This window comes from Mustela nivalis, assembly GCF_964662115.1.
Source record: "Mustela nivalis genome assembly, chromosome: 5".
NCBI classification, from domain to species: domain Eukaryota; kingdom Metazoa; phylum Chordata; class Mammalia; order Carnivora; family Mustelidae; genus Mustela; species Mustela nivalis.
Window position 1 is genome coordinate 51,485,930 of NC_139024.1, and position 72,089 is coordinate 51,558,018.

Consider the following 72,089-nt stretch of genomic DNA (forward strand, 5'->3'; position numbering starts at 1 on the left):
TTTATGAGACTGATTCAAGTAGATACATAGTTACTATATTTTGGGTTTTCTTTTTTTTTTTAAGACTTATTTATTTATTTGAGAGAGTGAGAGAGAGAAAGAGAGAGCACAGAGAGGGGTAGAGGGAAAGGGTGAGAGAAAATTTAGAAGACTCCTCAATGAGCTCTGAGCCTGATGGCAGGGCTCAATCCCATGACCCTGAGATCATGACCTGAGAGTATCCAAGAGTCAGCTGCTTAACTGACTGCTCCACCCAAGGGCCCTTATTTCTTGTTTTTTGTTTTGTTTTGTTATGTTTTTTAAACTAATATTCTAAAAGCAGGCATGTAAATATAAAAAAGAAATTAGAATTCATCTTTATGTTCAGCCATGAAATGTCTTGGATTTCTGAGAAAGTAATTAGGCATCTTTGTGACTTCATTGAGTTAGAGTGAGGGAGACTTTAAGGCTTATGTTAACTCAATTACTGTATTATCTAGGCTACTCATAACTATATTCTAAAAAGAAAATTCTCTATTAAAAACCCATACAAATGCTTTCCTTTTCATTTGTTTAAAATTTTTGAGGAATTATTTAGTGTTTGATTATATATACTTGTCTTCTTTTTTACCATTAGTTTCTGCTGGAAATTTCAGAATCCCCTTTTCACAAAAATTTCTCAGTAAACAATGCCAAAAATATGGATGAACACTAAAACAATAGTTAACCAAAGTTTTCCTTAAATATTGTCCAACATGCAAAGTATATGGATGCATGAAGATGATTTATTAAAATTTTCAGACTTAGTTTCATTTAAATCATTTCAGTTGAATCTTATTTTATCTTATTTTATTTGAGAGAGAGGGAGAGAGAGAGAGAGAGAGAGAGTGTGTGTGTGTGTGTGTGTGTGTGTGTGATGCGAGGGCAGAGGAAGAGGGAGAGAGAGTCTTTAGCAGGCTCCATGCTGAACATGGGGCTCGATCCCATGACCTTAAGATCATGACCTGAGTCAAAATCAAGAGTCTGGCTCAGTTGGCTAAGTGTCTCCCAGGCAACCCTGAATCTCTTTTTTTTTTTTTTTATTTTTAAATGAAGTAGCTCTAAAGTTTTTCTAGACCACCATCAATAGAGCATTACATTTTGTTCATCAAACCAAGGTAATCTTCTGTTATTTATAGAATGCTATTCAGATACAGTTGCAAATATATTAACAGGGTTGGAACCTGAGTGGTATTTTTATCATTTTCTATAACCATGGTACAGATAGATGCAGAGTTGATTTAACTCTACAATTTTCTAACTATGAAACTATGAAATTAAAAGAAATATACCTTTCAAAGCCTGAACATCACCTATAGAAACAGAGTTTCAGAAATACTTGGACATTAGCACAAAGATTTATTTTAAGGTATTTCTTGCAGCATTACTAACAACGAACTAAGAATAGGTGTGGGTTAAATAAACTATGGCATTTCCATATTATGGAATACAGAAGCTTATATTTTAACCAACTTTCAGCTAATCAACATTCATTGTGGTGAATCAAAACAACAGCTTCTCGACCCTGCTTGCCATTACATGACTTTTATTGTTCCTTATGTTTGGGTTTCAGAACAATTAGATTTTCAAACCCTTAACTATTTATAAAAATTTATACCACCTGAGATATAAATTGTCACAACCATTATAAAACACGAGAAATTCGTATTAGTGCTATGAAAAGAATGCCAAGACAATTTTTAATGAAAACAGAAAGTTACAAAAGGATAAATACATTCTAATACAATTTTCCCAAGATAATAGTTACACATACCTATGCAAATGCCTATGTAAACACATACAAGTTGACTGTAAAAATGCTTGTGAAACTGCTAATCATACTTATCTCTGGGTAGGGTAATGGATCACAGATTGGGAATCAGATAAGGAAAAGGAAATAGGAATAACAAAGTGTTTTTATCTTTCTCTTTATATATTGCTTTATTGTTTTAATTCATTACAGTGATTACCTATGTAATGGAAAAATAATTAAAAAAAAAACACGTGTGCAACAAATCAGAACTAGAAACAGAAGAGAAGATGCAGTCTTGACTGGGATCACTAGCAAGTCCAGAAACGCATTTTCATATGGGAAAACCTTAGGGGCTACAATCTTAATTGAAAAAGACGTCTGAAGCTTTTTTTTTGTAAAATAATGTACAAAAGATTGAAAAATAGCCTAGCTTTCATATCAAAAATTAGGAGACTAGTTGAAATTATGAAGAGACTAGAATGAGGTTATTCCTTGAAAATAACAAAAATAAAAGAAGTAAAAATGAAGGAAAATACAGTGTAACCGAAGAGGACTTGGGGGAAGAGCTCTTACGTGCAGGGCACACATGCATGGTGGAATGATGGGATGGTCGCTATGGAGAAGCTAGTTCAAACCATCATTGCTGTGGTTCATTCTCTAAGTGGAACATATAAATGCGCTGAATGGGGTGAAAAGGGTTGGAGGAATGTCTGCTTTATTACACTCAGCATTGTTTTAAACTCCCTTTCTATTTGCTTACAAAGAATTGCCAGGTATAATGTGCTGTATCAGGGAAAGCTGACCTAGTATCAGATTACCCAGCGCTCGCAAAATCTCTTTGAGCCTCTGGTTTATCACCTACAAAATATGGAAAATAAACCTACCTCGCAGTGTAGTTCTGAGTGTCAAAGGATATAATGTATGCGAGAGTGGATAGAAAGTTGCAGAGTGCCAAAGTTTATCTATTACTTAAAAAGAAAAGAAATAAATAAAGTTCTATGGATGTCAATATAAAATCTGATACAAATAAGAAAAATATAGTCTAAGTGCAAAATGAAACAATATAAAATTTTGTTTACTCCATCAGACCCGCAAATTAATTTTTTTACAACGTGTGAGACAAAAATGAATAAACAAAAGGAAAAGAAAAGTTGAAAAACTTTGTAGTAGTGATTCTGTTGGACTTAAATTAGCCCTCTACTTTTTCATTACTGAAGATTTTCTCTTTTCATTTGGAGAAGAATATGCATAATAAGACCAATTAATTGCGGATTTACCCAAAACACTTGATTATATGCTCAGAAATTTTCTTCACAACATGGCCCCCTTTAATTTTCTTATTCTAATGCTTATTAGATTATGGAGGATTTACTAGAACATTTATTATATTTAATATTGCCTAGTACTTAACAAAACATAAGAGGAAAATAAGATCACTTCATTAGAGAGAAAACTGATCTTTCAAAAGGAAAAAGCTATTTTTTTAAAATAGGACCATGTTTTATTTCTGTGACAAGGGTGATATAAAAGATTAAAAGTATACATGTCAAATGTCCCTCAAAACATTTTCAGTGATAGCATCATTTTAAGAAGTGGAAATCAAAGTAGCAAAGTCTTCATTTCAATTATTCAATTACTTTTTAAGAAAATATTATAAAAAACAGTTTACCATGGATTATTTTGTCTTGTAACATTTTTGAGTATTTACTATTCTAGGCACCATGTTTTCTGCTATACTATGGATTATGTCATTTAATCTCACGATACTATTATAAAAGAAACTCTGTTTTTATTCCTACTTGATAAATTTAATAAAAACCTGTCATAGAAGTCATTTGGCAAGATCTACAATACTATTAAAAATAGTATTTACCTATTCAGCCAGAAATCCTACTTATTCTAGAAATATACATATTCACATATGATATGAAGAATGTAGGGGATTGTAGCTCAGTTAGTAATAGCAAGTGATTATGAACAATCCAAGTCTCCATCATCAGAAAAATGGTAAAATAAACCATAACTCTATTCCAATTTTCCAATGCTGTTTAACAACCCACCTCAAAACTTAGTAACTTAAACATTTATTTTTTGCATGACTCTGCAATTTGGGCAAGACTCATCAAAGACAGGTCATTGCCAAGCCACGCAACACTAGTTCAAGTCACTTGACTGGGGGCTGGAGTAGCTGCTTTCAATTCAGCATACTCACAGCACCTGGCAAGTAGGCACTGGTTGTCAGCTGGGAACTAAGCAGGGCTGTGAGCCGGAGGCCACAGTTCCTCACCTCTTAGGTTGCTTGTCTTCCGCACAGCATGGCAGCCGAGTGCAAGTGTGAGTATCCCACAAAACCCAAAAGAAAGCTAAACCTTCCTTCATATGTAGCTTTCAAAATCCATAGTATTGCATCCACCTAAAACACAAATCCTCCCATATTCAAAGGAAGGTATAATCCGCCAAATTTTCTAAGATGTAGTAAAAAAAAAAAAAAAAAATAGACACATTCAGATTAGCAAATTGTCATTCTATCTCTAGCATAAGCCAGGGAAGAAAATAATAGTTATGTTTGTATTTACATTAGCACTAGGAAGTCCAAAATGTTATATAAGTGGTTATATTTGAAGTGAAATAGGAAGGAGTAATCAAGTACAGTGATAAAAATAAGATTTTAAGTTTTATACATTTTTGTATTAGTTTAATTCCTGAATAGTGTGAATGTATGTGATGTTCAATTATTTTATTTTATTTTATTATTTTATTTTTTAAAAAGATTTTATTTACTTATTCATGAGAGAGACAGAGAGGGAGGCAAATGCAGAGGGAGAAACAGGCTCCCCTTGGAGCAGGGAGCCCAGTGTGGGACTCGGTCCACCAGAGCAGATCGCAGACATCCAACCAACTGAACCATGCAGGTGCCCGACCCTTTAAAGTCTAGCTCTGGAACTGGCACAGGGTAACGTCTGCCACATGCTGTTGGTCAAAGCAACTCATGAGTCCAACTCAGAGCAAGGGGAGGTAGGACGGACCCTTCGGTGGAGGAGCACAAAGAATGGATGGCAGGCCAGCGAAAATGACTATAGCCACCATGCTCCCCTTCCATTCAATAATTTTAAAGATTTTTTTTAAAGATTTTATTTATTTATTTGACAGAGAGAGATTACAAGTAGGCAGAGAGGCAGGCAGAGAGAGAGAGGAGGAACCAGGCTCCCCGCCCTGCAGAGAGCCCGATACGGGACTCGATCCCAGGACCCCGAGACCATGACCTGAGCCGAAGGCAGCGGCTCAACCCACTGAGCCACCCAGGTGCCCCATTCAATAATTTTAAAATGTGTGTGTGTGAGTGTCCAGAAACACTTAGAGAAGTTAATTACACATGCTCCCCTGGGCAGTAAGTCATAGAGTTAAGTCAAAATTTAAATCTAAGTTCTTAACCACATGGTTACTCGCCTCCCGAGATGGAATCAAACTCACTTTCTAGATTAAGGCAGCTCTACTGCTAGTATGACTCCTTGGCAAACTGGACTATGGACCAACCTCCCAGAGAGAATGACTCTGAGTTAGCTCTTCGCATATTCCTTATTGCTACACACATGCCTGGTGCCTGCTCTCCTCCACATTGACTATAACAGACGGCATTGATAACGGAGTAATATACTAGTTTAAAAAGAGAAAGAGGGGACACCTGGGTGGTTGAGTGGGTTACACATCTGCTTCTGCTGTGGTCATGATTCCAGTGTTCTGGGATCAAGTCCTGTATGGGGTTCCTTGCTCAGCAGGGAGCCTGCTTCTCCCTCTCCCCACCTCTGCTCTGCTGTCTTTCTTTTTCTCTCAAATGAATAAATAAAATCTTAAAAAAAGAGAAAGAGAAAAAGTGGTTCCTAAGAAGAAGCAGTTTTATATTTATAGGATTTCCACTAGCTAAATGACATATTCTTCTAAGATCGCATGTTAGAGAAGTGAGCTATACCTGCTTCCTATCTCTCACTTGGATTGTCTGAAAACCCCACGTCCACAACACAGTTTGTTTCAGCATTATTTATTTTTCAGAAAGAGCAAAACACAAATCATCCCTATATATTTAAAAACACCAAAAAAAAAAAAAAAAAGTCTCATTGTAAGAACCTATTTAGCCAGAGTGACTCCATCTTGGGTAAATAGCCACTTTGTTGTTTGTGCAATAAACTTAAACTGACTCCTCCCGCACCCCCCACCCCCCCGAGAAACTTATTTAGAAACAAGTCTGGGAAACCAGTAAAATGTAATCGTCTAGTTCCTGATAGTAAAGCCCAGAATACAAGGACAAGTCAGGCCAGATGGAAACATCTAATCAGTATGAAGTACTGTTTGTAACAGTGAGAAGGTCTTGCCCAAACCTAAATGACTCCATCTTGGGAAGGATGATGATCTTATTATTCACACTAAATATGTTAACTGACTAAGCCTTCCAAAAAATTACTGTTTGTAACGGTTCCTGGTATGGGGTAATCTTGAATAACACATCACCAGACCAGATGGAACTAGCCAATCAGCAAGAGACACACAAACCCAGTGGGTTGTGATATCAAGATATGGGTTGCAGTTTCACCCAATAAAAGGTAGCCTGTAAGATTGGGAGGTGTCTCCCTCTTCAGAGGCAGCCCTGACGGGTCAGTCAGTCGATTCTTGAGCCTGTAAGCTGGGGGGGGGGGGGGGTCACTCTCTTCAGAGACAGCCCTGGCCAGTCAGTCTGACTTCTAATGCTTGGAATAGAATAGAGCCTTGCATAACTTTAACTTTGTTTCAGTCTCGTTCCCCTGGCCAATCAATCTGATTTCTAATGCTTATCATAAAATAAAACTTTAAATAACTTTCACTTTGTCTCAGTCTCATTTCGTTTAATAATGGACCTAACTCTCATAAGGTAAAGAAATTGCTCACCACAAGTACTTATAATGTTAATCTTCTTCTCCACAAAACCCCACCCACCAGTGACCTTAAGCATAGCAAAAGCATGGAGATGAATGACTGACTTTCCTTAGGGGACAGGCCACAGCACCACCATGCACTTGGAATTTTAGAAAGTAACACAGACTAGGTCAGGAAATAGGACAAGATTAAAGGTAAATTAACTAGCACCTTCCTCCTACCCCACTTTCTGTCCTCTTGGGGGGCATTCAAACATGATGAGCTCTCTACAACAGATTTATGTGGTGGAGAGACCAGTCCATTTATTTGTCCTTTGGTGCATGCATCAGGTGACATGTTATAATGTGTGTGGAGGAAGGGGAACCACCAAAGTTTGAGTCAGAAGACTTAGGTTCACATCTTAATTATACCACTGAGAATAACAACACATATGCAACCTGATCATTTCACCATGTTGAAGTGGCTCTAAAGTATTTTGTAAACTGAATGACAGTAAGGTTTTGCAATCATTAAATTAAGGAAAACAAGTCAAACCACAGCCGACTTCATGGAGTTACCTGGCTTGAGTCAGAACTTCATCACAGCATGAATGAAGCAAACTGATGTTTCTTTTTTTACAAAGGGAAAAGGGAAAATTCAATTTCCTTGGTGACTGCATCTCACATTAACCAGTTTGCTTTAAAAACTACTCTCAAACAGGGACACCTGGGTGGTGCAGTCCGTTGAGCATCAGACTCTTGGTTTCAGCTCAGGACTCACGACAGCCCCGTCACAAGCCCAGCTCACAGTATGGGGTTTGCTTGAGATTCTCTCTCCCTCTCCTTCTCCCTCTCTCTCTCTCTCCCAAATAAATAGATAAATAATCTTAAAAACACTACTCTAAACCCAAATCAAACAAGTTGGTGATGACTATAAGGCACATATGCACATTGTGATTATTGCCACGATTATTACTATTCCCCCCAAATGGTTGATTTGGGAGATGCTCAAAACAAAAAGAGAATCACCTAAGCTTTTTGTTTTTAAATTATTTCATCCCTTCTTGTGCATGAGGTCAACCCTTTTCTTCAAGCCTTTTCCATGCAGCATACCTAGAGGAAGGAGTCGTCATTGTGAGTAAACAGTAGCTCCTTGAGTGGGAGAGATGAAGTAATCTAATTAAAGAAGCTGCCCGTGTACCCCAAGTTCCCTAGAAAGTTATCAAGAGGCAATAAAAAAAATCATAATAAATCTTTAACATCCAAACCATCCTAAAGAAGAACGAAAAGAATGACTTGGAACATTCATTTCTTTACAGAGAGGCTGAGCTGCCATTTCATTTATCTCTTTGTGGGGAAAAGAAGTCTATGGATAACATTAGAATCGAAATTGGCTTAATTTAGTCTTCTAGAAGAAAACTTGAAAAGCTAAGAAACTACATATTATAGAGTCTTATTGAATTAATAAAAACAGATTCCAGATATCTTAGGTGCTCTATACTCATAAATCCTCAATCAAGTCTTTAAATGGCAAATACATTAATAAGTACACTTCAACAAGGAAAAAAATGTTATTCAGTTTAAAAGAAATGAAGTGAGGATTAAGGTAATGTGATTCAACACTTAAACACTCAAATTATCAGAAAATTGCTTCAGGTTTTCCATTAAGAAATGATCAGACATTTATTCTGCTTAGCATAGAATGCTCTTATCCTTGTTGATATAAATCACTATTTTAATACAGTTTCTATTTGACTAAATCCACAAATGATTTACAATTTGTTTACAAACTAATCATAGAAGTTTTCAAATTTTTGCCTAGTGCATCTCAAAAGGACCCTGTGGTGTAACTGCATGAGCTGCTTCAGGTAAAAATCAGAATTTATGATTTCTCTGCCTTGGTCTGCTTCAGCTGAAAATGATCAGGGGAAGGAAAATGCAGACAGACAAACAGAGGTTTAGGGGAAAAAAACTGAAGAGGAATGTAAGGGTGAGAAGAAGCTTTGAGAATCATATTCTGCTGGAAGGGATTTGGGAGTATTTTGTATTTCTATTTTTTTGTGATAATGTTTTACACAATATATAAGATATTTGTTAAAAATAATGGGTCCTGGTAAAACATTGACAAATCTTCTGATGAGACTGTCCCACATTAGTGGTTGAATTTAATAAAAAAAACTAAACCCACAGAGACAGTGTAAGTATCTATAACATATAGTTTCTTAAAAAGTATTTATGGGAATAAAATGGGGAAAGAAGAAAATTCTAGAACTCATACCTTTTTTTGCATGTCCATCTTTAGAAGAAATCCCTAACATACTCAGTTTGTACTTGAAGAAGCATTAGACCGTATCCATTCACCTTCATTTGTATTATGTTGAATGATGATGTAATTTTATTCTTAAAGCAACATTTTTCAGTATTAAAAACGTGTTTTTTCTTAAAATATTTAAAAAGCACATCCACTTTGAGAAAAAGGAAAACACATTTACAATAAGGACATGAATGGGAATTTCATTTTGCTAATATACAGCAGTTATCAACCCCCTGATGGACGGGTATTTTGCCACCTACGCAACTAACTTTCTCCAAAACACTTTGTGCTGTGCTTTGCTGTGCTCCAAACATCTTCAAGCTGTGATCTTTAAAGATAAAGGCAGAAAATGCTTTTTGTTTGTAAAGTCTTTATTTCTGATGTATTATGTTGAATGCCTCCATAAAATCCACAAGAACCTAAATGAAGCTTTTAGCAAGTGTATTGTTGAAGTTTTCTTGTTTTCAACTAAAATAGTTAATGAAACCTTCCTAAGAAGATGGACTATAGGCAGGAAAATAACATATATTTGAAACAAAACACCATATTTTGCATGTCATGAGGGCCAAATTACTACACGATGGTTTTTGTCTTCCCCCTCCTTATTTAACAACTGCTGTGATGAGCTTGAAATCGGAATATTTGTAGCTTTCAGTATTAGAAAATGGTTAAGTTTAAACGCTTAAGTACTGGCTTCTCCCCTGCTTTACAGAGCAAGTCTATGCGTTTTGTTGACACTCTGCCCATGGTCTCCACAATGGAATGCAGAGGAACCCAACCAACCACAGCAAGTGGGAGGTTTAAAGCGCTGTCTTGATTATTAAAAAATAAATAAATAGATAAATATATATATATATATATATATGGCAAAATTATTTACTGTGGTTTACCATCTGCCAAGTATTGAAATAATTACAAGTGTTCCCTCCAGATACTATAAATTCAAAGTGTCCTTGAAAATTACTCTTTGATATTTCCCTACATCTACAAATACATACACTGATAAAACCACAAGAAGACACTCCCTCTCATTTTGTTAAAAAATTAATTTCTTTTGAAACATAATTGGTTTCATAACTCTGAATTTTGCAACTAATTGATTAAATGTTTAATTTTATAAGTAAAATTACATATAAGGTTTTCTTTGATTTTTTTAAAGCCAGTTTCTGTCATTTGCAAGTAGAATATCCATGATAATTATGAGTACAGCTGTTGATTAATGTCATGAAAAAAAATCCTGAAATTAATGTCCATAGACAAGACTGGAAGTTTTGAAAAATTCATTAATTGATGTCAACTTCAATAACTTCTTTCTTCCAACAATTTTAGCACGTCATTGTCTCTATCCACAGGCTTTCTGCCCCACCACTTCAGTGTCACCTTTCCGGTCAGACAATTTCCTCTGTGTTGCCAAATTTAGTAATCACCACTCTGTCTTCATGTCAGAGGACCACTCTCAAACATCCAGCAGACTGAAAAGCTCCCTCCCTGTCTTCTCTAATGTCACACCCTGCAAGTTTTCATTCCCTCTCACTAGCCGTTCCTTCCCAGGAAACTTAGATGGCTTCTTCACTACTCAATCACCATATACTGGCTCAATCTGTTAAGGGCAACATGTAAGTGACTTCTTCCTATAAGTTTTATTTATATGATGGTTATTCTCCAATTGTATAATTAGCTCTTGTTCACATATTCACCTGCCATCCCAACATGTCCCCTTGACTAACACATGCATTGCAATATGCACATGCTCAAAACAGAACTCTTGGGTCTTTCCCCTGAAAGTCTTCTCTGCTTATTGCTTCTTAGCAACACCATCCAGGAGTACTGATTTTAAAATTTTCCTTGGTCCTTACTGCCTTCACCCATTAATAGTTTCTGTTGACTCAAATTCCAGATCATTTCCCAAATCCACCTACTTTTCTCCATCTTCACTGTTGCAACCCACTTTTAGGACCCATAATTTTTATATTGGACCACTGCACTGGTCTCCTTCTTCTCCTAGCCTCTAGATACCATGACAGGAAACAACTAGGGTAAACTGTGTTGAGTAAATCATATCAATATATCAGTTCATTCTCATGCTAAAAAAAAAAAATCAATGCTTCCTTATTCTGGCTTATAAGACTAAATATGAACTAGCTTGTCTCCTGGAGCTTATCTCATATAATGTCCCTTTTTATTAAATTTCATTCATTCTGACCTTTTTCAGTTACTCCAACATATCATGCTCTTTCCAACCACAAACCTTGACACTGGCTATTTCCTTGGTCTTCAAAAATATTCTCCAGATCTTTGTAGACTGCCTTATTCTTCTCATTCAGATCTTGGATGATGTTTTCCTTCCCCAAAATAAATTCTTCCCTGGGCACCAAATTTTACAGAGAGCTCCTCTTCTATTTCATAACAACACTCAATATGATACCTTTGTGTTTGACAGCATTTGCCCTTAGTGACTTATTGTCTCCTTCTACTAGAAGACAAGTTTCAAACAATCAGGACCCTAGCCTATTGAGTTCATTGCTCAGTGCTGGCATCTTGAACAGGACTTGAAACATAATATAGACTCACTAAATGTTATTGAGTAAGTATGTATGTTACAATGCCAGGAGTACCCCAAGAAAGCTTCAGTTGAGGATGGGTATGCCACCTTTGGAGTTATTATTGTATATAAAGTAACATTTGACTTTGTTCATTTACCTTAACCTGGTTTCAGTCAATTAGTAACTGTGCCTGGTGCCTTTGAGTCAATGCTTATTGTCCCTGAATGCATTTCTTTGAATAAAATATACAGATTCATACTAGTACATTTAATATGTAAATACATCTCTACTGTATGTCAGGCACTGCCCTAGGCACTCAGGGTACAGCAGCAAACAATACAGATAAAAATACTTGACTTTTCAAAGATTTATATTCTGTTGGGAGGACATGAATCATGACCAAGAAAAAAAAGCAATATATCTAGTACATACACGGTGGAAAATGTTAAACATAAAAATAAAAGCAGCAAAGAAGTGTAGGGATCAGGATCCAGACTTTGGGGGGAAAAGACTTGTCTTTTTAAATTAAAGTGGCCATTAAAAGTGACATTTAAGGGAAGACGGGAATGAGGTGAAGGAGTGAGTCATCCAGTTGGCTCCGGACAGGGCACAGAGAACAAGTGCATTATGCTGGAGGACAACAGGGAGGCCTGCGTAGCCAGAGAGGAGAGACAGAGGGGGACAGATACAGAAGATGAGGTAATAGAGGTAGTAGGGGGAGCAGATCACAGAGTCTTTCAGGAAGAACACTGGCTTTTGTGCCAGTGAGAAAGGGAGTTTGAGTGGACTAATGAACATGATCTCACTTCCCTTTTAACATCTCAATGCTATCCTGAAAATAGGAGAGCAAAGTAAAAACAGGGAGATCAGGCAGAAGGTGACCACATTTCTGCCTTATAGGCTTTTGTGAATTTTGGAAAAAGGTAAGGTGGGTACCTAGTCTATGACAGGTCTCTTCCTCTGCCTCTGTGAATGTTTGGGTTAGATAGCATTAAAAGGATGATATGTGCATTGAATGAAACACTCCCCAATCTAATAATTAGCTACAAGATACATTTTTTTAGGGGAAAAAAGAAAACACACAGAGAGAGTGAGAGATTGACTCAATACACTAATATTATAGACCCAGATAGGATTCTCAAATGAACATATCCAAAAATGAAAGAAAAGCAACACAATTTTAGTTTTTTTTTAATTTATTCATCTCTTATTTAGATATATACTATGTAGAACTATGTAGATATATACTTAAAACATTGCCTCATCTAAAACATATTCTTAAAATAGCACCACAAAATAAATTTTCAGACTGCAAATTTTACTCAAACCTATTTTTCTTTACCTGAGCAGTATTATCATGTATATTTGCCATTAAGGGAATCTAGATTTTTGCTAGTCTTTGTAAAGGAGGAAAGCACAATCTTTTAATCAGAGTACACTCTCTGATTTTGTAGAGGTCACTAAGCTTTACTTCTTATTTACCAGCTTGGCACTGATGTAATCTATTTCAGACAGTAAGTTAGGGGAGTATTGACAGAGGGAGAGGGTGGCTGTTACTTTGTAAACCTGTTATTGTGAAAGCACTCAAGGGAAGGGAAACAGAAAGAGTGTGAAAGAACAAAAAGAAAACATAATGAAATGAGAAAAGACATATACATATATATGAAAAGATAAGATATATATATATATAAATACATATATATGTAAAGACATATATATATAAAATTTCCATTTAAAAAACAGCCTATTATCATAAAAGTAAGCTCCTATAATTGAATATTCACCTAATAAATACATTCTGGTGATCTGTTTTTAATCATATATAGTCATATTTTCAGACTAATTTTTTGTCAATACAGAAATCTTCTGTAACCAAAGAAGACTATTCCATATTCACTTTATAAAAAGCAAGCAGAAATACTATAAAAAGGCATTTATAAAATTGAGGATACTAAAAGTCATAATGCTTCCTCTTAATGAACAACCAATTGTAAGAAAACACAGTGATCTATTTTAAGCAGGCTGCCAGTTTCCACCTTTGCTCCAAGTATATGATATCAGATGAAGTAAAACATGCTCTGAAAATATGTTTTGTATTATTAAAGTTGTTGGGGCAATATAATTAAAAGCAAAATCTTCTACCAACTCAGAAATTTTCTCCACAAAGTTTATAGAAAAAGGAAACATTTTTATTACCACAGAAACATTAAGCCAGAATAAAGCACACATCATAGGCAATCTTCTAAGAGATTGCAAAGATGGAAAGAAATCTCATCCTTTTCTATAGCCAAGAAGATACATCTCATGTCATACATGCCCTCAAGATAAAAGACTGGTCCTCAACTAAGAGGCTTTGAAAGCACCATTTATTATACATAGGTTCATCCTAAATTCACCTGGCAACCAGGCTGTCCAACTGTGTTAGTTGATTGGCTTTATAAAAAGGAAAAATAACTTTTCCTACCTTTACGACAGGAGATAGTTTTACAAACTAGAAAAAGGAATCAACTAAGGTTTAAGTCTGACTTTCAAACTACTTTATTTTCCTTAACTAAGAAGCTGATTGTCTTAATTAACGAATTGGTTTTTTAATCTGTAGCTCAAAGCTTTTCCTGTAATAGTTGAAAAATAAAACTACCTCTATTTAAAATTTATATATGCATCTCCTGGGTTTTTCCCCTTCCACATATGAAATTTAGGCCAATTCGGAGATTATCTCATCTTGTACATCATCTTTCTAATTCCATAAAGTAGAAATTTAAAACCAAATACTTTACAAAAATACGGCTGTTTTTTTTCATTGGTACTTGAAAACTATGATTAAAAAAAAAAAGCTGTAATTTAAGGAAAACAATATTAAGCCAAGATCATAACTGGTGAGTGGTTATAAATGACAACGAGCGCTTTCTTGCCATTATGCCTGGTTGAAGTGGGAGGCAATCAGCAATAAACAATTCTTACCCATATGCCCATATGCCTGATCCCTATCTCTCATGTCATAGGTATAAGGTTCCAGGCCTTTCATCTCTCTCTCTTCTCTTAGGTAATTACAGATGGCCCTTGAATTACATGTGTCCATGTACACACAGATTTTTTTATATAGTCCAGTACTGCAGGTTTTATTTCCTCTTCCTTATGACTTTCTTAATACCATTTTTTCTATGAGTATTACTCAATTATATTTTCTATGAGTATTACTCTATTGTAAGAATGCAGCACATACTACATAGAACACACAAAATACCTGTTAACTGACTAGGTTATTGTTAAGGTTTCTGGTCAACAGTAGACTATTAGTAGTTAAGTACTCGGGGAGTCCAAAGTTATATGTGAATTTTCGAGTGTACTTCAACCCCTGCTGTTATTCACGGGTCAACAGTATAACTTCGGGGGCAGCAGCTTCTCTCTGCCTCCATCTTATCTGTTTTCTCATTTCTTTTTCATTGCTTTCTCTGGGCAGGCACAATTTAAACAAAAACTAAATCCACTAGGCACTCAAAGTCAATTACCAAGTGATAAGAAGCTATCAACCTCAAGCAAGCAAGCAAGGAAAAGAAAAGAAAAGGGGAAAGAAAGAAAAGGAAAGGAAAGGAAAAAGATAAGAAAAGGCTAAAAAAAGAGAAAGAAAGAAGGAAAGAAGGAAAAAGAAACACGACGAAATGGTATTTGAAAGCAGCAGCGATGAGGGGGTGTATTTCTATGGGTATTACTCTATTGTAAGAATGCAATACATACTACATATGTAGCATGTAGTGTGTAGTATGTAGTATTGTACATATGTAGCCAATGTAATACATTGGCCCAGCTTTTCTCTGTGGATTTCATCATTCCAATGTCCTTACTTAACCTCTACATGGTCTCGCAAGCCGATTAACCTCTATTCTCTGATTTCTCTCTGGTTTCCGGAGCCAGGAGGGAGATCGAACCCAGAGAGAGCCAGTAGGGCAGGGCAGCAGGAGTGCGGGGGCGGGGGGCGCTAAGGTAGCTGCAGCTCGGATCTTCTGAACACTTAGCCTAAAAGAATGGGATCGTTTGCTTTTATATTGATTTCATAGAGCACTGATGTTCCACCTTGTTGATTAAAAAGAAAAAAAAAAAAGATTTCAATTGGCTCATGGACTTTAGTTAGCTAATATTGCTTTTTTGCAATATTTTTATTAGACCACAGGTAATTTGTATGATTTTTAAAGATCAAGTTTTGAATTAAGGCAGAGAGAGCAAACTGGCTGCCCACCATTTGCATTTGGCTTTTGCACAAGTTTTCTCTGACAGACACAGCGTTTTTATAAAAACGAATTGAATCCCTTCTGGCACCACACAATCCTCTCTCCAGCCCCCATCCCTCCCTCTCATTCTGCACTCCGCCTGAGTCTCACATTGGTTTGTCTACCTGGCTCCGATAGATATTTCAAATAGAACCAAACAATCTTTCAATCCATGCTGATTTGGATGAGCCAGGAAAAGGGAGTTTGCAGCCATAACACATATGTTTCATCTGTTCAGTATCAGTGGGCTTGCATTGAACTTAGGTTTTCACATCCCATATGTTCCATTTTAGTTTACCACATAGTCAAAAAGCTGATGCTTTATGCTTTTAACTCAGTTCTGTTATAATTTTACTCCTTTTATCTTCTATCGAGAAAAGTGGCAAACTATCATTTTCTGTCTTCAAAGTAAGTAGTAATTATTAATGGTGGAAATATATATTGAAGATCGGATGTACAATAATTACTTTCCTTTTGACCTATCAATGGAGTAGCTTGATTGGTTAATGCTGTGGTATATTTTAGCAATTGATATACAATAGCAATCATCTAATACTATGTTCCTGTGGAAAGCTGAGATTGAAGCCGGGCCTCTGAGGTTCTTCTGTCCACTCACCTCACCTGTCTGAGCCACTTTACCCCTCAACACTCCAGTGCTTGGAACTCAGATTGCTATCAACCAGTATACTTTCAACTTCTTCATGTCCCTTTCTAATCTTCGAATCCAAACTCTTCATTCCGCCTAAAACAAATTTTATTCTCCATGTCACAAATCCTTATCTTCCCAAATCCTTCTATCTCAAGTGCAGCACTGTTTTTCCCCCCACAAATTTATCCCTGAGTGATGCCATCATCAGGGCTGTCGCTCCTTATTTTGACTTTGGGACTCTAAATTATTCAACATTTTGCATATTTTATTTTGAATCAACACCCCAGATGTTTTATAATTTGTTACTTTCTGAATTAAGTTTAAAATTCATAGAAAACAATGGCTGTGTATCTTCCATTCACCTCAGCCACCTTTAATTACTCTAATTATCAGATTTTTCTAAAAGCATACACATTTCAGATTTTCTTTTCTTCTATCCCAATAAGCCATTGCCATGATACAAATAGTCCAATATTTCAGCCCCTTTATCTTCTAAACTGCTACTTAAACCAAAAAAGAAGCATACAAATCTTTTGTTATGTCATATATACTGATTTGTAGTTTGGAAAACATACCACCACCCATCTGTTCCTAAAAACCTACCTAATGGCGCTGGAGCTACACAACAGGCTTACCTGGCTGGATTCCAGAATGTGGAGGGGATGCTTAATTAATGGTCAAGTCACAGGCAATGACAGGTAAAAACCATACTTGTCCTTTCTGAATAGTACTTCTATTAGGCCAGAGCAGTGAGAAGGAGTGAACAGAGTCAGCTTGTTCGCCTGCCTCCACTTACTAGCCTGGGGCAGAACTACCCCAGTGTTTTGGTCTTGAAATAGGTTGTAGCAGACCTTGCAGACAGTATCTCTTCCCTCTTTTCACAAAGCTGGCTCTAAGTGCTAGGAGTTGAGCCTCAGCTGTGACTTAGGGCAGGAGGCAGAGGGATGGAGTAGCTTCTGGAGGAGTAATCTTTAATGTTTTTCTTCATTGTATTGCCATTAATACTTTAAGTTTAGCTTCCTCAGCAACCTCACTGGGATGTATAACTGTGGCCTGTTGCATGATTGTTGATTCCTGAGTCCTTTGACCATAATACCAGTGAAAACAGTTTAATTTTTTTTTCAGCATATCTAGACTAAATACAGTATAATTTGTACAATAAATACTTAATGTATGTTTACTGAAAGTTATATAACTTACTGAAGGTATATATTTCATATTTTACAGTATATATTTGAGAGTGCAAACTTTAAAAATAGCACAAGGCAAAGAATAGTGATGTATAAGATAGCCATAGGGTTTTCTCTCTCCTCTTTTTTTTTTTTTTTTTGGTCCAGTTGGAAGGAGAGAATAGAGACACATTAATTTTAAAAAAAAAAAGGGGGGGGGAATTTCTAGGTAATATTTCTAGATAATAATGAGGAAACAAAGCGATATCACAGAATCTTCCTCTAAATTTTTTTAAAAGCAAGAAAAATAGTACCATCAAAAACCATAGTGAGAGCTACAACATAATGTGGTACACATCTAGTCAAAACACAGGAAAAAAAGGGCAGTAAAACTCTTAGCCCATTCCTACTCCTGATAAAAGTCAACCAGTTCTAAAGATTTTCACTAAATCCCAAAATCTGAACAAAAACTGAATGCCCATACTAATATCTAAAAATTAAAAAAAAAAACAGTGATAGATGTAATTTTTAATTAAATCCGTTCCTCAAAATGAGCCAAACTATCTGATGGATTTTTACTAATATCCCAAAATCTGAAGCAAAAATGGGGGAGAGAGCAATTGTTACTAGGGAAAAACTAATATAATGGTAAAACTGAACACTGGAGTAAAGTACTTAAATCCTCAGTTATCTCCCCATGGGAAACAGCTTCAAGAAGGTGACATAAACCCTATTGCAGTCAATTTAACAAGCATCAGATGAGAACCAGTGTTCTCCATGGGCTGCACAGAGCTTCCACTGACTTCTTCTTGCCCGTCCTCTTTCCAAGTCCTCAGGAGATAGAATACATTCGAAACTAAGAGAAAAAAAAATGATATTTGGACAGAGATGTCCCTGTTGATTTAAGTACAGTATTTAGACCATAACAGGACAACTATACAATAAAACAACAGGTAAAAAATAAAAGAAAGATTGCATACTAAAAATAAAGATTGCAGACTAGATGAACACAAAAACAAAGAAAATGAAACAAAGGTATGTGATTGCAAAAAATAAGGATACAAGTAAATACCAGCATGATATCATTCCCAGCCTAAGATAGCTTTAGCAAGGAAGATCTGAAAATCAAATTAATGACAAAGAATAGAGGCTTCTGACAACCATAGTAAATAGAGAGGGAAACCATAAAAGATAAAGAGAACAAAGATAATACAACATAAGGATAATTTATCCCTAAGATAGAAAGTCCAACAAACAAAACATTAATTGTACTCCAATATGAAGAAATACTTTGATGATATCTAGGAATAACTAAATCTGTATATTAAAGTAGCATATGATGTTTCAGGAAAAACAGAGAAAATGACTAAATGACTGAAATTACAAACATTCTGGATCAGCTACTAAACTTCAAAAATAAAGAAGAAATATTTTGAGTATGCCCACCAAAAAGAGAGGAGAATAAATCAGGCTTTCTTCAGGTTTCTCCAAATTAACATCTACTTGTAAGATAATTTTTTAAAAAATGTCTTCAAAATTGTTAGAACATTAATTATGACCTACTAATATTATAAGCAATCAGAGATGCCAACAGCTTCTTCAATTATATTATTCATTGTAGCAAATGATACTGTAACAAATTATCACAAACTAGTGACTTTTAACAATAAAAATGTATTCTCTTACAGTGTTGCAGGCCAGAAATACAAATTTGCTTTTATGGGTTTAAAACAGAGGTGTTAGCGGGAATGTTCCTTTTGGAAATTCTGGGGGAGAATCTATTCTCCCTCCCTGTAACTCTACTGCCTCCCTCTTGTAAGGGCACTTGTGATTATATTAGACTCATTTGATCCAGCATAATCAATTTTCAAAATATCTGATTTAATCACATGTGCAAAATTCCTTTTACTATGTAAGGTAACATACTGCTATAGATTGAATGTTTGTGTCCCCCCAAAATATGTTGAAACTTAATCCCTGATGTGATGATGAGATGGTATTTGGAAATGAGGACTTTGGGAGGTACTTAGATCATGAGGGCAGAAGGTCCCAGAGAGCTACCTCTCCCTTTCCACCATGTGAGGTGGAAGACAATCCTCTATTAAACAAGAAGCAGGCTCTCACCAGACATTTAATCTGCCAGTGCCTTAATCTTAGACTTCCTAGTCTCCAGAAGTGTTGGGGGTTTGGGGAGGGGGAATTCCACTGTTTATAAGCCACCCAATCTGTGGTATTTTGTTACAGCAGTACGAAAGACCATAACACATACAGATTCTAGGAATTAAGATGTAGATCTCTTAGAAGGACCATTATTCAACCTATTATGGATATTTTCAACATGTTAGAGCTAAAATCCAGTGAATTAAAAGATTAAGCAAGATAACCTCTATGGTACTTGAGCTATTTAAAAGAGATAGTAAATTTTTTTTTAAGAGATAGTAAATTTTTAAGCAATTTAAATTTAGAATTAAAACCAAACAACTTTATGGTGACGTAGCATTTTGTAAATGTTACAAAACTTGCCAAAGTTAAAAAAAAAAAAAAGAAAAATCCAAACTTTAGCTAGCAAGACGTAGCAGAATGTTAACCTTTTTTAACTAATATATCAGAAGCTATTAATGCAGTATAAAATTTAAAAGCATGGTTAAAAGTAATAAGTCAAATCTCATGTTTAGAAATCATTTCTTAACATTTGAGAGTACTTTTAAGAAAGAGTATCAACCAAAGGGAAAAAATTATCTGTTGTCAGTTTAAAATTTATATCTGGTAAATATGCTTTCAATATACTACAATGATTTTTTTTTAAGATTTTATTTATTTATTTGACAGAGAGAGATGACAAGCAGGCAGAGAGGCAGGCAGAGAGAGGAGGAAGCAGGCTCCCTGCTGAGCGGAGAGCCCGATGCGGGGCTCGATACGGGGCTCGATCCCAGGACCCTGAGATCATGACCTGAGCCTAAGGCAGCAGCTTAACCCACTGAGCCACCCAGGCGTCCCTACTACAATGGTTTTTTAAAGCAAAAAGTAGTTGTATAGTTCTTGAAGAACTGCAATAACAGCAAAACGATGGTGTCAAAAGATATTATAGCTACATTCTTGACTAAGAAATTTAAACTTTCATAGAATGAACAATATAAAATGCCCCAGGTGTTTTGTTTTGTTTTCTTTATCTTCAGCTGTAATCTGTTATTTTTCCCTGCATGGGTTTTACTCTGTTCCTTAGATTATTTTTGGCTAGAGTCTGATTTTATAAGAGTCTACTGAAAATGTCTGTATTCCTTCTCCACTTTTGTCATTTACTGGGCAACCCCCCATAAAAATATTCCCATATGGAAAATATGCACTGTGGAAATTTTCAAATCAAACACTAATTCTCAATTCAACATGAGTTAAATTTTAAAATTCATATGCAATGAGTTTTATATATATAGCAATGAAGTAATATCAATTCTAAATTTATTCAAAATTACTTTCTTAATGATATCCATTATTGTCTTAATTATTCAGTTGTTTTTTATACCCAAGATAATATGTACCAGTTTTTGGTGGCAGTGTCTATATTCTGCATAAATGTTTGCCATAATATTCAAATTTTGCTACAGCTCCTGCCAAATGAAAAAGTTCCCATCATCATGCTCATAAAGCTCCTTGGCCAATCCACGATGTTAGAAATTGCATCACTAAAAACTGATCATGCGTTCAACCGCCACATGGCATTATTTTTTCTCATTTATATATAGTTTCTGTTCTGCAGCACTTATAATTATAGATTTTTAAAATCAGACTGCAATTCTGAATATTTAAAATTTTTAATATGCATTTCTTTCTTCATGATTACTTGAAATACAAGAAAAACTTGCCACTCTTGGATACATCTTTTTCTACCTTCAAAGAGTGAAATACAGACAAAATGCAAAATCCTTTAAAACAGAATGAAGTAAATAGATTCTCTTTTTTCCATTTGAAATATTCATATAATAGTCATTTCCAAAACTTCCTACCTTTTGAAAAGGCAGAATTCTTACTTGAGATCAGTAACTTTCAAAAAGAATGTAATTTAATAGTCAAATTACATAGTCGTACTTGGATTTGAAAAAACAATTTCGTTTAATGGATTCTTTGAAATTTTTTTGCCTTTCAGTTTTTTGTGTAACCTATCAGGTATGCTTGATATTTTTAATCTTATTTTACTAAAACTGAATCATTTTTCTTTTTTCCCTGTCATTCTCTGTTTTTCCCTCAAATTTTTCTATGATGCAAATTATTTCCTTTTCACCTTTCATCTTTTACTCTGATTATGGTACTTTTCATTATTTTCTTTCTGGCACTCTTCAAGTTTGCATTTAAAATAACACACAGGAATATGATGCTAAACTTTAATAGTTAATATTTGCATGAATACAGGTGTCAGAAAAACAACAATAATATAATTAGTAGATAATTGCATATTACTTATAATTTATATCAATGAAAATCTACCTTTTGAATTCTTGAATTCTACCATTTGAATTCTTGAATTCCTGAATAACTAATATTATAGTAAATAGATATTAGTTATTACATCATGTTTCATGAGTGCCATTTATGATATTAATAATCACCAACTAGAAATGCATTTCAACAGTTCATTCACTTGGAACACCATCTCTAAAGACAGAATGTATAGCAAACATTCTCACTTCTCAATATTTTAGTATTTTATAAATCATGTTTTTATGTCCTACTTAATGTTTCAGTATTCTGAATATATTAATAATTTTCCTAAGTTAATAATTATTGACCATTTGTCCAACAAACATTTATTAGGGACCTACCATATCATATGCCAGAGCACTATCATGGGTGATATATTTGTTACAACAAGAGCACTATTTGAGCATTATTTTATATTAACCTTTGTCTTGAGAAAATTCTGAAGGACATCAAAATTAGATCATCTGAATTTCATCACTTTTTACTCTTTCTACTACTTGTCTGTCACACCTAAACTGGTAAATTATTTCTTTAATAATAGTACCAACAATTGTTATCCTTTAGTACTAACAATTGTGTCCTTTAATATTGTCATTGTAAAAACCCTGGAAGCCAGATATAAACTGCTGCCTCAGAGTATGAATCCTGATCAGTATACCTCTTAAACACAGAGCCACTGTTGCCCCTTTAGATACAACTTTAGATGAACTAAAATAAGTTCATCATACTTGGAACAGTCTGTCAAGGCTGAACCAAAGGGGAGACATGGGTTATCATAAATTCATTTACCAACAGAGAGCCTTAGTCTCAGAGTCAGGGCTGAACTTGAGCACCTAAAAGACAGCATAAGGAGAAAGGGTAAGAACATGTAACCTAGATGGGGAAAACTGGCACAACTTCAGCACTTACTCATGTTACAACTTTACCTAGGCTCTCTGATCTTCAGGATTCTCATATTTTAAATGTTGATAAGAATGGAACCTACAAAGGGTGCATGGTTGGTTCAGTCAGATAAGCATTTGCCTTTGGCTCAGGTCATGATCCCAGGGTCCTGGGATCCGGTGGGCTATCTGATCAGTGGGGAGTCTGCTTCTTCCTCTCCCTCTCCCCACCACACCCCCCACTTTGTTCAGGCACCCACACTCACTCTCAAATAAATAAATAAATAAAATCTCTAAAAACAAAAAAGAATGGAACCTACTTCATGAGATTATTGTGAAGATTCCACTAGGTTACACAAAGAGAAACTGCATATTATGTGCAAGGTATTGCTGTATAACTGAAACGAGCACAATTTATTGTTATTGACACTTCTATTTTGATTACTATCCTTATGTTGGATGACAGTCCTTTCTTAAAGTGTCTTCTGAAAGAGATAAAAATAGATGACACATGACATCTGATCTTGATTGGCATTCTTTGAAACTATGATGAGAATTGTATAACCTGGAATACTGTAGTTTCAGAGGTGTAATGTTCTGTCTTCCAACAGATGCAGACCAGATTTGACTTTGGATACCTTTCATTTCTTTGTTCTGAGAAAGCACATGCAAGGGCCATTTATTTATGTGAATAAAGAGGAAAGAATTTACTCTGACCTGATGAAGTCTGAGATGATGTGGGATCTATGGAATTGACTAAAGTGTATAAGAATATTAAGTATGTTATAATGTGAAATGTATCACTGAAATATATCATTGAAGATTATGTTCCAGTTAGAAAAAGCTTTCCTTTCTAAATATGAATTGAGATTCCACTGTATCTGCAAAATCTTGCTAGGCTTTATGGGGAAGTACATCTTTCCTTTGGACTGCTTACATATACATATATATTTCTTTTACTTTTGTGCCCCTTACCTGCCTTTGGGTGACCTTAGAAATTAAAGCACTTCAGGATGAAGATTAATTGCTGGAAAAATGTCCCTTCAACAGAATCAACTCATAATTTTGAACAAACAAGTTTTCAAGGTTCTGAAGTCAAATGATCTTATCAATTTTTCAAAAGGGCCTCTCAATTAAGCATCTTCATATCCAAAGCAAAAACTAAATTCTAAGCAAAAGTGGTTAAAGACTTTTTCACTTATAAAAATAAAAGTGGTTCAATCTGCTCAGTGTTACAATGATGACTTAAGTAATTTTTATTTTATGCTCATTGTTCACCCTACACTGACAGCGCCGCTGTGTAAATAAGACAAACAAGATTAATAAAGACAAGAAATTCTACTTGGCAAAGACCATTTATCACACCTGCAATTCTGTTTCCAGGGATTAATCAGTGCATAGATTAGGTGTTACGAAATTTGATAATCATTATCATTCTTATGTGATTTTTCACTTAATCAATTAATCATAAGCAGTTTGAACACTTATGAAATCAAGCAATAATTTTCCTAGTGTAATATTACTCCATGGAGCTACTCAATTACTTGAAAGTATAGGGATATGCTTTAGAATGTTTTAGTGTTTTTCTCTAGAAAATGACTTACATTAATTTTCAAAAAAATTCTTTGAACTCAGGTGCACAGAATTGGATTATTTTCCTTGATGGTGGTATGATCACATTATTGGTACATGGGTGGTCCCATTCTGAATTTTTCCTTTTCAATTTTTTACTTTTGACTAATATAATAAGCACTAATCAACTACTTTTTTTTTTTAATAAGTGAGCGCACTGACAATAACCTGTATCTACCAATGTGTCCACCTTTCTTAGTTACCTCCTTCCCCCTTCTGGGATTGATTACAACCATCCAGAGTCCTATGCCCATCATTTACTACCCTATCCCTCTATATTTGATTGTAATTATATTCATCCCTGAAAAGTGTTTTTGAAATTTTAGTTATTTTAAAATTAATTTTATAAAAAAAGATTATCATTTGTTATTCAGGGGATGCTCCATACAATATGATATCATGCAGTAATATGGTTATATGCCATTGTAATTCACTCATTTTGTCTGCTTAACAATTGCTCATTGTGTCAAGGTACCATACCACACTATGTACCATACCACATATACTTTCAATCAAATACTACTCTATTTATTCACATATCAACTAGCACTCTTAGAAATATATCTGATAGATGTACCTTTACAAAGTGCATTAAATATAACACAGTGTGGTGAATATATTCTTTCACTGAAATAATATGACTTCATGCAAGGAAATTTTATACATAGGATGGAGAACACACTCTTTCAATGAATTTGTGATCACGATATAAACTCACACGTATTTAGTCATCCTTTACTATTTATTAGGAATTTCACATATTTTCTATGTGGAAGTCTTATACAACATTTATCAGATATATTTTTAGATACTTGATATTCTTCATGACTACCGTAAATACTGTCAAAGAGAAGACATTTTCTTGCTACTTGCTTTCAATATTTAGGAATGTAACAGAGTGTATTAGGTTGAACCATAAAAAATTCAACTTTTTGGAAAATAAAATATGATAAAATCGGAAGGGGACAAACCATGAGAGACTCTTAACTATAGGAAACAAACTGAAGGTTGCTGGAGGGGAGATCAGTGGGGGGATGGCGCAACTGGGTGATGGACATTAAGGAGGGCACATGATGTAATGAGTACTGGGTGTTATATACAACTTATGAGTCATTAAATTCTACCCCTGAAACTAATAATACACTATATGTTAACTAAATTAAATTTAAATAATTTTTTTAAAAATTCCATCTTTTATATGTCAAATGATCAAATAATGGCAAATTTAATATGATTCAACCAAATATATATCGCCTCTATTCAGCCACTTTGATAAATATTCCTATTTTTCTAGTAAATTGTAGAGTTTCTTTAGATCTTCTAAATTAATTAGTGTTTTATATTAATTTGTTTTGTATGATTTTTTTTTTACTTACATATGGAATAATACAGTGAATTCCACTTAAATTCTGTATTGTAGCGAAGTTCCAGGCAGAACATTAAGAATTTGGAAATGTGTGGTTATGGAAGGAGGATAACTAACTATACATGACATTAATGATATAGAAAATCTAAAACTTTACAAATTGTTAGAAATAATAGGAATATTTATCAAAGTGGCTAAATATAAGGTTATATTGTTTTTCAAAAAATCATCAACTTTGTTGGCTTTGTTAAACATCTCTTTTACATCTTGTTTCTATTCTGTTGATTTCTTTTTTTTTTAATTTCCTTCCTTTTAATATTTGGCCTTACTATATTTTTCTCTTGCTATGTTGTTATGTTGGAAACAGATCTTCACTAGCAGCTTTTTTTTTTTACTAACATAAATATTTACAGCTCTGACTGTCTTAGGGAACTTTCAAAACTTAGGGCATCCCTTAAGTTTTGACAAGTATGTTTTCACCAGCATATGGTTCTTTATTTTATTATTTCTAATATGCTGCTTTTATAAAACAGTAAGTCTTTTTATCAGAGAACAGATATCATACATACTTTATGACTATAATATAATTAGTTTAGAAGTTAACAGCAAGAAAAGAAATCTCAAAATGCACATTATTAGAGAGAGAGAGAGAGAGAGAGAGAGAGAAAGCATCTAGAAAAAGTACTCTAATTCTGGATTATCCTTTTTTTTTTTTTTTACATTGACATGTCAATTCTTAGACTTTTTCTATGCACTCTCAGTGCTTTACACTCTGTTAAATAAGACTGAAGATATATTGTTTACATGAGAGGAGAGTTCCATAGTCTTCCATCTCCCTACTCTTTTTGCAACTACTGAGAATTGCCCAATTTGTAATCCATCACTCCCTTGCATGGTAACATAGATTGATCTTAATATTTGGTGTTTTCCTTAAAAATTTTCTATGTAATTTTTCTTATGTTATGAAGCAAATCTAGTTTTGCCAATGAAGTGTGTGAAAATTTTAAAATTCTCAATAAATGTGAAAGAAATGAATTAATGAAGAGATATAGTTAAACCACCCACCCATTAATTGACTACCAGTAAAACAAGTTACTTGAGTTCTTCCATAGTGGTACCTTGTATTTCCCCCAATTTCATCAGTTTCTTAGCATTTTAGCATTTTATTGGTCAGTTTGCTCCTGCTCTTCGAAACTGTGCTCATCTTTTGTTTCTCAGGTCTAGGGCAAGTACTGTTTAACCAAAAACCCAAAATATATTTTTTAGGCCCAAAATTACACAAAGCAATTAAAAAAACTAGACCTAAAAATTATAGCTACGTTTATGACATTTCAGATAATGTGAATACAAATTCTTATTTTTTCTAGTTTTATTGACTAATTTAATTGAAACAGTATTTTTTTTTTTTAAACCACTGGCAACAGAGAGGATGAGACCAACTGGTCTGCTTCTTTACATTAGTTTTTTAGGCTAACAAGGTACCCTTTACTAAATTATATGCAGAGTGCCACAGAGATTTCCCATTCAAAGGGAAAAAAACTACTTAATGGTTTAACCAGAAAAATTCCTTTGTACATTTTGCTTGCTTGAGGTTTGCTAAAATAAAAATAAAAGTCTACCATAAGGGAACATAGGAGACTCCCATGCCTTCCTCTTTCTTTGTCTTTATCAACTGGGCTAGATAGCACAAGTGGTGCTGCAGTAGGAAGAACAGATTCCATACAACGGAGAACAGCTTGCCAGCCACATTTTTGATCTGTGATACAGTATCAATATTTGCTTAATTTCAAATGAGGTATGTGTTTCCGTAAGTGCAATACTGAATATACAAAGCTGTTACAGATAGAACAGGTTCTGAAATAACGCAGAGGGAATTGAGATAGACAAAACAGGATACCCATCCTTCTCCAGGTTTTAAAACCAGGCACAAGCAATCTAACCCATTTTTAGTCCCTGGGGTAACACGTTTGGAAAACTATTTTGGGCACCAGGCAAATCAATATGACATAAGAGCCTTAGCTGCAAGGAATAACGGTCACCACCGCAGCTGCTAGACAGCGCCTTGCTTGCTCTTGGTTGATTAGAATGACACTTTGATATGCCAGTTTGGGGGGTCTCCCTCTTACTTCATTTTCCACAAATGGGTAAAATGTAAGAATATGGAATCAAAAAAATAGATGATAGGCAGGAAAGAGAAAGTTTGCAAGCAAAAAATATGCATATCATTAATTTATGATGAGTTTACTGACACCAATTTTACCTATCTTTCCACTTCTTTAAAACTTAGTATTTATTACTATATGTGAATAATTAATAAATAAAATTAGGTCCTTTACATTTAGTTCTCTATGAAACTACTTTGAGGATTTTTAATACACTTACAACCTATGTACCATTAGCTCTGGCTATTCAAAATCTCACTATTCACTCACTGTAATGATGCAAAAAATTTTAACAGAAATTTACTTTGTCAAAATCAAAAGGTCCCTAAACAAAAGTATATGTACATCTCAGCAAAACCATCTAAATTCGGTACTTTTCTTTATAAGAGACCTTTGATCATATTGCAGTTCTATCGCTTCTATCCTCCTGATGAGATTATGGTGCATTAAAATTGTTTAAATCTGTTACTCTTCTTTACCCCCGTGCTGATATGGATTCCTGTTGGCTTCAGTCAGGTGCCTGAGGGCACTACCAACAGGGTGAAATTCAGTTAGTATCTTTCTCATATTTAACATATTGTCTCATTGTTTAGTCGCATTGGAGTACCAGCTCCTTGCAGTATAAAAAGAAAATTCACACTAACCTTGTATACTGCTGAGAAGCATACTTACCAGCGACTTCATTATTTATTACATAATTAACCATTTTGTATCTCACACTAACCTTGTATACTGCTGAGAAGCATACTTACTAGTGACTTCATTATTTATTAAATAATTAACCATTTTGTATCTTAAATGCTTTATGTTACCCAGAAGTCATTTGTGGACTATTACTGAGGTATTTAAGAGTGTTTCAATTATAGTTTGTTGAAGTTTTGTGAGGGCTTGGAACCCATTACGATTTTCCCATTAAAAATAATGGAATATAAGCTCCTGCTCTATGGAAATTTGCAATCAAAATACTCTTTTGGAGGAATGAAAAGATTTGGCAAAGAACAGCTACCTACACTATTATTATCAAAAATTTACAAAGGAAATAGACCTCCATGTTAGTTCACTTACTGATTGAACAAATATTTACTGTGCACTTTTTATGTGCCAGACATTGATGATATAGCAGCATTCTAGAGAACCCTGGGGGATAAAAGACAACTAGCAAAAAAGGTAAATTAGGCTGCATGAGATGACAGGTGCTATGGAGAAAAACAAAGCAGAGAGAGGAAATAGGGAGTAAGTAAAAGGGTAGGAGGATGGGTGGTTCTTATTTGTAACAGTGTAGCTAAAAGAGTTTTCATTGTTAAATAAGTCTGAACAAAGTATATAAAAAATAGACCATTTTCTCTGATTCTTACTAGTTCCAAAAGTGCTCACTACCTAGAGAAACTGAAAAAGACTTTACCTCCCAAAAAACTCTTCCTAGGCAGTGATAAATGGCCCTGGCTCAGTTGCTTAAGTGTCTGCCTTCTGCTCAGGTCATAATCCTAGGGTCGAAGTTAGGTCGAAGTCCTGCATTGGGCTCCTTGCTCAGCCAGGAGCTTGCATCTCCCTCTGCCTGCTGCTCCCCCTGTTAGTGCTCTCTCTCTGACAAATAAATAAAATCTTTTTAAAAAGAACTTATGAATACTGGCTGTAAGCTCTCAGTTTAAATATAACTATCGTCTCTTCTTTTTGCTTGAATATAGAGCTGCATGCAGCAGGAAAGGTTAGAGCTCAAGGTTTGGACTCATGTAGGCTAGGCACACGGGCTCAAATCCTGGCTTTGTCATTTCTTATCTGAGTGACTTGGGGCAAGTCATGTCTAAGTCCCAGTTTGTGCATCTGTTAACTGGTGTAATAAATCTTACCTCATGCAACTGTTGTAAGGATAACACACATAACATATTTAGCACATTCAAAGATACACTACAGAAATTCAATAAATTGTACATTTATTCTTTTTAAGATTTTCCAAAACTGGAGTGCAGTTTTGAAGTGCATCTTAGTGGTTCATTCATTCACTCAGTAAGTGATAACAGTTGCTGACTATGTGCAAAATGCTCTGTAGGCCTTTTAAGCACTTGTTTTAAGTAACAGTATTGGAACTTTTGGGCTTCCTTGTTTCCATGTTTCATGATCTCATCTCATTTTGATCTCATAATATTTTAAAATGCTTGGGTTTTTTGTGCCTCTTAACAGAACATATATCTTTCAATTTAACTGCAAATTTTCTTCTAACAGATCTTCCCCTGTATTTCTACTGTCACTTCATAATCAATTTTGTACTATTTTTTACTTTTATCTAGAAAATTTTCATAACCTTCATTTCATTTATGTCACCCACAAAGCAGTTCTGATATAATTTCAGGTCCTTAAATATAGGTCACAAAGTTCTACAGACTGTTACATTCATGTATTTCTCATTTCACCTTTTCCTTTATCTCCCTAACGCAAGAGACATGGAAACCAAAGTAACTTTATAGTTGTTTTGAACCTGCATGTGTACCATGATCTGATTGCCATAACAATAAAAGAACTATTAAACTTTGAAAAATCAGTGGTATATCTACTTTCCATTCTGTTTCTTTCAGTAAATAATGTCTAATGCTTAGGGGAAGGTGTAAAACCCATTATACTCCTAACTGCACAAAACTATTCCAAGAATAAAATTAGTTTTCCTCTACTGGCTAATCATCAGCTTAACTAAAACATAAAGACTGTAAGATTCCAATGCTTGGAAATACTCCCCATAGTAAAATTACAGAAGCTGTTCTTACTCTTAACATGTTCTTCTCTAATCAACATCTTCCAGTATTCACTCCCATATTACACCCTGTTGACACTTTTTTTTTTTAAGTTTTTATTTATTCATTTGAGAGAGAGCGGGAAAGAGAGTATGAGTGGGGGTTGGGGGCAGAGGTGCAGAGGGTCAACCAGTCTCCTCACTGAGTGAGGAGCCCAATGCAGGGCTCAATCTCAGGATCCTGAGATCGTGACCTGAGCTGAAGTCAGACACTTAACTGACTGAGCGACCCAGGTCCTGACAATTATTTTTCTAAGAATAAATAAGCCAAAAAAAAAAAAAAAAAAAAGCCAAATAAATAAATAAATAAAAAGAAAAAGCCATTCTTTTTCTTCTTTCTCTTTAAGTCCTAACATTAGCAGAAGGCAAACTTTGAAATAATTGATAAAGTTAAAGATCTTCTGAAAATAGGGAGAAAAGTGTTTTTTATAAGACACCATTTATTGATGCTGTCTTTTTCTCATTTTTTTCCTAACATTTCCTCCTTTAGCAAAACTTGTTCATGAGAAAGGGCTTGAATCTAGTCAACAGGCAGATCATATAGCAAAGCCAAAAAAAAAAACCCCACAAGACTAAAAATAGGTTATTCTAAAAAATTCACCATGGAACTGATATGACATGAATTCCTGGCCTTGTTTCATTGTCTGTAAATTGAGGGTGTCCTACTAGATCCTCTTTCAAGTAACACAATTTTTACCCTGGGCTATTCTGAACATGGCCTAGATTTGGGGCATTTGGGCCAAATGGAATGATGAATGGTAGCATAGAGATGTGCTTAAACAACATCTCCAGTCATCCTTGCGTAAGATGATCAGCCTCTGTATTTGTGGGACAGTCATTCAAGTCTTTCAATTCCTAAACCAAAACAATACATTATTTGTCTTATAGATAAGTATTAATGAAATCTAAGGTCTGTGATATGTTAGTTAGCTTTCTTATTTAATATAAAATTGGGGTACCTGGGTGGCTCAGCGGTTAAATGTCACCTTGGTTTTGCCTCAGGTGGTGATCTCATGGTGACGAGATCAAGCCCAGAGTTGGAGTCGGGCTCCATGCACAGCGGGGCCTCTGCTTGAGATACTCCCTCTGCACCCCCGCCCCAAGCACAAGCACATGTTCATGTTTTTTTTTTTTCTCTCTCTCTCTCAAATAAATAAATCTTTTTAGAAAATTAAACTAAATCAGATGAGACACAAAACTAAGACTCTCACTTCAAAGCAAGTATCACTGAACAGAAAAAATCACCACAAATAAATAAGACATGGATTTCTTGCTTTTGCGGCTGGGGAGAGGGTTATATTTTCTGGTAGTTTTAGTGAAATGGAGAAGTAGTTACACTGAGATGTGGCCATTCTTTCAAAACATAACAATAATTATTACTATAAAGTAACAGTTACTAATTTAATCCATACTACAACACTAATGTTAGATATTAGTATCACATTTTCTTCTGTCCCATTTTTTTCAGCAAACTGAATCTTACAAAGGTTTAATAATCAGCCAAAATCATACAATTTGAAAATATGGTCCAAAACTAATTCCCTTCCTAGTCAGTCACCTTGCCTTCTCAACCAAGTAATTTTGTTAAGCTCTATTTTAGAACACTGCAGCAGTGTACTTCCTGTCTACAATGTGAAGGCATAGATTGTTGAAAGGATTTTGTTGGGGGTAAAAAGGACAATCAAAAAGCTTCTTGAAATTAAAAAAAAAAGTGATATTGGATCAATAAGAAGCTGGCATTAAACCAGCATGTATTGTGTTCTAGGCACTATACTAATTCCTCAATTACGTGACATATACAAACTATAACGCATACAATTACCATCCATTCACTCTTGCCACATTAGCTGAATTCCTTTCACAGTATCTTCGTGTTAAAAATACCATGAGATTGGGGCGCCTGAGTGGCTCAGTGGGTTAAGCCTCTGCCTTTAGCTAAGGTCATGATCTCAGAGTCCTGATTTCGAGCCCTGCATCAGGATCTCTGCTCAGCAGGGAGCCTGCAGCCCCCCACCCCCCACCTGCCTCTCTGCCTCCTTGTGATCTCTGTCAAATAACTAAAATCTTAAAAAAAAAAATTAAAAAAGAAAGAAAGAAAATACCATGAGATTGTTATTTTTACCTCTATTTCACAGATGAAGAAGTTCAAGTAGATGGAGTCAGTTTAGAGCTGGCTTCAAAGCCAGAGCTCCCAACTACTAAGCCTCACAGTTTTGGGGGAAGTACCCAGAGATGACTCACGACATTTACGATGGCTATGTTGATAGAAAATGGGGGAATGCTCTAAAATATGTAGCTTCAAAAAGAAAAACATACGAGTTCTGAATTCCTCTTACCTAATACATGATGGAATTATTCTCATACAAAAAAGTTTCAGGTGAGACACTAGCGGTTATGAGCTAGCTCTCCCCTTAGCTCTTTATCTGTACATGCCATTTAATTTTATTCTCTTGATTTCTGCGTCCTCTCTTTCCACTTCTTACATGTGGAATCAAACCCAAATACACTCTAGAGTTCGTGTTCAGTAAGAAACCATTTTTTAAGTGGAAGATTGTAACTGTTTTTGACATAATCACAGAATCTAAAATTTCAAAAAACAGAAAACCTAAACATCAAACAGAACAACTTGCCTACCTTCAGGACTCCTGTGAAGCAATCAAATGTGCTCCCTCAGGCTCGCATCTTTTGGCCTTTTATGCTATTCTCTACTAAAAGGAACCAGAACTCCTTGAATAATAGTTGACTGGGCCATGAAAAAGCAAGCTGAATGGGGGTTCTTTTTTGTTAAAGCATGCTTCCAGAGCACACTGTGATGGTAATAATAATAACAATAATAATAATAATGGGAAGGACGCCTAATGAGCAAGTGGGAAAAAGCTGAGCAGCTACAGAGCAAAATATTGGAACACACTGAAATTCTGAGAGTAGTCCATGATGATGGACAGGAATAGGTAACAAAAGTTGTGTTAAAAAGCAATGGTATGCAAACATGAATTTATCCCATTGTCTATAAAAATGTTTTATGTTGAAAAACCCAAATTACGTGACAACACTGAATGTTTAGTTAATTGCAAGATTATAAATTGCAGCCATGAATTCGTTTTTATAGGGACATAAAATTTAGAAAGATATATAAAAGGAAAGTGAGTGTTGAATAAAAGTTACCCTGAGAAATTTCAAATGATATGAGCAAAAAGATCATACATTTTATCTGTTTGTGGCAACTAGCCCTCAAGATGGCACTTAATGACTCTTGCTTTTTGGTATTCATACCTCATGTGGTCCCTTACAATGAATAGGAGTGAACTGGATAACCAGTAGTATAATTTCTGAGGCTAAGTTATAAAAGACATTACGGTTTTGTCTTGCTTTCTCTTGGATCACTCACCTGGAGAAATGAGCTGACATAGCATGAGGAATTCAGCCCTCTGAAGAGGAACTCATTGCAAGGAACTGAAGCTTCCTGGCAACAACCAGAACTAATTTGCCAGGAACAGGACTGAGCCACCTTGGAAGTGGCTGATAGTTAATTTTATGTGTCAAGTAGGCTGGATCAGAAGATTCTGAGATACCTAGTTAAGCATTACGTCTGAATGTGTCTGTGTGGTTGTTTCTGGATGAGATTAGCATTTGAATTGGTGGACTCAGTAAATTAGACTGTCCTCACCAAATTAGACTGCCCTCACCAATGTGGATAGGCATCATCCAATCTGTTGAGGTACTAAATAGAACAAGATAGCAGAAGAAGGAGAAATTTGCCCTTTTCTGCCTTACTAAACTTAAGCTTGGAAATCTGGTTCCAACTTTTTCTGCCCTTCAACTGGGATTTACATCATCAGCTCTCCTGATTCTCAGGCCGTAGAACTGAGACTGAATTTTGTCAGGCTCCTGCTTACACACAGCCAACGATAGGGCTTTTCTGCCCCCACAAGTATGTGAGCCAATTTCTCATAATAAATCTCCTTGTATATCTTACTGGTTCTGGTCTCCAGGAACCCTATTACAAAGGTTGATCCTTCATCCTCTGTCAAACCTTTGGTCATATCTTTCCTGGAACACATGAGAGATTCCCAGTCAGAACCACTCAGCTAAACTATTTCCAAATTCCAAATCCATAGAAGCAATGTGAGATAATATACATCCATTTTTGTTATAAGCTGCTAAATTTAGGGGAGATTTGTTATACAGTAATATATAACTAATACAGTATTGAAGGAGAAAAATTATCCAAAATAACTTGTTAGAAAGTATAAAGTTTACATATCCACAGAAACAGAGAAATAGGCAAATGAAGGAAAGTACACAAAGTTTGGAAAAGACACAAGTCCCTCTGAGCTTTTCATCTCCTTAAGAGGAAACAGGGGTAGCTGTCTGGCTCAGATTATAGAACATATGACTCTTGATCTTGGGGTTGTAAGTTCGAGCCCCATGTTGGGTGTGGAAATTACTTAAAAATGAAATCCTTAAAAAGAAAAAAAATAGGAAGGAAGCAAGCCAAAGTAATTGTTGTGAAAAAGGAGGCAACAATAAATCAAAAGAAAATCAAAAGAGAGAAAGAACATGAGAAAAGCCCATTTTGACAAAAATATCAAGAAACCCAGAATGGTCCCATTCGAAAAAGAGATTAAAAATCTGTTGACTTAACACCAAAATCACTAATGACTTTAGGCATAAATAAAACATCTAGTTCACCTTGTTATAATTAGATTTTAGTGCAAAAAATCAGAAGTACAACCATCACAGGGTTTTAAATGAGGCAGCCATAGAAGATTTATGGGTCATTAATTAGGGTAAAGAGAGAAAATAAAGGATGAAAGATTTTGTTGTTGCTTTATGTAAATATATACATACAAACCCAAATATTTGAGTGTCTTGGGCATGAACAATATGGTATTCATTTTGTTGACTCCAGTCATGTAAATACAAGTAATGAATCATGTAGTTGAATCATCCTCTTCTAGTCCATCTGCATTGCTATGTTAGGAGAAAGATGCAAATGTGGTTTTCATTTGCTGCCACTAGCATGTCTCATGAGGTAACTCTTCAGTATATAAAATGCAGTTAGATATATGAGTACAGCAACATCAAACAGTATCGAAAGGGACAGGGTTCCCATCAGCTTATATATTTATACCTTTTTTCAACTCCAAATAAAATTTAGTGAGGTGTGTATCCGAGTAACAATTTTACAAATGACGGGGTAAAAATGCACCATCTTTCAAATATGGTACCTAATCCAGTGATTTATGATGATTTGCATATTCTCCAAAAATTCTGAGTTGAGACATGATTGCAACCATGTTAAATTTCATATAGGAATATATTATTAGAATGTATTTTTCTTCAATTTTAAAAGATGGTATTTATTTATTTATTTAAGAAGGAGAGAGAGAGAGAGAGAGAGAGTAAGGGAGAGGAGCAGAGGGAGAGCTTAGACCCCAACTCGTGGCTCCATCTCATGACCCTGAGATGGTGACCTGATCCAAAATCAAGAGTTGGACACGTAAACAACTGAGCCTCCCAGGCACCCTGGACTGTATTATCTTTCTTTAAAAAGTTAGTGGCAGTGAGCTGTTTTCACACTGAAGTAATTAGCAACATCATTGAATGCAAAATATAAGTGTAGTACTGGTGAATAGCTTATGTAAATTACAGAGTCATCAACTTCAGTGTTTCATTTGTTTGGTTTATATCTATTAAAGAACTGCTTGTTAAACCATGATCAGTGATTTGGAGTAAGTCTCCCAGAATTCATTTTAGAACCTTCTCTAACATCCTATTAATTCCTAGGCTCATTAACTTCATTACAGAATCAACCAAGTCAAAAGGTAATAAGTATGTTAAATCTTCCGAATTTTATCTGCTTTTCATTTTATAGAAATAAAGGGTAACACTTTATAACACATACTTATAAATTCCAAGTGAAGTACAATTTAGCTCAAACTGATGGATCTGATTTGTGATATATTTTAATGACAAGTGCTTATTATATCTCATTCCTAATAACTACAGAAATTATTTTATAGAGGAAATGTTCCAGGCAAAAGAAAGTTGCATCTCTCAGGATCACTAAGAAGCCAAAATACAAACATATTTATTGTACTTTGTGATTTTATTATGCTTTTCTACTTCTTTATTCCGTAAGCTTTTTGGAAGCTGAGCCCCTGTCTGGTTTTGATTTTAATTCCACATAGAATGCTACCTTAGCTTAGTGTAATTAACTACAGGGGCGGCAATTACAGTCTCAACATTTTTCTCTTACTGAATCTCTGAGGTTTTTTTCTTTTTTCTTTTTTTTTTTTAATTTTTTATTTCTTTTCAGCATAACAGTATTCATTGTTTTTGCACCACACCCAGTGCTCCATGCAATCCATGCCCTCTCCAATACCCACCACCTCGTTCCCCCAACCTCCCACCCCCTGCCCCTTCAAAACCCTCAGATTGTTTTTCAGAGTCCATAGTATCTTATGGTTCACCTCCCCTTCCAATTTCCCTCAACTCCCTTCTCTCCATCTCCCCTTGTCCTCCATGCTGTTTGTTATGCTCCACAAATAAGTAAAACCATATGATAATTGACTCTCTCTGCTTGACTTATTTCACTCAGCATAATCTCTTCCAGTCCTGTCCATGTTGCTACAAAAGCTGGGTATTTTTCTTAAATAATCTTTCATGGATAGGCTTACGGTTCTATTATTTCTGACTCTATTTGTATTTTCCTTTAGAAACTCCACTCTACTTTGATACAATGTTAAATGTTTTCGCTCCCACTTCAATAGCACATAGGTTGATGTTTTAATTTCCCTCATCTTTTCCTGGACCTTGAATCAGTTTACCTATTTCTATTTGGTTCTCCATAGGCAATAATAGTATTTAGGTTTTTATTGAAGTTGAAGAAAAAAGAGTGCCCAAGAACCCATTTTTGTACCTAACCTAGATTCAAAAATTATTCTAAAATGTTAGCTGAGGGGCCCTGGGTGGCTCAGTGGGTTAAAGCCTCTGCCTTCAGTTCAGGTCATTATCCCAGGGTCCTGGGATAGAGTCCTGCATCGGGCTCTCTGCTCAGCTGGGAGCCTGCTTCCCCTTCTCTCTCTGCCTGCCTCTCTGCCTACCTGTAATCTCTGTCTGTCAAATAAACAGATAAAATCTTTAAAAATAAAATAAAATAAAAAGTTAGCTGTAAGTGCTTCTTAACAAATAACATTGTGGTCCTAAAGCTTCATCAGTAAGGACAAAAAGGATTAACTAGTTTACATCTAGTGACTCAAGCACCATGGTTTTCTAGCCATAGAGGACAGGCTCCTGTCCTCTTCCATTGGTTAATTCTAATCCTTGCCCAAATCTCTGAGAAGTCCTGTGAGTGAACATATAAATTTATGCATGAAGATGTATATTTTTATTAAGGTATATATTTGAAATAAGTCTTTCTGATGTAGGTGTTTATGGAAACATATTTCTATTGACCAGTGAATTGCCAACATCTCTATAGCCTCTTAAATCTTTATTCATGTTTGTATCTCTTGCCAAAATTAACAAACCATGTGAATTTCAAGAACTAGTATAACTGCAACACAACATAAAACAGAATTCTTCAGATTTTTTTTCTTTCATAGCTCTTTGCTATGCCACACTTCAGACTTTCAAGTTCTAGTTTTTTAAGGATTTATTTATTTATTTATTTATGTATTTATGTGAGAAGGAGATGAAGAGCAAGTACCATTGAGGGCAGAGGGACGGAGGCAGAGGGAGAAGCAGACTTCCTGCTGAGCAGGGAGAGGGATTCAGGGCTGGATCCCAGGATCCTGAGATCATGACCTGAGCAGAAGGTAACGGAACCACCAGGGCACCCTGTCGAGTTATACTTTTCCATTTTTCTGTCAAGTACCAAGCATTGATGGCTTTTGATTCTATATACAGTATTCATATTGAATAGACAAAGCCAAAAATAGGAATATTTCAGTAGTAAAAACTAAATTAAATAGTCGTTAAAGGTATTATTTACCTAATTTTGCATGTTTGAAATCTAACACTAGTGGTTATTTTGGGAAATGGGCAGTAACAATATTCTTAATGCCAAACCTTATTGTATTTATAATGACTGTCTCATTAACCCACAGAGAGGAAGACACAGTCAATAATTATTAATTTGACCTATGGTCTACCTACAGTGTATTCAGCTATAACCAATGTTGGTATATATAAATACTGGTATTATTCTAAAATGGTATCAGTAACATTTTTCTATAAAAATAGGAAAGTATCAGTAACAACCATTTTATGATTTCAATGCACTTAACATACCATTTGTTTAGTTTTAAGAAAAAAGAAATTCAAGCTCTCTTAAGTAATACAAAAACCACCTCTTTGGAAATATTTATTTTCACTCTAATTATCACCATCAGTCATATCTTTATAGATTTATTACAAATTCAGCAAGACTATTTCATATTTCTGTTGCCAAGTATCTCTAATTATACTGTCTTTAAAAGCCTCAGTTCTTTAACATTAAATTAAGTCAAATAACTGCCTTTTCCTGAATTCTAAAAATTTTTATGTCAGAGTTTTTTTTTAGTATAATAATCTTTTACTCTTCTGACTTTCTGAAATGTATTTACTATTTTAACATTTAAACAAATTTAAAAATGGAATTCTGTGTGAGAAAAATTGAACTACAGTATACCTATATTAGTTATTTAAAAGCTTTTATGTTACATGCAATTTTACTGCACTTAGACTCACATAGTACTACACTCCATTAGCCTAATGCAAACAAGCAAACAAATCCACACCCCATGCCCTTCTACTATTCCCTGAAGCTCCCACATTTGAAGCAGTAACTAATAGGCTTACATGTAGCCCACCTTATGAGTGCTCCCCTTCATGTCCATCATTTAATTTTGTGTTGTGTTTCCCCTAGAGCATGACATTTCAATTCTGTCTGACTTCTAAAGGCTTACTTCAGCAGATGTTCCATATGGAGCTAGAAGGAGTTGCCTGATAGTTAGGTTTCTATAATTTTAATCAAATGTTCAGTCATGTGAAGCCAGAGGGAGTTTCTGTTTGAATTACCATAAATTTCACACAGAGATGCTGTGTGGCACAAAGAATCTAAAATGTTGTTTTCTAAGAGGTTAGAAAGTCAGCTGAGACACAGTTGAATACAAATAAAATGATTTATGCAAGCACAAGTAGACTGATTCCCTCTCTTGTTTTGTCTAAACCTCAAAGCCTGGCTGCCCTTAGCTGCTGGCTGAAAAGTTTCCACCACAGAGTATTATTGGAGAGGTGTTAGAAAACACTCCTTCTTCCCTAAAATTCCTCTCCCAGCTGATGTCAAATTGTTTTTTTCCCTAGAGGCTATGTGGGCCCTCCGACCATCACAGACACATTTGAAATGCATGTACCTCTCAGAATAGAAAAACCACTGACTTCAATTTGAGCGAAGGTGTAAATTACAGGTATTAGACCCAAGAGTTGAACCTGTGACTGCGTTCACACGGTGTGTGAACATCATGGAGGAAAGGAAAGGTGTTGATAAGCAAAAGAGCAAAATGGCAAAGAAATGAGTCAGAGATACCAAAGGTCAAACATTCTGTAAGGCAAAATTTTACTCAAGACATCTATTCCTTAAATCTTGGGCTACATACTGCAAAGACAAAGGAAAAAATTTGAAGTGAAAAAATGGAAATGAAAAGACAAAAAATTCAAATGATCAAAATCAAGTTCATGTTCTGATTTTATAGTTCTCATGGCAGCAGTTGTACCTATATATTGTCCTACTCTATAAACAGGCTCCAACATCAATTTAAAGAAATAAACTTGAACCCTTAAGTGAAAAATATATGTTTGGTGAAATATATATTTCAGATTTTAAGCTTGTCCTTGTGTTTATTTTAGGCAATAGGAAGTTTGGAGCTAATACAATGGTTTTAAGAAGAAAGAAGGATTCATCAGAGACTATTTGATATGCTGTTATATATTTTTGTCTGCATACTTTGTGGTTTAAATAACTTCATTTGTCTTAATTGTTATTTTCACTACTGTTACAAAAATATAGCTGCTGTGAAGATATCATTTGTATTATTTAGACAACTGGACCTTGCAATATGCATGGTAAATTTTTTTTTTAATTTCAAAAGAAAGTGAGTTTCTATCATGTAGTTATGTATTGTCTGTATTCCAGATTAAAAATAAAAATGGTCTTCTAAAAACTAACTTGCAGTCATTCACTGGTTTTCACTGGTGAAACAATCAAGTTGAATTAAAACTGTCAAGCTGTAAGTGTAAACTTAACCAGGAAAAGCTAAGTTATGATGCAGTAACAAACAATCCCTAATTTTTGGTGCCATAATTCTTCATATTCAATATAGATCTGTAAGAGGGCTCTACTCATTGTAATTTTTTTCAAAGACCCAAGCTGACATAGGCTTTATATCAACATGTACTTTTATTATCTCTGAAGCAGAAAAAATTAGTGTGGCAAATCACACACTAACTCTTAAAGCTTCCACTTGTCAGAGCACATGACAATTCTGCTCTGCATTTCAATGGCTAAGGCAATTAAATGACCATGCCTAATCCAAAATAAGTGGTGAAAAAACTGAAATAAATAAAACTAAAATTTGTGTGGAACCACAGAAGACCCCAAATAGCTAAAGCAATCCTGAGAAAAAAGAGCAAAGCTGAGATACTGCAATAACAGATTTTAAGGTATACTACAAAGTTATAGCAATCAAAATAGTATGGTACTGTTACAAAAACAGACAAAGATGAACAAAACAGAACAGAACAGAGTACTCATAAATAAGCCCACAATTATACAGTGAATTAATCCATGACAAAAGGGTCAAGAATATGCAATGGGAAATAGACTGTCTCTTCAACAAATGGTGCTGGGTAAAGTGGACAGCTACATGCAAAATAATGAAGCTGGACAACTTTCTTACAACATACAGAAAAATAAACTCAAAATGAATCAAAGACCTGAAGGTGAGACCTGAAACTATAAAAGTCCTAGAGAAGAACATAAGCAGTGATTTCTCTGACATCAGCTGTAGCAACTTCTTTCTAGATATGTCTCTGAAGGTAAGGGAATAAAAAGCAAAAATAAACTACTGGGGGGTGCCTGGGTGGCTCAGTGGGTTAAGCCTCTGCCTTCGGCTCAGGTCATGATCTCAGGGTCCTGGGATCAAGTCCCACATCGGGCTCTGCTAAGCAGGGGGGCTGCTTCCCTCTCTCTTTCTCTCTCTCTCTCTCTCTCTCTGCCTGCCTCTCCATCTACTTGTGATCTCTCTCTGTCAAATAAATAAATAAAATCTTTAAAAATAAATAAATAAAATAAACTACTGGGATTACATCAAAATAAAAAGCTTCTGCAAGGCAATGGTAACCATCAGCAAAATAAAAAGATAACCAAGTGAATGGAAGGAGATGTTTGCAAATATCTAATACCCAAATATAAATACCCAAAATATATAAACTTATAACTCAACACTAAAAAATAAATAAATGAATACATAAATACATAATAAAAGATTAAAAAATGGGCTGAGGACCTGAATAGACATTTTTCCAGATGGCCAACAGACACATGAAAGATGCTCAATGTTACCAATAAGCAGGGAAAATGCAAATAAAAACCATGAGACATCACCCTACACCAGATAGAATGTTGAAATAAAAATAACTATTGGTGAGAATGTGGAGAAAAAGAAATCCCCATACACTGTTGGTGGGAATGTAAATTTGTACAGCTACTGTGGAAAACATTATGAAGGTTCCCCCAAAATTAAAAATAGAAATACCATCTGAAATCAAATAATTCCACTATTAGGTATTTACTCAAAGAAAGCAAAAACACTAATTTGAAAAGAAATACCACTATGTTTATTGCAGCATTATTTACAACAACCAAGATACAGAAGTAACCTAAGTGTCCATAAGGAAGATATGGGGTGTGTGTGTGTGTGTGTATAATCATGCCATTTGAGACACTATGGCTGGACCTAGAGAGTGTTATGGTAAGTGAAGTAAGTCAGACTAAGAATGACAAGTACCACATGAATCCACTCATAAGTGGAATCTTAACAACAACAACAACAACAAAATGAATAGACAGACACAAAACAGAATCAGACCTATATATACAGAGAACAAACTGATGGTTGTCAGAGGGGAGGGAGTCAGTGGTTGGGCAAAATGGGTGAAGGAGGAGATAGAGGTTTCCAGTTATGGAATGAATAAGTCACAGAAATAAAAGGCACAGGATAAGGAACACAGTCAATGACACTGTATTAGTAATATAATGGGACAGATGGTAGCTACACTTGCGGTGAACACAGCATAATATATGAATTTGTCAAATAACTAAGTTGCACACCTGAAACTAATGTAACATTGTGTGTCACCTTACACTCAAACTTTTTTGAAAGATGTAAAAAGTTGATAAATTTAAAAAAAAAAAAGTGGTGAAGTACAACCCTACCATGTTCCTAAAAGAAGAGGGAAACTGGAGTATTTGTGAGCAGACCCAACAGCCACAGAGGAGATGACTAGGCCAAAAAAGAGCAGAAACTAAGGCATGTACTAAGCTCAGAGGCCAACCAGATGCTGCTCAGAAGCTATCAAAATGGTGATGAGTGTGGAAAAAAGCAGTAAATTTTACTTCACAGGAGAGATGATTTAATCTACTTCTCTGTAAGAAAAGAGCTGTTAGGAAGACCACAATATAGTTAAGCCCCTAAAGACCTGGATTCCTCTAATTCTCAGTGCCAGTATTAACTTGGTGCTATAGATGGGTCTGGAGGACTCAAAACACAGCTGCAAACAGCTTGAGTTCAATATGAGTCAGTGAGTGTTTTCTGGTTGCACTTAGATTTCACTTTCTTTTCCTTTGTTCTGTAATGAAAAATCACTTTGTTCTGTTACTGGCAGTGTGCCTTTTATTCCTATAGAAATTCACTGAATCATTACCGAGAGTTTTAATTGGAGGCCTGAAGCCTAATCCAGCCCCAGCATACTCTCCAGGGTTGCACTCTCCCGACAGTTGCCGTCATTCACTGTGGGATACTGAGCAACAGAAGCAAATAAACCTTCAAAGACCAAACACATGTTTTTGTCTCAATCTCTACATATCAATACTAATACTAAAGAAAATATGTTGATAATATTAATACTATGGAGATACTAATTGGTATTCTAATATTGGTATTCTAATCTTAATTGTGATCTATCTATGTATGTGCACAAAAGTATATGTCATTATTTTCATATAAATCTGATATGGATAGAGTTTTATCACAGACAAGACACTTCTAATCTATCTATTGGTGTGGAATTGAACATAAATCAAATAAATAATAGCAGTTTGTTCTCTACAAACTTGATAAAAACTGCAACCACACCATTACTGAGCTCAAGGCTGTTCACAGATCAGGCCTTTATATTCACAGTATCTCTAAATTTTCCTAATCCTTCTTTTTATGGCCTCAAAGTACTCTGAGATTCATAACCATGCCTCTAATCACCTTTGAATTTAGCTGAATTTGGGGCTGACAGGATATTTGGGTGAGAATAAAATGTGGCCGTATTCATAAACCTCTCACACGTCCCAGAAGCACTAGACAACAAAATTTAAATCCCTCACATTTTATCACTGATAAGTACAGGCTTAAACTAGACTATGATAAGACTTTACTTCTTCAACTAAAAGTTAATATTAGGTATATTAGGGGGGCAAATATACATGGCACCAAACTCTGCTAGGGAACCAAATCCTGGCATGATATCCTGATTTAGTACTACTGTAATTACAAATGTATTCATCCTGTGGCTGTACTACTTAACTTCCAATAAATTGATCATTAAGGTTTGAATTGGATATTACCGTTAATAATGTTCCATTTTTCTTTTGAAATGCTAATCAAATAATTTTTCAAAATGTGTAATGCCCTATGTAAGTTATAATAAAGAACAAAATAGCAGAACCTATTATAGAACATTACTTTTGTTCATAGTATTCTTTAATTTGATGATTTTACTCTGTCCCCCAATATTAATATTTTGTTGTAAAAAGCACACATAATTGGAAAATTTTTAAAAATTGAGAAGGACATTAAGTTCTTAGAATTATATTTAAAAATCTCACTCCTAGAGATCACAACTAACACCAAGGAAACAGAGACAATTATTAGAAATTATTATCAACAACTATATGCCAATAAATTAAGCAACCTGGAGAAATAGATGACTTCCTGGAAACCTATAAAGTAAAACAGGAAGAAATTGATAATCTGAATAGACCAGATTGAAGCAGTGATCAAAAATCTCCCAAAAAACTAGAGTCCAGGGTCTGATGGATTCCCAGGGGAATTCTCCCAAATATTCAAAGAAGAAATAACATTTGTTCTCCTAAAGCTGTTTCAAAAAACCGAAACAGAAGGAAAACTTCCAAACTCATTCTATGAGGCCAGGATTACCTTGATCCCAGAACCAGGCAAACACCCATCAAAAAGGAGAATTTCAGACCAATAACCCTGATGAATATGGATGCCAAGATTCTCAACAAGATCCTAGCCAATAGGATCCAACAGCACATTAAAAGACTTATCCATCACCACCAGGAAGGATTTATTCCTGGGATGCAAGGGTGGTTCAATGTTCACAAATCAATCAATGAGATAGAACATATAAATAAGAGAAGATGCAAGAACCATATGATCCTCTCAACTGATGCAGAAAAAGCATTTGACAAAATACAGCATTCTTTCCTGATTAAAATTCTTCAGAGTGTAGGGATAGAGGGAATATTCCTCAATTTCATAAAAACCATCTATGAAAAGCCCACAGCAAATATAATTCTTAAAAGGGAAAAGCTGAGAGCCTTTCCCTTAAGATCTGGAACACGAAAAGGATGCCCACTCTTGCCACCACTATTCAACAGAGTACTAGACATCCTAGCATCAGCAATCAGACAAAATAAATAAACAAACAAACAAACAAACGGTACTCAAACTGGCAAAGAAGAAGTCAAACTCTCTTCACAGATGACATGATACTTTGTGTGGAAAACCCAAAAGACTCCACCCTCAAATTACTAGAAAAAACTCATACAGCAATTCAGTAATATGACAGGATACAAAATCAATGCCTAGAAATCAGCTGATTTCCTATACACTAACAATGTAACTGTAGAAAGAGAAATTAGAGAATCAATTCCATTTATAATAGCACCAAAAACCGTAAGACACTTGGAATAAAACTAACCAAAGAGGTAAAGGATCAATACTCTAGAAACTACAGAACACTTATGAAAGAAATTGAAGAAGACACAAAAAGATGGAAAAACATTCCATGCTCATGGATCAGAAGAATAAACATCATTAAAATGTCTATACTACTGAAAGCAATCTATACTTTCAATGCCATCCTGATTAAAATACCATCCGCATTTTTCAAAGTGCCGGAACAAACAATCCTAAAATTTGTATGGAACCAGAAAAGACCCTGAATCATCAAAGTGTTGAAAAAGAAAAACAAAGTTGGGGGCATCACGTTGCCTGATTTCAAGCTATGTTACAAAGCCAAGACAGCATGGTACTGGCACAAAAACAGAGACATAGACTAATGGAAGCTAATAGAAAGCCCAGATATGGACCCTCAACTCTGTGGCCCAATAATCTTCAAAAAAGCAGGAAAAAATATTAATGGAAAAAATGGTCTCTTCAATAAATGGTTCTGGGAAAATTGGACTGCTATATACAGAAGAATGAAACTCGACCATTCTCTTACACCATACATAAAGATAAACTCAAAGTGGATGAAAGGCCTCAGGGTGAGACAGGAATCCATCAAAATCCTAGAGGAGAACATAGGTAGTCACCTCTTTGACATCAGCCGCAGCAACTTCTTTCAAGACACATCTCCAAAGTCAAGGGAAACAAAAGTGAAAATAAATTTTGGAGACTTCATCAAAATAAAAAGTTTTTGTAGACCAAAGGAAACAGTCAACAAAACAAAGAGGCAACCCATGGAATGGGAGAAAATATTTGCAAATGCCACTACAGACAAAGGGCTGATATCCAAGATCTATAAAGAACTTCTCAAACTCAACACTCAAAAAGCAAATAACCAAGTCAAAAATGGGCAGAAGACATGAATAGATACTTCTCTAAAGAAGAATATGAATGGTCAAGAGACACATGGAAAAATGTTTAATGTCATTAGCCATCAAAGAAATTCAAATCAAAACCACACTGAGATACCACCTTACACCAGTTAGAATGGCAAAAATTGACAAGGTATGAAACAACAAATGTTGGAGAGGATGTGGAGAAAGGGGAACCTTCTTATACTGTTGGTGGGAATTCATGTTGATATGGCCACTTTGAAAAATAGTATGGAGGTTCCTCAAAAAGTTAAAAATAGAGTTACCCTATGACCCAGCAATTGCACTACTGGGTATTTAACCCAAAGATACAAATGTAGTGATCCAAAGTGGCACATGTCCACAATACCCAAGCTGTGGAAGGAGACAAGATGCCTTTCAACATAGGAATGGATAAAGAAGATGTGGCCCATATATACAATGGAATGTTACTCATCCATTAGAAAGGATGAATACCCACCATTTATATCGACATGGATGGAACTGGAGGGGATTATGCTAAGTGAAATAAGTCAAGCAGAGAAAGAAATTATCATATGGCTTCACTTCTATGTGGAACATTAGGAATAACATGGAGGACATTAGGAAAAGGAAGATAAAAATGAAGGGGGGGGATTCAGGGGGAGAGATGAACCATGAGAAACTATGGACTATGGGAAACAAACTGAGGGTTTCAGGGGGGTGGGCAGATGGGTTAGCCCATATTGCATGGAGCAGTGGGTGTTATACACAAACAATGAATCATGGAACACTACATCAAGAACTAATGAGGTACTGTATGGTGACATATAACATAATAAAATAAAATTTAAATAAATAAGTAAATAAAACAAAAACCTGTCCCCTATTCTGAGAGAAAATTAGGAGAAAACACTTTTGATTTGCACCTTCTAAGAAAACTTTATTTTCCTAACTCATGATAATAAGTAGCTTAGGAGGATATTATCTTTAAATAAGTACTTTTGTCCATAAGTATGCAGCTGAACTGAGTAGACTAAACAATTTTAATGAAGTATCAAGCTCAATGTTAAACAAAATTACAGTAGATCTCAAACAAGAGGACTGTTTACCAAATTCAGTGTTTTACCTAAAGCAACTATAATTTTAAAGTACTCTTATTTTGAATATAAATTGCAATTCCCACTATAAATAGTCATTTCCAACTAGCACTAGTGGAATGCCAATCAGCGTATCCTATGGTCCTTGAATTCTTTAATAGGAGGAAATAGAATGTGGTCCTCTGATGGTAAGGAGGATGGAAAAGGCCCCTTATCTAGCTATTGATATAATCTATATAATATAATATGATATAATGTCTCTCAGCATTTCAACCCAGTGGTCTACAGTACTGGTATCAAGAAAGGGGCTATAATACCACTTTACTGTACTGTTGCAAAGTTAAAGTGAGATCAAATATGAAAGAGGCAAGTTCAGTGCCTATAAAAATAGGGGACATCCAAAACCCAGGAACTGTTATTAGAACACAAGCAGTAGCTCACAGCTGAAAACTCAAGTGATTCTTTATTCTTTTCCCTCATTCACATCTGCCTAAACACAATTAACCATTGAGTTCTAGCCTACAATTAAACTTTCCATTCTAGTTGTGTAGCAGTTGATTCTACTCATTTCTGTCCACTCACACTACAGCTACTTTATTCCAAGCCTTGTTTTTTGCCAGATTTATTCTCCATAAATATTTATTGAATAGATAAATATTTGGCCATCAATTTCATCTAAACCATATTATTCTCCTTTCCTCAAATCCACCCTAACTCTATCTTCAGTCAGATTTTATTGATAGTGCTCACATTATATACCTGGAATGGCCTACCTCCCATCAATCCTATTAAGGATTCAGAAGAGAAAATAATCTGCTCTTCAATTTAGCTAATGAAGTGTGATGCGTGTTACATCCTTATGGCACTTTTAAGGCAACTCTCTTCTAATAGAGTAAGTTCTTGAGGACAGGATCTGTGAAATGATCATCCTTTTTCTTCTAAGAGCCTACAACAATTCTTTCTACATAACTGAAGGTTAATAATCATTTGTCTTGATATATTTGATATATTAACATTAACATGTTATAATATCTCTGAGACCTGGGTGCAAATTGTCTAAAGAAATGTGTTTAGGAGGGATTTTCAGGCCTTGTCCCAGTCTAATAAATCAGAAGCTCTGGACTATGCCTACAGATTCACCTCTTTAAGTGTTTCTGATGTATTTTGTATATGGATAGGCAAGCTAAGTACTTACATGTCCATTTCTTAATGACAATATTAAATTTCCATTGGGAGTCAGAAACTATTGTATGTATCTGGACATTTTGAAATTTAGCTATTTTTATGAGCTCAATGATTTATACTTTTATAAAATCTTCTTTAGCCAAGTCCTTCTTTATTAAATTATAAAACTAATACTATCTTTAATCACCAAACTTAAAAGATTTAAACAACAATAAAACCCTCCCATCATTTTATTTCACTTTAAAGTTCCTACTGCCACTCTATATGGACATTATATTTTGTAATTGCTCATTTGTGGGTTTTTTTTTTTTTTACCATTTTCCTTATTTTATCTGCTTTTCAACTATTTTGGGCCTTTTTCATAATCATCATAAATATTTTCAAAATTCAGTAGTATCACTGGGTTCTTTAAATCCATCTTCAGTTAAAAACCCTTTTTATCTACTTTACCAACAGTAAAGTTATTTTCTAGCATTTAATAATCATGTTTTTCTTATATTTATAGTTTATTTCCTGAAAAAACCATCCATTCTCAATCTGCCAAAATGGTGGCATTATTTCCACTCACAATAATAGCATGCAAATTCCTGATTCCATTCTTAGGTCTGAAATGATGCATAAAAAATTGCCTAGAGAGCAAAGATCTACAGTTTTCTCTCTTTTCCCTTTAAAAAATTATAAGCATTAGCACACCACTGATATAATTTGATCCAAAGCACTCGGCAGAAAAACATGATCAATAATAAAAGTACTATTGGATCAAAACAAACTCATATCAAAATTCAAAGGACAACATAAAAAAAAGAATATATTGATCTAATTTGATAAAACTCAAGGATAGTGAATCCACAGAAATAACTAAAGTCTGTAAGGGGAAAAGGGCTCTTTTTAATAAATCTACAATAATCTGTAATAGTTAACATTGGTTCAAAGCCTATTTTGTTTTAGAGCCTCGATAAAATTACGCCTAATTCTATTTACAATAACACTATCAGATTAAGTATTGTTACCTCCAGTTTGTGGATATAGAGAGGGCTATTAAATAACTTTTCCAAGGTATATGACCAGTTAGTAAACTAGCCAGGTTTCAATCCCAAGCCTTCCAGTATCCAAAGCATTTTATCACACCATTTTGCCTGCCACTAAAAAAAAAGACTCATCATAACCACGAAACTCCAAAGGGACCGGTTGTACCCTGTTACCTTTGATTCACTCACTTACCCTTCCTGGGTCTCAATTTTTTCTTAGAATTAAGATAGTGTATCAAAATTTCCCAAAGTTCCCTGCAACACTGAAATTTAGAGATCTTAGTGTAGAAAATCTAAGACTTTCTATTTCACCTGTTGTTTTCCTTTAGAGAGAACAATTATTAACCATTTAACTGGTATTCTAACTGCAATTACTTAACTGTACTCTAATTTCCACTGACTTTCTAACTCATATAACTTCTAAGTCTTGTTTATTGCTTGAGAATCACTTAATCTATCATTGGGATTACTGGATAAAAGAAAATGAAGATTTCGCCCAGCATGGCATTGACATATGGCATGTTTTGTTTTCACGGCTAGAAAATTCAAGGCCTGATTTTGTATATGCTCCAATTAATGAACTCTCCTGCTGCTTTTGTGAAAACAGTGATCTTGATATGACTGTTTGCATTGTTTGCCTTTTTGCCACATTTGTTTCCTCACATGCACTATATTTAAACTGACTCCTGTCAGAGTCAGTTAAGTACAGTGTGATGTGATTTCTCATGAAAAAGTCAAACAAGAAACTCCCATTATAAAAAGGACATGCTTTGCTTCATTTAATACTTGATTCAAACCATTGGTTCTAAGATTAGATAAAGGGTTTGGTTAGATGTATTTGCACATGACTGTTGAGTTTATCTAATGATTTGACCATTTAATTGTTTTTTTCTTACTATTTTTGGTACAACCCTTAAAAATCATTTAAATGATATGGATTTATTGTTAGTGCTTGACATTTTAATTTCTAGTCATATATTTGGGTAAGACGTATCATGAATGAAAGAAATATGACTTAGAATGTGGGAAAGAAAGAACCACCATGTCTCTAAAACATCAGCGAGATATCATTTTACTTCAATCATGTCGGCAAAATATATAAAGTGCATTAACATCAAATGGGACAAAAACAAAACAAAACAAAAAACTGATGCGTGGCAAAGTAAAAACTATCACGAATGAGGGCATAGATTGTTGCAGCCAATCTCCAGAGCAATTTGGCTCCACTAACTAGAGTAGATATACATATTATACAAATCCAGTAATTTCATTCCTGGAATAAGTCCTATGGAAATTCCCACATGATCCCTAGCAAACATGTGTGAAGACGTACATCTCAGTATTGATTGTGGCCATGGGAAGTTAGGGACAGGCACAAGGTACATTGCCTACAAAGGAAATGAATATGTTAAATTTGGCATATATGTGTCATAATCTACATATACAGAATCTATAGAAGGATGCAACAGGAATGGAGATCTAAAATAAGCATGACAAAACAAAAGTCCTAGCAAATCAACTCATTAAGATACAAGAATTTGCTCTTGAGCCAATATTGAGCCAATATTTCTGCCGCGTCTTCTACAGAACAGAAGAGGGACTTCCTAACTCAAAGCAATCAGGCAGGAAGGGTCAAATTCTTCCTTCAGGCTTTTTGTTCTATTGAGGCCCTCAAAGGATTATGTTGCCCATCCACATTAGGAAGGGTAAACCACTTTATTGAATCCACTGATTTAAATGTTAATTTTATCCAGAACCATACTCACAGGCACACCTAGAAATGTTTAGCCAAATATCTAAGCACCCCATTATTCAGACAAGTTGACGCATAAAATTAACCATGACCTGTATTTTTTACAAAAAATAATTTTCATTCACTTTAAACATTTTGGCACCATGTTATTTACATAGTAGGCCTTCTGTCAGAAAAATTCATCTTTGTTCCAAGAGCAACAGAAAAGCTCTTGAAAGTTTTTAAGCAAGTCACAATAAACTTAAGAGTTGAGTGTGGATGCTGAACAAGGAAAATCCAAATCTTGGCAGTCATGATAAGAATATTTTACATGAAGAAGTTGTGATGCAACATGGGGGCTTAAGTGGGTAGGAGAAGAATCAATGAAACAAGATGGGATTGGGAGGGAGACAAACCATAAGTGACTCTTAATCTCACAAAACAAACTGAGGGTTGCTGGGGGGAGGGGGGTTGGGAGAAGGGGGGTGGGGTTATGGACATTGGGGAGGGTATGTGCTTTGGTGAGTGTTGTGAAGTGTGTAAACCTGGCGATTCACAGACCTGTACCCCTGGGGATAAAAATATATGTTTATAAAAAATTTAAAAAATTAATAAAAAAAAGAATATTTTACATGTAACAATTTTACAGCATAACAAATAATTTAAAGGCTCCCAGAGCAGAAAAGTCACATAAGCTTCCCAGATTCCTGCACTACCTAGAAGGGCAGTGAAGAGAGAGAGAGAGGAAGGAAGGAAGGTAGGAAGGGAAGAAGGGAAGAAAGGAAAGGAGGGAGGGAGGGAGGGAGGGAGGGAAGGAAGTAGGGAGGGGGAATCCTGAATTGACCTAAAGGACACTATGTTTTCAACCAAAAGCCATTGACTGGCCTTAACTTGGCAAGCTTAAATTTTCCTCTATGAAGCAAAAACAAAAGTTTATATGTTAAACTTTTAGTCTAGATGTGGAACAATAAAGAATATTATAGTTTTTGCAAATGTGATGTTACTGTGCGAAATTCATTCAAACTGAAGGCATAAATAGCTTATTATCTTTAACTGTTTAGGTCGAGACCATCTTTATAATGAACAATGACTACAGTGAAGAATGAAGAGGATGCAGTTTTTAAGGGGCAAGATATGTAGCATTATTAGCACTCAATAAAGGGAAACTGGTCATTTCAATTATGAATTTCAACTAGATTCATCTAACATGTTGTTACATGCCAAGAATATTTTAGAAAATAATTATATGTCTTTTAATATTAAGTGATTAAATGGTTTCTTTTGTAATGTATGAGTAATATTTTTTATTTTTTTAAATTTTTTCACTTTTTTTCAAGTTTTCACTTAAATTCCAGTTAGTTAACATACAGTGTAATATTAGTTTCAGTTGTGCAATATAGTGATTCAACACTTCCATTCATCACCCAATGCTTATCACAATTTTTTTATTTTTTAAATTTTAATTCCAGTATAGTTAACATAGAGTGTTATATTAGCTATATGTGTACAGTACAGTGATTCCATCATTCTATACATATGAGTGATATTTATACAGGCAAATACATACATAATTTTGTTGGCAAAGACATATAGCTGATTCATATTTGAGCTAAACCCTACATTATCCCAAAATATAGTCAGTAGAGAACTGTCACCTAAAACATAATACATAGGTAAAAACACAACTAAGTAATATTGTGGAAAGTCCCAAGAAAAAGGAACCTCATTATTATGGCATTGCAGGAAAAGAATAAGAGATAATTTAACTCAAAAAAGTATACATAAAAATAAATGTATTATTAAAAAAGAGTCCTTCTATGTAACTATAATTTTGAACTGTGACAGTGCACCTATGAAAAGCAAGCATTCTGAATCATTGGTATGTCTTATATGGCAATAAAATTGTGAAGAATATTCATTACAATCAATCATAAAATACTCTAATAAAAAATTATTAATAAGCTTTTAAAATATTAGAGAAATGTATTATGTTAATACATTCCTCCTCCTCTTACACAGAATGTAAAGACTACCATCCATTTTTTAGAAGCAAGCCAGAAAACAAAATACTTCATTTCTAAATAAACAACATATAAGTTGTAAACTATGCTGAGATCATTGTACATAAAATAAATATTTGGGATTAAATTCAGATAAATTCTGAAGAAAGAGATGAAAGTGTAACAATTGCATTTGCTTTAAGTAAAATTATATTTATGAACAAAATATTTTATTTTTCTATTTTTTAAAAGATTTTATTTATTTATTTACCAGAAGGAGAGAGAGAGTGAGCACAGGCAGGGGGAGCTGCAGGCAGAGGGAGGAGCAGGCTCCAAGCTGAGCAAGAAGCCCAATGTGGGACTTGACCCCAGCACCCTGGGATCATGATCTGAGTTGAAGGCAGATGCTTAACCAACTGAGCCACTCAGGTATCCCTGAACAAAACATTTAAACAAATATGGGGATTTTACTAATTATCTAACTCAATTCTTATAAATGATATCATCATTCAGGGATGTCATATCAGAACTTATGAATCTAAAAAACCACAGATGACTTTGGTAAAAATCTAATCAGAAACTGAAAACATATAAGACACAGGCTCAGGAACTTAAGATTAAACAGGACAAAATTATGAAATTATAGTTATTAATAAGTAGGTACCAACTGACTATTATATGATAAGAGTCTAAGTTCTAAACGTTTTTATTCTCTTATGGCATTACTTTATGTAGAGAAATTCTAGGATGTAAACAAATTAATTAATTATTGAGAAATTGTAACACATAGAACTGATGTTTTTAGTGTTAATTCATGCAAAGAAAAAGAATATTTTAAAGTGAAATAATTAATTAGATCTTTTTTTTCAGTTTAATGAGATGATTTGTGTTGCAATGAAATGACTGAGTCTCAATTTTCTGATTTCTGTTTGAAGCCTCCATAAAATTGGAAATCATAAAGCAAAAAAATATGTGACATCTGTTTCCAGTGTCCCAGGGATTTCTGCACCAAACCCTACTATTCCCACCACCTCCCTCACACACTTCAGACATGAAGCAAAATAGAATTTAGAAATGGCTTAACACAGGGATCCTCAGAAACATGCAAAGATTGCCCCAGGACCGCAAAAGCAATGGAAACTCACTCAGATCATGGAAACCCTCACACTCCAGGGCAGGTTGTTGGCCCACACTGCAAATGTGATGACTGACACTGGAGTTGAAGAAGAATCCTTAGAGTATGTAAAAGCATGATGAGTATTGGACAGGAAGTGTTCCCTGGGACAGCAAGAGAATAAACCTAGGTTCCTCAAATTATTTTCATTTAGGGAGAGCTATCCGTAAAACAATTTAAGATCTGGCTTCCTCCCTGACCTTTGGTCACCAGAAGATCCTGCATGATTGATCCTAAGACCTGACCTTAACTGCCTACCTGTGTCTAACCACCTACCTTTGTCCCACATTTTCCTCAAGCTTTTCTTTCCTGTTTATCTTTAAAGTCAAGCAAAAGACCCCACACACATAATATCTGTAGACAGAAATAGGAAAATGCCACACGAGCAATGACTGCCCTAGTGAAGGACTCCAGCCATCTCAGACTTTCTAGACCAGTTTGAGCTCGGCCTGAGTCACAAATCATGGAGTTACAGACAGTTACCTCTGCCTTATTATAATGCTACAATACCACCCAATGGGGAGCACAAGCTTCATTAACATAACATAACATACAGACACGTTTCCATATGGCACATGCACAGCTTTTTATGTTTGTCTCTATATACGATGACAAAGCTCCCATTTCTCAGTGTTCATCTTGACCTTAACAAACAAACAAACAAACAAACAAACCCCACTCACTCCTGCTTGGGGGTCAGAGCTTTGGAAGTTATTCCCCATGATCTTCTTAATGTGAGATCCCTTGTATGACAACTCCATCCGGTATAGTTCCTATCTATAACTCGCCACAGAGCAAACTCACTTTACTTTGGTTACAAAATCTGATGACCCAGATGGGACCCTTGTCCTTCTGAGGTTCTGCACACCAATCACCTGGTGTAGGTCCTAGGGCCGGAAATGGATTCTTTAATGGGGTTCTCCCTTCTTGGCACTTGTGACTGCCAGCCTGGTATGTGACATCATCTGAAATCCAGCAGCTACTTGGATTACTTTCATGAAGAAGATTCCTCTTAGGGGGGCATCTAGATGGCTCAGTCAGTTAAGCATCTGCCTTCAGCTCATATCATAATCTCAGAGTCCTGGGATCAAGCCCTGCATAGGGCTCCCATTCAGGGAGGAATCCTCTTGTCCCTCTGCTCCTCCCCCCAACTCATTCTCTCTCTCTCTCTCACTCTCAAATAAATAAGTAAAATCTTGAAAAAAAAAATTCTCTTGGGATAAATTACATAGGTTTAGCAGGCAACTTTGAGAGGTAAACTAGGGTTTCTCACAAAGTCTGGACAGGTCAGCATAACCATTAAAATACTCTGAGGGAATTGAATACTCATTTGAATTGAATTCAGACATAACCAGGTGACAGAAAACCAACCAACCCAGCCATTCAGGGGCTTGGGTAGCCCTGCCTGGTAGAATGAGACTAGCCTAGGGCCTGAGAGAGTGAAATAAATCTCTGTCCCATCTCGTTGTTTGGTTCCTATTGGTGGTTTGGCCTTTGCATACCTCCTCTTTCCCTCAAAACTCAGGAGGAAAGAGGAAGCAACTCCCTAAGTTACTAGAAGTGTACACCGGAACAGGTAAGAGCTCTATTTAATTGGTTAAAAGGTATTTCTATGGTGTTGATTATTTCTCCTGTCTTATTTGTGGTTTTATTTATTCAAGTCCTCTTTTCTTCTTGGTAAGTCTGGTTAGAGATTTTTATTTTTTTATATTTTTCAAAGAAAGTTTCATTGATCTGTTCTATTGTTTTTTGGGGGGTTGGTAGGGGTTTTTTGGGGGGGAGTTCTATATCATTTATTTTTGCTCTAATCCTTATTGTTTCCTTTCTTCTGCTGATTTTAGGTTTTGTTTGTTCCTTTTTTTCTAGCCCCTTTAAATGCAAGTCTAGGTTATTTGAGATTTTTCTCACTGCTTAACAGTAATTAAAAAGCTTCCTAATGACATGGAAAGAGAATGTACTTTCCTCAAATGCATGAATTTTATTCAATTATTTACTCAGTGAGCACTAAGTTTGTGCCAGATAATTTCATTGTTACTGTAACTCCTAATAGTAGAAGGCAGAAGAATTTAAGTTGTAATTCACAATAACTACCTATTGCTAACAGAAGTATTTGGGGAGTAGTTGATAAAAATTATCATCTGCCCTTGAGTAAAACAATTGTGTTTGTGTTTTTAGAGTTTAATTTAGTCATAAATAAATCAGTGCCCTCAGATTTTCGAAGGATAAGTTTAAAAACAAAGTTCATGGCAAGGGTTGGGGTGGGGAGCACCTGGGTAGATCAGTTGTTCAACTCTTGATTTTGGCTCAGGTAATGACCTCAGAGTCCTGGGGTGCAACCCTGTTTGGGTCTCTGAGCTCATTAGAGAGCCTGCTTGAGGATTCTTCCTCTCCCTTTGCCTCTCCCCTGCTTGAACACTCTTTCTCTCTAAAATAATTAAATAAATAAACATTTTTAAAAGTTTGATGGAGGCCAAAGTGTCTCCCTCATTAAAGACAAAATATCTAACTTAATAAAGGTGGTGAGATATTAAAGGCAGCTAGGCTCAAAGAATATACACAACTTCAGAAAACCTAGGTCATGCCTATTCGGGGCAGGGTGGAGGGGTGGAATTCTCCACACACTAACTAAACATTATATCTTTAATTCACAGTGTTTACTTTTAAAATGAAACAAATATCCTTAATGTAATTTTTTAAGCAGCGAGAGAATTTGCAAAAAATTTCTGTGAACTTAAGTTTTATTTTTAACAACAGTGGAAAGATTCTATCATAGAAAAAAGTTTAACTTCAAAATTCCACTTTTTTTTTTTTTTAAAGAAAAGTAAGTTATAGTCTAGAGCTAGTAAATTGATCCAGAGCAATAGTTGTCTTCACTTTAGGGATTATTTGAGAAAGTATAAATAATATGGAACATCTCCCCCAGAAAACTACACGATTGCATATACACTATTTTGCATCTAATTTCATGAATAAAGAGATTTCTGGACTCCCAAAGCCTACACATGGATCCAGCTTAAAGAGATCTGACAAGGAGATGAGGAAAAGACCTGTTCATATGTCTGATCATGCTAAGGAAACTGCATTTGTTTATCCCATCCAACAAAGAAATAAAGTTCTATGCATGCTAAAATAATTATAACGGGGTGCCTAGATTAAGCATCTCACTCTTGGTTTCAACTCAGGTCATGATCTCAGGGTTGTGAGACTGAGTCCCCCAGCACTGCATTGGGCTCTGCCCGAGGCATGGAGCCTGCTTGGGATTCTCTCTCTCTGTCCCTCTCCTTTTATTCCTCTGCTTCTCTAACTAACACTTAATAATTAATTAATTAATTAAATAAAAATTATAAGTGACAAGCCTAATACAATACCTATATTCTATAGAATTTTTCACACAGAAGAAAGGCAAGAAAGGAACTGACATATCATAGAATTTCCACAGGAATACAAGTAAAAAACTTCTTTCCAAAATTTACATTTTCTATTGAAGAATATAAAAAATGATGTCTAATGTGTAAATGAGTAGAAAAAGAAAAAATTTTCAGGTTATTATAAATCACTACTAGGAATTTTTGAAGTTCAAATTATATAAACATAAAAGGAAGATGAAAACAGCATTCAAAAATAGTAATTTAAAAAAATTGTAAGTCCATTATCTGAGCATTTATATGTCCTCAGTACAAGAGAAGTATAGAAGTTTTGTCAAAAACAATCTTAAAAATTAAGATAGATTAAGTGAATATGAGCATTGGAAAACAAATTAAACCTGTGCATGAATCCTTTCCTCAACATTCATAACAATTGGTCATCCTACCTCTATCAGAACATTTCTCTATACTTGAAACTCAACATGGCGCACATCCTATTTCTCAGGTAGTTCTTATAGTTGAAACAGTTACTCCTACCTTGAACTAAAAGCCATTTCCACATAACTTCTACGCATTGGTCTCTTTGCTCTTTGGCCACAAATCCAATTTACCTCCACCCCATTTAATTTAATTTAATTATTTTTTAAAGGTTTTATTTTTTTATTTGTCAGAGAAAGAATACAAGCAGAGGGAGAGGGAGAAGCAGGCTCTCCAAAGGCACATGCTCAACCAACTGAGCCAACCAGACATCCCCTCCATCCCATTATAGAACTGTTGACTCTCCTAAGTCATCTTCTTTCCAGGCCAACCTCTCTCAGATCTTTCCACCATTTGTTTCATAAATTGAAGTTGTCAGTATCTTCCCCATTCTATGGACTCCCAATTCTGAATGCCCATTTTAGAGTGAGTACCTAGTACGGAATGCAATATATCAGGGATAATCTAGCCAGCAAAGTGAAAATAAAATTAACCTAAAGGTAAATCTATAAAAGAAAAAGAGGGGTGGCACCTGGGTAGCTCAGTCAGTTGGGCAGCTCTTAATTTTGGCTCAGGTCATGATCTCAGGGTCATGAGATCAAACCCCTGGTTGGGATCTTTTCCCTCTTCCTCTCTCCCCGCTTCTGCTCCTCTCCTCACTTGCACACTCTCTCTCTTTCAAATAGATAAATAAATAAAATCTCTTTTAAGAAAAAGTAGGCAAATAATAGGTGCTTTAAAAATGATTAAACTGTTGATTCATGTGTATTTTGTATACAAGATTATTCCATATAAAATGAAGTAAAATTGTGTTTTCCTATCCTAAATATGAGTATTACATTTTAAAAAGTTAAATGTAGTACTTCATTCAGTTTGTTCCAAATAAATTTCATCTTGTTAGATGAAGAAGAGCTTTGCAGCATATAGAAATCATTTCAGATGCTGATTCTGTCATGCAGGACATTTTTTAATAACTCCCATCTTCATGCTTTCTGCAAATTTATCAAGAATTACTCTATGTTAACATTCAAATCAGTAATAATAATATCAAACTCAACAGCGTACTGAGATGCCACCAGAGACCTATTTCCTGCAGGCTATCAATGATATAATTAGTAGGACCTTTCAGGTATAACTGTTGCACTGATTAAGAATTCACAAAATTTATTATTAGTTTCCACACATATTTTTCCACAAGATATAATTTAAAAAACTGTCAAATTATTACTCACATCCAAATTTGCTGTATTACTTTTTTCTACCACTTAAGTAACTATATCGCACACGTGAAGAAAATGTGTTCTATCAAAGTGTGCCTTGCTGGAAAACCCAACCCTCCTCTCAGTAAGTTACTTCCCCTCTAAATACATCTATTTAATTTTTTAAATTTATCTTCAAAGGCTGTTGGACTAAACATTCCTCTCTTATTGATAGCATCTCTGGGTCCCCACTATACTTATTTTGACAATTTAAAGGCTTTTCTTTAAATTTTTTAATTTTTTTTAACATATAATGGATTATTAGCCCCAGGGGTATAGGGCTGTGAATTGCCAGGTTTACATACTTCACAGCACTCACCATAGCACATACCCTCCCCAATGTCCATACAAAGGCTTTTTTTTTTTTTTAATAATGAAGAAGTAGTTTACTACTTACAAGTAGACCAGAATATACATATATATCTTTTATATCTCCCTCTCTATTACTGGCTGGGGGAGGGGTGCCAACTGAAACTTATGTTAATGTTACAATCTTATTTGTTCTGTCAAATGTCATTTAAGATTCATGTGTACCATAGGAGAATCTCTCAGAAAGAAAACTTATAATGACAGAATACTATAAACATTGTTTACCTGGCTTTGTGCATACAGATAGGATCTACCAAATACAGGATCTTCATTTTAAAATCCTTGAAAATAAGACTTTCTAAATGCAGAGTCCTTGAATACGGTAATTGTTAATTGTTAGGAATGATTTATTTTGCCAGTGTAGTAAGATTTACATATTTTTCAAACTATATGCAACAAATAACGCAGGGATTCTAATACCAAGTTTCAGCAGCTCTTTACTAAGTTATTACTGATAATTTTTCCCAATTCAGAGTAAAGGGATAGCCTGTTCTACCCCAAATTCTCTAACTCTGAAGACTTCTTTCTCAGTGCGGTGTGGGCATTGTGATCTTACTTTTTGATTCAGGTTCTTTATTACTAATTTCTATTTATAATTAAAGTAAATTCTTCAATAACTGACTTTTCATCAGTTAACCAATTTATTCATTCATTCATCTGATACTTATCAAACATCTATACTTGCAAGACACTGTTCTAGACTTTCACTGCAGAATAAGACCAGTCAAATTCTTGCCTCTCCAACTTATATTTTAGTGGAGAGTTTGCTTTTTGCAGTCATCAGAGATAATGATAGGTGCCATGAAGAAATAAAACAGAAGGATTAGACAACAAGGGTGAGAATGAAGCTCTTTATTTAGACCAGACCACTGCAGAGATGGCGTGTGAGCTGAGAAGTGAATGAAAAGACAGAGCCAATAATGTAAAGATTTGGGAGAAGAAGTTTCCAAGTGAAGGGAAATGCAAATAAAAAGGGTTATAAGTTTGGCATATCTAAAAGTAGAAAGAAAGATGATTCACCTGGAGCATACTGGAAGCAAAAGTGAGCAATGCATAGTGTCCAAATCAGGCAGAGCCCTGTAGACCATATTAATCATATGTTACTTTATTCTAATCCTATTATATAATAAGATGTTAAGCAGATGAGCCATATGACCTGATCAGTAATATGCAATGATTTGGTTATTACAGAAACATTATGAAGGTTGTTTGGAGAATTCATAATAGAAGCATACAAAAAAAGATAAAAGGCCTGGTGGGTATAGAACAGTAGAGAGAAGTGATCAGATTTTGGACGTCTCTTTTGACGACAAAAGAGATATGAATGTGAGGAAAACAGAGAACCCAACAATGCCTCCTAAGTGTTTGACCTAAGTCACTTGGTGACAGATGTTGCCATTATGGAGACAGTGAAGACTGAGGGCTGGACGTGTGCATAAGAAATCAAAAGTTCTATTTTGGATGTATTTAATATTGATAACCCAATTATATATCTGGTAAATATTTCAAATAGAATTTGAGTTCAAGATTTGTCATATGCATCAACACATAAAAGATACCTTAAGCCACCCAGGACTGCGTAAGATGAGAGAATAGAGCATTCGGTTAGAGAGGAGGACCTGGGAACCAAAGAGGACAAAGAAGGAGAAACGAGCAAAGGGGACTAAGGCAATGAGTGGCAGTGGGATAGGATGAGGCCCACCGAGGGTGGCATCTTAGAGCCCTGGAGATGCCCGTGTTTCAAGAAGGGCAAGGTCAAGTGATAAAGCTGTGGAAGGCTGACTAAGACAAGGACTGATAGTTGAGCAGTGGTAAAATGGAGACCAGAGGTGGTCTTGATGAAGATTGTTTCAGTGGAATGAAGGAACTAGGATCAGAAAGGACTAGGTTTAAAAAAATGGTGAGGAGAGGCACCTGGGTGGCTCAGTGGGTTAAAGCCTCTGCCTTAAGCTCAGGTCATGATTCCAGGGTCCTGGGATGGCGCCCCGCATCAGGCTCTCTGCTTAACAGGGAGTCTGCTTTCTGCCTGCCTCTCTGCCTACTGTGATCTCTCTCTGTGTCAAATGAATAAATAAAATCTTTAAAAAAAAAATGGTGAGGAGTGGAGGCAGTAAGTGCCACTTTATCTGATTTGCTCCACAAAACATTGGCTGTGAATATGGGTCCTCGGGGTCTTTGTTGCCAGTTCAGTGCTCTCTGCATATTATTCACCTGATGGACTGAAGAAGAGGAATTTTAGATGGGATTACATAGTAAGAGTTAGCTCCTGGTTAGACTCTGAGATGAAAATTAATGTAGATTCCTCCAAAATGTATGTTTATCAATAACTTTGTTTTACTTATACACACACACGCACACACATGTATGTGTGTATCTGGTTAGTTATTTTACTTGAAATAAAAATATTCTCTAGAATATATAACTCAAGTAATATTGGCATTACACAAACAGGATTTTAGTACCAAGCCATACTACTAGTAAATTACTCAGTTCATACGCCATAAGCTATTTAATTTTATCATGAAGAATATCTGGAATTATGTTGTCATGTACTACCACTTAACAAAGGTACTCACATTACTTTTCTTCTTTTTTACTCTTATTTTATTTATATTTAACTAATTAATGTATAATGTATTATTGGTTTCAGAATCAGAGGTCAGTGATTCATCAGTTGTATATAACACTCAGTGCTCATTACATCATGTGCCCTCCTTAATGTCCATTACCCAGTTACCCTATTCTTCCCCCCTCTCTCCCCTCCAGCAACCCACAGTTTGCCTTATGGTTAAGAGTCTCTTGCATTACTTTTCTATAAAAAAATATTTTTGCTTAAAACAAGACGATAATGCAATTCCCAGACTCAGTCTACACCAATACTTTATTATCTGTGAAACCAATAGTAAGACTTATTATTTAAGTCGCTATTCTTAAATATATTAATATGTTAAGTCCTTAGAAAAACTTACATTTTCATTGCCATTTTAAGGACAAAGATAGGCACACTGAGTTTAACTAACTTGCCCGAACTCACAATATGGTTATTGTGACTACACACCCTGAAGTCAATTACCTTATTATTTTTTTAAAGATTTTATTTATTTATTTGACAGACAGAGATCACAAGTAGGCAGAGAAACAGGCACAGAGAGAGGAGGAAGCAGGCTCCCTTCTGAGCAGAGAGCCCGATGTGGGGCTAGGACCCAGAACCCTGGGATCATGACAGATGATCCGAAGGCAGAGGCTTTAACCCACTGAGCCACCCAGGTGCCCCACCTTGTTATATTATTAAAGAGTATTTTCTTAAGAAGAAAGATAGGAGAAGACAACAGCAAGATGTCAGAGAAGGAAACTCTGGGCCCTCCTCCCCCATATAAACAAACCAACCTCCAAAGTAGACTGAGATTCAGCAACCTCCAAGGTAGACTGAGATTTAGTCTCTGGATCTGAACTAGGAAACAGAAAGGAGGGCATAATGAAACTACAGGCACTAAATGAAAGCTTTTGTAAAAATGAAATGTCTGGGGAGGCAATGGAGGCTACCCCATAAGACATTCATTTGGCAGCATGTGCGGAGTGAAACCCATTAAAAAAATGAAAACCAAAAAAAAAAAAAAAGGAAAAATAAAAAGAAAAGAAAGAAAAATGAAATGTATGGCCTGCCACCTTTCCCCTCCCAGTTCCAGAATGCCAACAATCATGTTTATACTATGTTCACTTTCCTATCTATACTTTAACTCCTCCTCAAGCAAGAGACTTGAAGTTTCTGGTCTGAAAACCTAAACCCTCTAGGGAAACACCTACAGATAATAACAGCCAGGGTTTTCCAATAGAAAACTGTGATCCTTCACCAAAAGAAAGTTCTGTTTTTAGTGTTCGAAGGATTTCTTCTATTTTATATTCCAGTCTCCAAGCCCTGCCAGGGCACACAGTTTGCCAAAAGATTCTAATGGCTTAGTTCTAAAGTACAGCTAGTGGTCAAGATTTCCAGATGTTTCGGAAAAGCTATTACAGAGAAAGCAGAGAAGGAAGGGTTGGGGGAGGGTATATGGAGACAGGGAAGGAAAAAGATAGAGAGAGAGAGAAGAAACTCACAAGAGACAACAGAATGAAAGAAAAAGCATTGTGACCCAACAGAAGTACAGAAAGTACAGATTGTTATTTTAAAAAAATACATTCAGGGGCACATGGGTGGCTCATTAGGTTAAGTGTCCGACTCCTGGTTTCAGTTCATGTCATGATGAAAGTCTTTCTCTCTCTCTTCCTCTGCCTCTTCCCTATTCTCTCTCTCTCTTCCCTCTTTAAAACAAACAAAAAACAAAGAAAACAAAATATCAAAGGCTATAATAACTAAAAAGTGTGATAAAAATTCAATAGAGGATCTGGAATATAAAATAGAAGAAATCCTTCAAAGACAGAGGGGAGAGCAAGACAAAAAAATAGGAAGAAAGACAGCATTAATCTAGAATATAACCATTAAACCAACAGGAATTTCTGAAACCAAAATAGAAAGGAAGGGGCCATTAAAAAAACAAGAAACTAATGTTTTCCAGACTGAAGAACTTCAAAGTTCTAAGAAAATGCCTATGCAAAGGCCCAAACAATTTTTAGAAAATTAAACTAAAAAACAAACAAACAAAAAAACAAAAAAACCCTCTACTGAGACATACTGTTAAAAATTTCAAATAATGGCTGCATAGATTCACAGACCTGTACCCCTGGGGATAAAAATATATGTTTATAAAAAAATAAAAAGTTAAAATAGAAAAAAAAAAAATTTTCAAATAATAATAATAAACCCTAAAAGCTTCCCAACGGAGAAGCAGTCTCATATACAAAAGGTAAAAAAATACCAATCCCATCAGAGTTTTCAAAAGCAACACGAGAAGGTAGAAAAAGACAAAGTTATGCTTTCAAAATCCTGAGTGAAAATTAGATTCAATACAGATCTCTTCCCCCATTTAAACTACCAGTGAGGGGCACATGGGTGGCTCAGTGGGTTAAGCTTCCGCCTTTGGCTCAGGTCATGATCTCAGGGTCCCGGGATGGAGGCCTGCATCGGGCTCTCTGCTCAGCGTCCGGTCTGCTTCTCCCTCTCCCTCTGTAATCTCTCTTGCTCTCTCATATAAATAAATACAATTTTAAAAAATAAATAAATTTCCAGTTAAGTAAGTAAAGATGTTTTTCAGTATGTAAATCCTCATATATTTATCTCCCATGGGCTTTTTGTCAGTAAACTACAAGAAAAACATGTGCACTAGGAAAGAAGTAAACCAGGAATGAGAAAAACTAACACAGGAACAAAGTGGCAAAAATTCCCAAGATAACTGCCAAAAAAGGAAACCCTTTAGGCTGGAAGAAGAGGTCAGAGAGTTCCAGAGATATGCCTTCAGAAAGAAGTAACTGAACTGATAAGTCATTTAATAGATGTGCCCAAATGGAAAATTATATTAGGAAATAATTTACAGAGAAGATGTGCAAATGGTTATTCTAATAAAATAATGAGGTAATTAATAAAAGTATCACATAAGGAAGAAAATAAAATCATAGATACTATTTGGAACAAAAATAAATGATATTTAAACTGTTAAAACAGTGACACTAAATATGGTTTTATCTATGGTTTGTATAATTATATTGAAATGGTATGGTTAGATGAAGAGGAGGCATGAGCTAAAATACTCATATGATATAAAATAAAAAATAGATACTAAAATTGATTATTCAATTGAAAAAGATGAAAATGAGATAGTAGTAGTATAGGACTATCGCTTACAGCTATAATGGTAAATAGCAAGGAAACATCTAACAGGATAGAAGATGCTTGCTTCTGGAAGGATGTGTAAGGAGTAGTACTAGTTGGTGACCAGGTATTATTTATTATCATAATGACTATAGTATAAAGTTATTTTTTAATTTAAAAAATTAAATTTAATGGCTTTTTTTCCCTTGCTTTAAAGTGGCCACTCTTTTTTAAAAAATATTTTATTTATTTATTTGACAGAGAGAGAGAGATCACAAGTAGAGAGGCAGGTAGAGAGAGGGGGAAAGCAGGCTCCCCGCTGAGCTGGGAGAAAGAGGCCAGTCTTATACCAATAACTGATAAGGAAGATATGCATCAAAGGTCTTGAGAACTCAGCTAAAACACTCAAAAGAGCAAATCATTCAGCATCCATTACATGACAACCTAATGTGAACAATGCTAGTGGTCAGCTCTCAAAGCAATTTTACACTAACTTGCATAATTACCGTGTGTAAGAAGTCTCTAAAAACTTAACTAAATAAACATAACAAATTGCACTGAAATTTAGTCATTTAAAATATAGAAAATATTATATGAATATTACAATTTTATGATTAAAATAGAAAATGTCTCTGCCTCTTGTTAGATTATTTGTAACTTTAATGTTTAATTTACATAATATTTTCATATATTTTATGACCTTAAGGAAGCATAAAGAAAAAAACTGTTTAGCCTTTCCACCCAAATGCAAATTTGACTTGGAAAGACACTATGTTTTTCATAAACAGTTTAACAAGACACTTTGCATGTCATGCATACAATGCAGATACTGTGAACTAATGGTTCTGAATAGTAATTCTAATATCCATCTGTTAGTATGTTAGCAGAAAACAATCTCAAAATGTTCTGGCTCTATTTTAGATGATGAAAAATTGACACTTGGAACAAATTTTGAAAATAATTTAATGGTTTAATATTTTGTGCATCAGAATAGCTAAAGAGGCTTTTAATTGATTCTTAAGAAAAACACTTTTTTAAATTTTGCTTCACTGAACAACCAAACTTAAAATGATAATAAAATCTATGAGTATGTGGACTTGGCAAATAAATTTACTTAGTTGAGCATGTTCATTCAGATCAAGGCCCTAATACAGGCAGGTTTTCAGATTAGTGCTTTTTTTTTTTTTAAATGAAATCCATGAGAGAACATTTTAGTGCTATTGAAAGTTAGATTCTAATAGCTGTGGTTGAACTGGCAGTAAAATGAAAAGCTTCCATACTGCTTTCTAACTCACTCTCCAAAGGCAATAGCCCATGGTGAATGTGGTTGATTGTGTCAATAACGACCAAGCTGCAGACAATTGAAATGTCTTTTGATATGGACTACATTTCAACTCAGTTATTCTCTAAGTATTTTTTTTCTTTTTTAGGGTTTGAATCAAGATGAGAAAAAAAAAAAGTCTTGTGCTTTATGTAATTCACTGAATCCAGCTAAAGGTTAAGCAAAATTCTTTCCTCTTATTTATCATAAGACCTTACCTGCTATTTGGTACCCAGGTGGCATATAAAGTCAAAGATAATTTTTAGGAATGACATAGTTTATAATTTTGATTATGGAAAGGCAATTGCGTCATTCCATCTCCTCTGTTTCTTCAGGGCAGAATTACATTAAAAAAAATAACACCAGTACCTTCCTATCAGCAATTTATGTGGAAGTCTCACTCTCTCTTTTTTTCAATTAAAGACTTTTTTGTATTTAGAGGTGGGGGGGAGGGAGCACATGAGCAGGGGGAGGGACCGAGGGAGAGAGAGAGAGAATCTCAAACACACTCTGGGCTGAGTGTGGGGTCTGATGCAGGGTCGGATCTCAGGACTCTGAGATCATGAACTGAGTCAAAATCAGGTTTTGGACAGTTAACCAACTGAGCTACCCATGCACCTCAAGTGTCTCCTTATTTTTATAAAAAATATTCTGAACTCTGTGTGAACCCATTTTAACACTGATTTGCCTGGTTTCTAATATATGAAAATGGATTATCAATAATAAATATTCATGGTAATTATGAATATGAGTCATCTGAATTGGATAACTTTGGATTGGCATTATAATTCTTAGCTTTCTGAGTCAGCTACTAATAAGTTAGGAAATGTAATACATGCATACCTCACTTTTCTGTTCCTGTAATTAGTCTTTATCTGATGGAAGCTGAGAATGATGTTCTGGGAAATACAGTAGAAATTTTACCTTGTCTGTGTTTTGTAATCAATTTAGTCAATTCTAATCACTCATTATGTACATGGAAATTCTGTAGATATGGGGAAGGGAAGTCCTGAAGCCCTACTTTTATAGGGCTACTACTATTTAGCTTTGGTAAAAAAAAAAACATTAAAAATTACCACTTATCAATCACTGGGCTGATTCTAGAATTTTATTCTCTAAGAAAAACCTTAACTAAAAACAGCAATCATGGCTTTTTAAAATTGTTGTTAACTAGATTTTTAAAATATTACATCTAAAAATAAAATTAATAAAATATCAAATTTGTCAGTACACTCTTTACATTCAAATGCATTAATCTGAAATGAATTGCATCTGGATTGGTAGCCAAACAATTCACTTGTAGCTAGAATATCATCAATTCAGGACCAGAAACCTGAGTCCTAAGAACACACAACTAAATTTATATTCCTTTGTAAATTAGCTTATATGTATATTTTTTAACAAAATCCACTGGTTTAATGTTAAATTCATCAAAATTTTGAGAACTAGTCCATGGAAATAAAAACCTAAAATAAATACTCAAAACCTGAAAACAAACTTATGAAAAACACTGTTTTTATTGTATTGACTGTTTCTCAAAAGGGTTTGGAAGAAATTCTGGAAGAAATTCTGACTTTAAGATATTTGATCTCTATCATCATTATTTCCAGAACTTTGCTCTCAATGGTCTCCATTTGCTGTACATTTATGTGATAGGTTATAACATGACCATACTCTTCATTCTCCATATCTACATCCTTTGAGGCTTTTAACTCTCTACCCCTTGAATCTGAGCTGAATTTTTGTCTTGGTTTGGTAAATAAAAAGTTGCAAAAGTAATAATTTTACGAGTTCCACAACTAGACCTCCATAGGAGGTCTGCATGCTTCCTTTTATGTTAGAACTCTGCTCAGCCACCATAGGAAGACACCTGAGCCAGTCTGATGACAAGAAACTGCCTGGGTAAACCACAGCTGGGTCAACCCAGTTTTCCTAACCAAGGCCCTAGACATATGAGAAAGCCCAGCCAACATCAGCAAAGTGGCTCACCTAGAGATGCATGAGGGAGCCCAGCCAAGGAAAAAAAACTGCCCAGCTGAGCCCATCTAGGACAGTCAGGAGCTAAATAAATGATTGCTAATTTAAGCCACTAAGTTTTGAGGTGGTTTATTACATTGTAGTGGGTAATTAATGCAGTTAGACATTACAAAGTCCAATAGATTTGGTCTGTGAATTGATACATCACTATGAAATGTCATTCTGTAACATATGCCTTTCATTTAAAAATGATTCCTGTGTGAAACATCCATACGGGTCTTCTCTTGTCATAATCTAGAATTAAGCATGCTGCAGAATGTTGTGCTTGTTTTACTGAAACCCAGAGGGGCATTCTCCTATTACTCACTCTCTCTTCCTTTTCATTTCTGTCTATTCTACTCTTTTTCCCTACTCATAACAGAACACAGCCAACTCATGGCTCATACTAATGACAGAGACAGTTTACTCCTTCCATTAGCAAGTTAGGTTGTTTACCGACTTGGAGAAATCTGTCAGAACACTAATTTCCAGACTTTCTCTCCATCATTTGGTGCAAGAGTTTAACAATGTGCCACTTTTTCTATTCTGCCTTCCATTGTTCATTAGGGATTTAATAAAATGGTAAGAAATGATGATGGAAAGTTCCAATGACTTTCTATTATTTTCATTTAATAAAGCAATCTGAATGGAACAGAGATTTCCACTCTTAACTTCAAATAGCTTTTCAGCAATTTCTGTATAATTATATTGCCTGAATGTACTAGACCTCTCAAGAACTATTTACTTTTTTGAAACATATTTTAGAACACAGACTTTCCTAGTTGATCTGTGTTTTTCTATTGAATTTTTAAACATTTAGTTACATCAATATGCTATTATAAAAAATGGAATCTCCAAAACAGTATGCAACTTAATATAAGATCACGTTATGACTTCAATCATACTATTGTGTATTTATTATATATATATAAAATAAATATATATAAATTATATATATAAATTTTATTATATATATATATAAGTTTTTTGAGGAATCAAATTAATTCTTCCTAGCCATGGTTTGCAACATTAGTTTACTAAATTTAACCAAATCATAGGATTTAAATAATGAATGGCTGGCCTAGTGCAATTATTCTGAATGGCTGCTGAGTCACAATCTAAAAGAACTCATATTTGAATACGTTGATTTCCCTAATAAAAAACTTCAAGCACATAGTTTACTGGGGATACAAAGAGAGAGATTTAATTTTTCTTTGAGATGCTCACCATGTGGAAGAAGAGAAAATACACATAAACAGAAACATTCTTGCCATGGTATAAGGAGATTGAATAAAGTTGAGCAAGAGTGAAGAGAATGGAGAAACTCTTCCTGAAAAAGCTAGTAAATCTTCACAAAAGAAGACACTTTAGAATGGATTCTTTGTCAGCTATGAAGAAGAGAGAAAAAGGCACAGATTCATAAGCAGAGTAATTGTTTTAATCACCTTCTATCCATCGCAATGGTAAAGAAGGTATTCTTACTCTAGGATTATAGGAATGGCTGAACGCATGACACGCAATACTGGACAACTAAGATCAACAGGAGTTATTAGCCACCTGTACTCCCAGCCAGGGAGACACTGTGTCACAGAGGGCCACACAGGTATTGCACTCAGGAACAGAGTGAACACCTGGGAGGCAGGCTTTATGTATCAAGAAGGTGAGGTAGTCCCCAGGGATTCCCCCGGACAGTATCATTGGCTTGTTTGGATAATTCCATAAATCTGATGCTCAGGGATAAACAAAACTATGTCCAGTTCCTTTTCTTTCTTTTTTTTTTTTTTTTGGTCCAGTTCCTTGATAAATGTCCCTTGATAAATTGGCTAGAGCACCTTATCTGGAGGGAAACTTCACAGTTAGGTCATTAGAGACCCTCCTGACTACCAGATGTCAAGGCAGCACATAATTTTGAATCTTGGAGTCTTACATGACAGGAATAGATTGTAAAAGCAACAGAATTCTGAATATCCTCTATGTTTTATAAAAATGGCGCGAAGTCCTGTGTTAGGACATGGATGGGTAAAAGGTGAAAGAATGTAGTTTTTCACATGTATTTGGTATCTCTCACAGTTTTTTATGAGAATAGCAATTCTATCTTAGTCAAGATTGTGTACTCACAACCTAGAAAAATACTTGATACATACATTTCAAAAATAAAATGAATGAATTAATAAAATAATAGCTTGTGGCCAGACTTCTTTTGGCATTAACATACACAAAAAATAAAACCTGGCCCTTCACTTACAAGCATGTTCTCTAGCAAAGACAGGGCAAAAATATAGTCAAATAAATGAAGTCAACTATTAAAAT